Source organism: Melospiza melodia, chromosome 3, assembly GCF_035770615.1.
Source record: "Melospiza melodia melodia isolate bMelMel2 chromosome 3, bMelMel2.pri, whole genome shotgun sequence".
Lineage (NCBI taxonomy): Eukaryota > Metazoa > Chordata > Aves > Passeriformes > Passerellidae > Melospiza > Melospiza melodia.
The window spans coordinates 109820375-109892463 of NC_086196.1; the positions used below are offsets into that span (position 1 = coordinate 109820375).

At 40.4% G+C, this 72089-nt stretch overlaps 1 protein-coding gene across 1 annotated transcript; it reads left to right on the forward strand.

Annotated features, from left to right (window-relative positions):
- The first annotated feature begins 3104 nt into the window (after positions 1-3104).
- Positions 3105-57077, forward strand: CNIH3 (cornichon family AMPA receptor auxiliary protein 3). Its single transcript, XM_063152563.1, has 6 exons — positions 3105-3239; positions 25044-25112; positions 27729-27776; positions 42687-42799; positions 45238-45381; positions 47072-57077. Exons 1-6 carry the CDS (start codon positions 3159-3161, stop codon positions 47097-47099), a joined length of 483 nt encoding a protein of 160 aa, XP_063008633.1. The 5' UTR covers positions 3105-3158; the 3' UTR covers positions 47100-57077.
- Positions 57078-72089: the final 15012 nt, after the last annotated feature.

The following is a 72089-nucleotide window of genomic DNA, read 5'->3' on the forward strand; positions in this document are numbered from 1 at the left end:
TTCTGACTATATTTTCTGTTGCATTCCTGAGTTACAGGTGTGAGCCACAGAGAGAGAGAGAGAGCAGCAATCCCTGCTGGAAATGGCTTGGGAATACCATGGAGGAAGCAGGAGCATGGGTGAGATTTTGAGGACGGAAGAGTGAAAGATGAAGTGCTAAATCTGAGACCGTGACTGCTAAAATGAGCTGCTGAACATCAGAGAGCAGGAATTACTGCATTTCCTGAGAGTGCTGCAGAACCTCTGAGCCTTTTATTTCCAGTAGTAGAAACCCACATGGGTCTCAGGAAGTGTTAAAATGACAGGTTTTGAAAGCAACAGTTTTTCATCAAGGCAAAAATATATTTTATATGTATAAAATAGGTATCTTATGCTCTGTGTTTATCTGTTCTGCCCATTCCAGGTCCCCTGAGCAGATAATGCTGCAGTCTCAGCTCCCACAGCTTCCACCCTCAGCTCCCTCTCCCCTCCACCCTGGCTGCTGTGCTGTACATCATTTCAAAGGAGCACAGCTGGGTGCTGGACTGTAATTTCTCATGCAGCTCAGATCAAGTCCATTAGTTTATTTGAAGGTTAGGACCAAGACCATGGAGGTGCACGAGGAGCTAATAGACAGACCGATGTTCCTGCTGTGCTCACGGGGGCTTAAACCAGGGAGAAAATAGTCAGGCATATCCATATTATTTTCACCTTTTGCTTCACCATTTGCAGCAGTCTCATTCATAAATGACAAAGAAACAGCTCCCTGCTGTGAGGTCCTCATACCACAGAGAGCTGTAATGAGTTTGTAACGAGATGGAGATAAGGAAGGTTTTTTGTGATTACTCAGACAAATCTCTGAGTGCAAATCAGAGGGGTATGTCTTTCCATCACTCTCCATGGCTTAAACATCTGAGGATAGTTAAGGTATTCTCATGGCATTTTGTAAGAAGAACTCAGTAAGACAAAAATGTTCTAAATGCATCTTTATGGATTTCTTGCCTTCCGTGTATGTCAGAATCTTTTGTAATTTGACAGCCACTAGCAGTGATTAATGGCTGGCAATATGGCTGGGGGCAATGTGTGTTTCAAAGTCAGTATCAGGGAAGCCTCTGTGATCTGGGAAGTCTTTGGCTCTGGAACTGTCTCCTTGCAAAATCAGAAACAAGTGTTTTGCCTGTGTGCTCCTTGAAGAGTTCCAAATACATACCTGGAATATTAATGAAGATGAGAGTGAAAAACAGGGGAATATTCACCTTGGAGTGTGGTGCTAAACTGAGATTTAAGGGTTGTTTCTGTTTCAGTCCCTTATGACAGCTATAGTAAATTTATATTTTTCATATGTATGCATATATATTTGTGGAGGTGTATACATATAAATGCTCAAGAAAGAAATATTTTATTTTCATTTCCTTAGAAGAATCAGGTGTTTTTTGTGTTGAATCTTAGCATGGGTAATATATATCCAGATATTAAAGTAACCATGGCAAAATAATTAAATAAATATTTCCAAAGATGACTCCTGTACCTCATTCACTGTTCTTTTCAAAAGGTATGTTTATGAACAAGCCATTTACATCCACAAGTAGATGCTCTACAGGATTTCAGGTACAAAAAAAATTAAAAGGTCAGACAATTACAATAAATAGGTTTACTGTATAACATAAATCTCATTTCTATTTGCCATGTCCTGTCCTTCTTAATTAAAGCATCAGACCTCATATACAGTCTGGAGCAGCTCAATTATGAAAGGTCAGATCCATCAGTTTATTCCTGATTGGTTTATTAATTACTGGCCTTGAGCCTTGATTCAAATCAACATTCTTTGCTCGGGATAAAAGTGATTATTATGCTACAAATAATATGTTACAAATAATATACTGTACTTTTAAACAAAAAATATATTGGAAATATTTACAAAGAAAGCTTCCACTGGAGTTGGCTTTGATGGAATTATGTTCTCTTGTGCCATGAAGTCTGACTTTCACAGGTGACCACTGGCAAATTTCTAAACAGTGTTGTTACTGAATCCCTTTAATCCATAAAATGGATGGAAAAAATGCTGTGAGCTGAAACTCTATTTCAGTTTTGTAAGGATACAAATACATAACTTCAAATACATAAGCTTTCAAATACATAACTTTCATCCACGGTTTTCAAGATATTTTTAAATGGGATTTCTGATGGTTCTCTGATAGTTTCTCACGAAAACTTTCTGCTTGCAAACCTACTCTATTGTGCCAGCTCCAAAGAAGTGGAAGAACTTTTGATGGCAAATCAAAACCAGATCTGCAGAAACAGCTAAGTTGTGTCTGGAGACACTGTGGATGCTGTTAAAGACAAGGTACTAATGGATCTATCCATTAAAAATAAGAGAAGGCAGGAGCTTGCTTTTCCTTTGTCATTTAATGTATTTAATGTATTTAATGTATTTAATTTTCTATGTACTTCAGCAACTTGGATATTGCATATACCTGAAAGCAGTGGCAGTTAAGAAAGGTTTTATTTATTTACTCCAACAGTAAATGCCTTTTTCAGCTGATGGGAAAGGACAAACTGGTCCTGCTTTGCTCAGCTGCTCTGCTTTGGTTCATGAGCTCTTGGGCTGGGCTCCTGTCCCCTCTGCCTCAAAGGATGGACACTCCACCGCTGGTCTGAGCCTGGGGAATGCTTCACCCTCTTTAGCTGTCCCTGAAAGGAAAAAAAAACAACCAAAAAACTTCAAAAACCCCCATCAAAGCACTGCAAGTTTAGGCACATAATTATCTTCTCAAGATTTGGCCCGAACTGATCCCAGCCTACGCTCCTTCCTCTCACGCTGTCGTGACAGGATTTCAGTCAGGAACACGCGGCTCTCTCTGCCTGCAGACGCGATCGAGCGGCAGCGGAGCCCCCGGCCGGCCGCGCTCCGCCGAGCCCGGACCCCCAGCTCATCCCGCCGGGAGAACCCGCCCCGGGTGGAGCCTCCGGGGGCGCGGATCGCGGCCGAGGGGCCGGGCCGGGCCGGGCCGGGGGCGTTGCGGGGCTCGGGGCGGGCCCGGGCGCGGCTGCGGGGGGCGGCGGCCGCCCGGCCCCGGCTGCGTGAGGCGCTGCCCGCTCCGCCGGCCGGGGGCTTCTGTGCCGCTCGCCCGCCGGCAGCTCCCGCCTGGCGGAGGGGGGCGCGGAGGGCTCTCCCCGCCATGGCCTTCACCTTCGCCGCCTTCTGCTACATGCTGTCGCTGGTGCTGTGCGCCGCCCTCATCTTCTTCGCCATCTGGCATGTGAGTACCCCAGCCCCGCAGCCCCCGCGCCGGAGGCGGCTCCAGCCGCGGTCCGCGCAGGGTCCCGGTGCCGTGAGGGAGCCGTGAGGGAGCGGGGCGGGCTGAGGCGGGGGCGAGCAGCCCCTGGCCCGGGCGGCCGGGGAGCGGCGTCCCGCGGTGGGGCCGGGGCGGACGGAGCTTGCCTGAGACCTCTGCGTGTGCGACCGTGTCAATTTCACTGCTGGGAGCGCACGGAGCCCCGGCCACGGGGCTGTGGCAGCCCGGGGTCCGTCTGTGGCACCTCGGGGTCTGTGGGACCTCGGCGGCTATGGCAGCCCGAGGTCTGTCTGTAGCAGCCCGGGGTCCGTCCGTGGCAGCTCGGGGTCTGTCTGTGGCAGGCCGGTGTCTGTCTGTCTGTCTGTCTGTCTGTGGCAGGCCGGTGTCTGTCTGTCTGTCTGTGCCAGCCCGGGGTCTGTGCCAGCTCGGTCTCCGCTGCCGGGAGCGCTGTCCCGGCCCCGCGGTGCTGGCGGCGCTCTCCAGGTGACACCATCCGCTTCTCTCGCCTGCGAACAGAGCGCTGTGACGGGGAAACAGCCCCGTTTCTGATCAAGCAGATACGGTGTTTTCCCTTAATAACTTCCTAAAAAGTTGGATGGGAAACTCGCTCGTCCTTCTGATACACGACCCGCGCATTGTGGTCCACCTTTGTTAATTTCACTGCACGGGGCTGCTGCTCGTTCCGTGCTGTTCTGGGTGCCTGTGGTAGGCGTAAACGTGTAACTCAGATGTGAGATCGCTCTAATGCGTAACTTGCAATTCTTTTGAACTGTTACATATTTTAGAATTAATTACACTTCGTGTGTGCTACACGATAGCTCCGTGCTGTAAGCATTCAGGATGGAGCAGGGTAAGTTGGAATATTGAGCGAGTCTCATGGATGCTTCCACAGCTACCTGATGGAGTATGATTAAAAGAAAAACCCTCCTTTGACTGACAAGCAAGGGAGCTGCAGAGTTTGTTTTTATTGAAATGGAAGTAAAGCTGCTAGCTTAGTTGTGTTTGCGCTCTGAAAGAAATCCTTCTGTTGCAGGAATGCTTCGAAATGTAATTATTTTGTACTCTTCATGGGACTGTTACAAGTTCTTTTTTTATTATTTTTTTATTAAGGAAACCACAAAGCTGTGATGGTATTGCCAACTGCTGTTGTGATGTCAAAGTACTGCAAGGCTGTAAAGGCTCTGTAGCAGGCAGCTACTGCACTACTCTGAAAAAAGGAGTAGTAAAATTTAGATTATTACTCATGTTTTCTCTCCTCCTCTTCTGCAAACCTTTAGGTCTCCAAAAGTGACAATTCCACAGCTTCCTCAAGGGGCTTAGAGTTAGAAGTGTGTTCTCCTTTGAATCTCTAGCTACAAATTAAACTGCAGCAATTTTAATGGTTGTTTTATGTGTTTGAAGTTTGTCACTGTGTCCTCTTTTTTTGAGTCTGGAGTTGATGTCCTGTGAATTCATAAAGGACTTGTAGCAAATCTGGCAAATAATTCTCCCATAAATGACTGCAGTTACTGCAAATTTACTCTTATTGAAACATTTTTTTAAACTTTCATTCTATAAACTCATGAAGAGCAATCCCTGAGTGCAAGAGCTCTGTAAAGGCAACTAGGAAAGAAAACCTCTTCTTGATACATTTATGTTTATGCTGCATGTTTCTTACATCTGTTGAAAAATTGTTGAGGGATTGAAATGGAAAATGGCTGGAAATGTTCTTGTGTTGTAAGAGTGAAAGAATTGTCACTATCTTTTCTAGTAAATAGAAAAATTCTAATAAAATACATGGTTTGTGAAGGCAAGTCGTGGAATAACAGATTTAACACCCTGCCCAAATAATCTTTTGGGTGTCCATGTTATCCACATACACAGAACACAAGGACTTTTATTATCCTTTCTGTAAGAACTGGTGCAGCCTGGTTTCTTCTCTAAGTTATGTATTGAGTCATAGGAGTTTCTTTCACCTTAAACATCTCAGTAGTGAAAATCTTCCCAAGAAACAAAACTCCTACTCCTTCCCTGTGACCTGATTTTTCTTCCACTATAATATACTGGTAAGGGACAGTAAATATATTGCACATAGGTTCTAATAATGGCAGAGGAGTGTTCCCATGATTACATTGTCCTGCGTATTTTTTAAGACATTCTGCTGCTAAGAATAAGTTGAGTGTCCTATCACTCTGGAAGATTTCTGAGAATAAGAATTTATATTTTGCAAATTATTTTAAAGGATAAGAAAAAGCTGTAGCATTTGGACTTGATATTGTTCTAACCTGAAGCTGAATGAGGTTTGGGCATATATCTGGAATGATTTAACAGCAGATTAAGTAAAACTTCCTTTTCTTCCTGCTGGAAAGTCAGATGAATTATGAATTTCATTCATATTGATCTAATAAGTATAATATAAACTGTACAACCAAAACAAGAGAGTAAGGTGAGGATTTTTATTTTTGGACACTGTGCTTTTCTGGTGCCTTTCCTCTGAGAAGTTAAACTGTACATTCCTTACTCTTTGGAAGCAGACAGAATGAAGCTGCTGAGAGCATTTTAAAGGAATTGAGAACAAAATGCACAGTCCTCCAGATACCTGGAATATATTGTAATATTTTTCCTGCCTCTGGGTGATTTTCTTGTATAGGTAGCCAGAGGTGTCTGTCATAAAAAAACCTCCCAACAAAACCAAATTAGAAATTATCAAGAAACGTTTGTTAACAATAATTCCTGTGCAGAGCTTAATGTATTATTGCTGGAATTCCACTCATATATATTAAGTGGAAGAAAAAGGCTTGAAAATCTTCATGTACTGCATTAAACCAATGTGGCACTCTGTGGTGCAGGAATTTTTACAGCATTTTGGTTGTTCAGTGACCACATTTCCTCTGGGTGTAATGTCACAGTATTAGGAACATCCTACAGAAGTGTGTGATACAACTAACAGCAAAATTTTTTCTACTAACTGCATAATTTGATATCCTCATCTGATCTTGTTGGAAGCTCAAGAACAGTGTTAGTCCTCCTACTAACTATCACAGGCACTTTGTTTTGCTGTCCTCAGCTCTTTTTCTTCTTTATATACAGCTTTTTACTGATCAGTTTCATTCCATTCCTAAATGATATTGAGCTAAGATTTTAGCTTCTTGTTAACATTGAGCTGAGCCCTATCAAGTCTGTTTGAACTCCCAACAAGCCTTGACACAGCACATTCATTTCTAGTGTAGCTCCACTGAATTGTCTCAAGTGAAGTTAACTGAAGTTGACCAAGTTGTGCCTTATTTCTCCTCAGTTAAAAAGGGATGTGCTTGTGTTGAGTCCTGCAGCACCGACCGTGCTCTCTTAAAGCATATTGGTTTTGAGTAATCTGAGTCCTTCCCTTCTGGTGATATTTTAAGATGGAAAGACTTGCTTTGAGATTTGTTATTTAAAGGAAAGCTTTAAGAAAAGACCTTTTCAAAGTGGTCCATGGCAAAGCAATTCATAAGTCCAAGAACATTGCTGTTAAAAAGAAAAGAATTTCCGTGGTGGGCCATCTCTTTTTCAAGTCGTACAAGCAAATCTTTGCATGTGACTGCTTCATAACCTAAGGATTGCCAGAAAGTTTCAGGGCTATCGTGCCAGTGAAAAAATTGGCAATGCCAGTGTGAGAAGTTGTGCCACACTGGATGTTTTCTGGAATATTTTGATTTAGCTGAGAACACAGATGAATCCAGGAACAGCCCTTTGGCACAACAAGAGCGGCGTGTGTTGAAAGTGATGGCAGCTACTTGAGCCAAGCTTAAGGAGAATAAAGCAGCAGAGGATGGAGGTTTTTTGGTTTATGCCCCCCACACCACCTTATTTTTCTTTTGGATAGTATTAATCTTGATAAACTACTTAATATAAATTTGGCTTCACTTAACGGTTACAAGTTCACAAGTATAATTAGAAACAGTGGCAGGCTGTGACTGAACAGAGTGATATAGGCTAAGATTGACTTGTAGTTTTAATCAAAGCATCCTTTTTTTTTTGCAAACACCAGGGAATTAAGCCCTTGCAATCTGTATTCAGTGTTGTTTCTGCTAATGGCTTTGTGTTTTATGTTTATCAGATACCTTGAGTTATCTATGCCTTGTTTTCTCATTTGCTAAGTGTGAGTAATGGAACTAAACTGCAAGTACTGCCTGTCACTTTATTTAAGACTATTCTTAAAATGTCTTTGCTTTCTGACAGAAGGTGCTATACACATGTAAGGTGTTGCCACTTCTGGTTTTTGTCACTGTAGCATCCTGGTGATGTGGACTGTAATTATTAGCACTCAAGTTTCAATAGCTCAGGTAAAAAATTCAAAAGCTCTCAAAGAGTTGTGGATGCAGAATTTGATGAGTATTTGGTTTCTGGCTTACTTAGGCTTCTTCATAAAATTCCTAGTTTAATTTCTGATAAATTGTACAGCCTTAATTTTGAATATACATAAAAAGCACATAAGCTTGGCTTGACAGCAAATTCAGTTGAACAAAACACTTTGGTCACAAACTGAGTGCTGATCTGTCAGTGTTCTCTGTGTTATCTGTGTCTTATTGTTTCTGTAGCTGAGGTTTGGAGGAGAGCTCTGCCCTACCTGAAAGCTGTAAAGAGATCTGTGATCTGACTTGAGCCTGTGCTTCTCTCTGGTGAAGGCTGCCAGCCATCTCAATTTAACCTCTCTGCAATGCTTTAGAGCCTGTCTAGAGAATAAAGTCTGTCATTTCCTTACAGACTTCTGGTCAAGCCTGAATTCTGTTCAGACATTGAAGTTCAGTACTGTTCTCTAATGAGTCATTAATGCATTTCTCTGAGAATGTTGGTTAATTATGTGCTTAAAAATAAAATCAGATTAATGCTTGATGAAGGGGAGCACAAATGCTATTGCTGTGTGTTATACATATTTCTTGAAAATGTCTTTTCTTGCCCAAGCAGCTAAGCACATTGTCCCTCAAGGTTTTATAGTCAGGACAGTTTAAGGAATGAGTCTGATATTTCCACTCTTTTTAAAGACAGAACAGCCAGACTGCCCTGGCTATAACATAGCTTGACAGTTCCCTTACAACTTTTCTTTCAGAAGTTTGTCACATTAATGCTGACAGACAGATATTAGGCCAGGCAGCACAAGCTGTGGAGCAAACTGTATCTTTTCTATTGAGAAAGAGGTATATCTGAGTTTTGTAACCTTGCCACGCTTAAATAATAATTAAAAAGATCACAGAAGTCAGTCTATGGGCCCCAGCACAGACTTAAGCAGCATCTCTGTGTATGCTTGAACTGTCATGATGAGATTTATTTGGAGAAAGATTTTAAATTGTGTGTGTTTGCCACTGGCTGTAATTCTGGATGCCTCACAAGGCACAGTGACTCCATTATCTGTGTAAAATAAATTATTCTGTGGAGTCTCGTGCCTCCCACAATATGTGGAGAGAGCTATTTAAATCTTATTTGGTTGTCACATATCCGAGGGGTTTTTGGTCTTAGGATTAGTTGTAAAATCTACTTACTAAAGGGATTTATATCTAAATTGGTAAAGAATGTATTTCTAGTGCTTTTAAGTAACTGCTATGCTTGTTAATAAGCAAGGCAATATAGCTGTCATATTTTATTAGACCATGAGTGAAACTCTTAGACTGAGTTGGAGGCATGAGTTTATAGTTCATTACATGTGTTTGTTTATTCAGCCACCACATACTGCTTTAAATCAAATTTAAAACATTGAATTCAGCCTTCAGACTCTGGCTTAGTGGATTACCCTCACCCCAACATAAATATCCTTTTAGCAAAGTGTTTTTCAGAAGGAGGAGAAAGCTCAGCAGAGAATGTTTTCCATACAGATAACAGACACCTCTTTGACCCATTCCTCTTTGTCAGACATGCCTCTCATTTATAACCAGTGTGACTGCTGACAGCTGGAGGTGACTCTACCCGGCAATGGAACTTGGTCTCATTTAAGCTGTAAACTGGGAATACTGGGAGGTTTACTATTCTGGTGATGATAGTTTGGAAAACACTTCCAATTTCTGTGGAAACAAAGAGTATCTCCCGCATGAAACAGGTAAAAATTAGTATTATTTCCACTTTGAAAAGAGTCACTTAAAGTCACAGGGCAGAGTCAGCTGATGGGGTAAAGGCAGAAGAATGTCAAATACTGTTTGATTTACTAGGTCACCTTCCAGGGTTTCAGAGCTGGAAGTTCCCTGTTAAAAATTCAACTTGTGACTGTGATGGTGTGCAGAGAGCAAGAAGCAATTTTATTAACTGAATGGTTCCTGTATTCCTTGTTAGTAATTACAACTTCAGAAATGTCTTGTTCCTCTTAAAAGAAATGGTGAAAGGTTCATAGAATAATTTTGATTGGAAGAAATCTAGGAAATCATCCAGTCAAATCTCTTCTTCAAGGAAGGCTTAATTTCAAGGTTAGGCCAGGCTGCTGAAGGACCTGTCCAGATCACTGGTGAACTCTCCATGTGTGGAGAGATGAAACAGTGCCTGGATGGATGAGGGGAGAGCTGTGGATATTGTGCACTTTGACTTCAGCAAGGCTTTCCTCACTGTCTCTCACAACATCCTCGCAGGCAAACTCAGGAAGTGTGGAGAGGGTGAGTGGACAGTGGGGTGGATGTGGAGCTGGCTGAATGCCAGATCTCAGAGGGCTGTTACCCATGGCACAGGAGAGTGCTGTTCCCTAAGGGTTGGTACTGAGCCCAGTGTTGTTTGGCTTACCCATCCATGACTTGGATGAGGGGCAGATGTGTCCTCAGCAAGTTCACTGGTGGCACCAGGCTGGGAGCAGAGGCTGATACCCCAGAGGGCTCTGCAGCCTTCAGAAGGACCTCAGCAGGATGGAGAGATGGGTAGAGAAGAGCTGCCTGGAGTTCAGCAAGGGCAAATTCAGGGTCCTGCACCTGTGTTGGAATAACCCCAGGCACCTGTGCAGGCTGGGGGCCAACCTGCTGAGAGCAGCTCTCTGGAGAGGGACCTGGGGGTCTGGTTGGGCAGCAAGCTGTCCCTGAGCCAGCAGTTTGTCCTTGTGGCTGAGAAGATGAATGGTATCCAGGGATGCATTAGGAAAACTGTTGCCAGCAGGTCAAGGTCCATGGTCCTGGCCCTCTGCTCAGCCCTGGTGAGACACATCTGCAGAGCTGTGTCCACTTCTGGGCTTCTCAGTACAAGAGAGATGTGGAGCTGCTGGAGCAGGTCCAGGGGAGGCTACAAAGGTGATCAAGGGACTGGAGCTCTTCCTTCTGTGGAAAGGCTGAGGGAGCTGGGCCTGTTCTGCCTTGAGAGGGAACCTCACCAATGTCAGTATCTCAAGGAAGGGCGTGAAGAGGACAGGCTCTTCTAGAGTGGTGCCAAGCAACAGGACAAGAGGAATGGGCAGAAGCTGATGCAGAGGAAGTTGAAGGAGAAATTCTGCACTTGCAGCTGAGCACTGGGACAGATTGCCCAGAGAAGCTGTGGAGTGTCCCTCACTGGAGATATTCCAGAACCATGTGGACACAATCCTGTGCCATGTGCTCTGGGATGACCTTGCTTGAGCAGGAGGTTGGACCAGGAAACCTACTGTGGTCCCTTCCAAACTGATCCACTCTGTGATTCTGCAAGTTTGAGAACTTGTTCCACTACCTTATTCATTGCACTGTGAACATTGTTTTCTTACACACGGCTGGAATTTCTGTGGTGCAGCTTCTGACTTTTATGTTGTCCTTATGGTGCATTCCCCTGAAAAAATTTTTGTGCTAACTTCTGTGGAACCCACCCCAGGAAACTGAATTCAAGATCACGGAGCAAATCCTCCTAGATGCCATGCTAAGGAAAAGAAAGAAATGGTTGGTGACAGCCAACACATCCTCACTAAGGGCAAATCACACTGAGAAATTTGGTGACCTTTTACAACAGGGTTACTGAGTTGATGGATGAGGGAGGAGGAGTCATCTGCCTGGACTTGTGCAGAGCATTTGACACTGTCCTGAGTGACATCCTTGCCTCTAAACTGGAGAGACATGGATTGGACAGATGGAGAACTCAGTGGAATCAGCTGGACAGTTGCACTCTCAGAGTTGTGGTCAGCAGCTCGATTGTTGAGACCAGTGACAAGTGGTGTTTCCTGGAGGTGGGAATGGGAACCAGTGCTGTCAAACCTCTCTGGTGACGTAGAAGGTGGGACCAAGGTCACCCTTGGTGGGTTTAATGACACCAGGCCGTGGGGTGTGGTCAACACGTGGGACGGAAGGGATGCCATCCAGAGGGACATTGACAGCTGGAGAAGTGTGTCACAAAACAACACAAAATGAACGACACTCGCACGCTGAGATGTCCAAGGCAAAAAAAGGCCATTTCTGGACCTCCAAATTTATAGAATTCTAAAAGTGACCATGGATTGGAGGATGAAATTGTCACTTCTCCAACCACACTGGTCAAATTAACGGTTCATCAATTCTCTCTTCCTCCAGAAGGGAATGAAAAACAATCATTATTTACATGAAAGTATGTGAGAAACTCCATTACAAAAATGTAAACATCAGAAGGCTTAGAAAAACTTCAGAAGAACAGGGCGACAGAGGTGGACCTGTGTGAGCCTTGTGACATTCAACAAGGCCAAGGACCAGATCCTGCTCCTGGGTCAGGTGCAACCCAAGCACAAACACAGCCAGGGTGGAGAATGGATGGAGAGCAGCCCTGAGCAGGACTGGGGGCTGTTGGTTGGTGAGAAACTCAGCATGACCTGGCAATGTGTGCTCACAGCCCAGAAAGCCAAACGTGTCCTGGGCTGCATCAAAGGAGCTGTGACCAGCAGGTCAAAGGAGGGGATTCTCCTCCTCCACTCTGCTCTCCTGACATCCCACCTGGAGTGCTGTGCCCAGCTCTGGAATCCCTAGCATAAGAAGAACTGTTGGAGTGTGTCCAGAGTAGTTCCACAAAGATGCTCAGAGGTTTGGAGCACCCTGAGAAGGCTGAAAGAATTGGAATTTTTCAGCCTGGAGAAGGCTCCAGGGAGACCTTACAGCACCTTCCAGTACTGGTATGGGGCCTACAAGAGAGCTGGAGAGGGACTTTTTACAAGGAACAGAACAAGAGGGAATGGCTTTGAACAGAGGGTAGGTTTAAATTCAGAGAGCCGTCAGTGCACTTTGTGAAGGGAGGACAAAAGTCTTTACGTTTTTCTCAGCTTCCCATTGAAAAGGTATTGCTATAAAGCAAGGATTTATTTTAGGATTGTCATTGTGGAAAGTTACATTAAAATCACAAAACATTGACAATGGAAGTAGGTTTTCTCAGCAAGATACTGCAGGAGTGCTGAACTTGTGGCTCCAGTTTTGATTATGTGAGCACATGAAGCAGAACACAGGGGAGATGAAGAGGTAGTGCCATCACTGAGTTCTTCCATTGTGCATGGCTCACCAATGTAACAGGTCATGAAAAATCTGAGTTGGTCTTGGGTCCTTTTGTATTTCTATGCTTTTGCAGGTCATGTCATATTCTAGTTGTCAAATATAGGTTGGGTTTTTTAAAATACATCCAGAAGTCTAAGCACATTGCTGGAGAAACCAAAGCTTAAAGACTTAAGGAAACTGACAGTAAAATGGTAATAATTAGCAACTTATAGCCCTTGCAATTATCTCATACCAGATAGTGTGCAAGTGCCAGGCATTGTTGATACAAGCACCATTTTTTTAATAGAATGACATTTGATTTTTTAAATGCATTTAAATGCCAACCATCTTCACGCTGTGTGTGAGTCACGGTTTCAAGTGTGTAATTGTTTAGTCAATCTTCTGTTGCATTATTATTTTATCACGCTATGAGTTTGGGCTAAATAGTTCACATTGTATCAGCATCTAACTAGAAACTTCTTTATACATTCAAAGAATGGGCATTTATAAGCAAACATAATGAAGGCTCCACTGAAATCAATTTGATTGCATGTGCTTCAGAGTTGTTCTTCCCTCAGTATTATATAAACACTATTAGCAGATCCTTTAGAAAATTGATTTGCTGATCATCCAAGTGACAGGCCTGTTTGAAGCTATGCTGAAATGTATCTTTATCCTTAATCATGCTCCTGTAATTAAACTAAGGAGTTTTATGAGAACATGCCTGAACAGATGAGGATGTTTTTGGGTGTTGTTCTTTTAATCTCAGTTTTTGATCACTTTTACACGTTGTTGTGTCCCTTCCCCTTGCCTCTTTTCTGCAACCACAGCTCCAGTGCTGCTTTATTTCTTGCCCTTGCTTCAGCCCTGCAAACCCAGCTGTGTGGCTGAAGGCCATTTCACACATGTCTGTGTGTGTGTCTTGGCCTTGGAGTTGTTTCCTCCAAGTTCTGCCTGGCCTCTTTTTGGCCAAGAAAGAAAACTTGGGAAGGTCTTTAAGGTGCTCATCCCTGCCTGGTGCTGCCTGCATTTAGAAGAGCCCCTGTTCCATTGTCCTGCCTCTTGCTGGTCCAGCTGGGCTCCTGCTGTGCCCCTGAAAGTCGGGAAGCACAGATCCAGCAGAATTCCTGCCTCCCACGGGCTTCTTTCTGAGACAGCTTTAGTAGAACTCCACTGCTGAGTGGGTAACAGGGAATAAAAATGACGTGGGAAGGGGGAAAATGGAACTGTGGGAGGGAGGACTTCAGGGAGAAAGATGTGAAGGAAAGAGGAAATGAGAGGAAGAAAATCCTTGTATGAGCAAGGGGACTAACAACAGGGAAGATTTCTGTGTTCTCATTCTCATTTGGGAGGCAATTATTTGGGCAGAAGAGGCTGCCTGAAGCCAGAAGGTGTGGTTAATTCAGGTGGTGGATGTTTTTGGAAAGCCCATGTTATGAGTCTTCTGTGTGGGTATGGTGTAATGTGTGACATGCTTGAACAGATTTTTTAGTGACAGAACCCAGATTCCTTTATGTGAATCCTGGTTTTTGGTGAATGTGCATAAATTGCTGCTCTCAGGAATGGAGAACATGGGAGAGGGGGGAAAAGTATCAGCAGCAATGAGAGGAAAACTAAGGAGTGTGTGGGGAAAAGGAAGGTAATGCTTCTCCCAAGCATGTATCAGCATAACAGAACTTTAAAATATCAAAATAATAACTTGTAGCAATGTGTAGGAGTGTTTGGAAGCTCAAGAAAAGAACAAATTGTGTTGTGGTGATAAGACTGGATACTTGCTTAGAGACAGCACCAGCCAGCTGGCCAGTCTCTCACCCCTGACTTTTATCTACTGATACTGGAAAGAATCTTCTCTTTTGATCTCATTCTCTTACCGTCTTCTTTGGGGCAAATATTTTTTTCTAGTTGTACCTATTTTGGTACATTTTCCCATCTGTTTACTACCCTGTCCCTGAATTTATTCTGCAGAAACAGTCTGTTTATTCCTAGCTTTGGATTATCAGCTTCGAGCTGTTAAGTAATAGAAAAAGTGCTTTGGTTCACTTTGAGAATAGTTTATGAAGATGGAGCTTTGTGGCTGTAGTGCATCTGTGTGTTTCTCCTTGCACATACTATAATTCTGGTGAGAATTAAAAGATAAGTAGAAACATTGCATGGGAGCACACTGAATTTAAGGTGAGATAGATTAGAGATTGTTTGTAATTTTGAGGAAAACCAGGGGCAGAAGAATAAACCCTCTCACCTCCATAGGTAGGCAGTTATCTTGCTTCCATACAGAATAAACCAGCTATTGGTCCACTGTAACCAGGCCACCTTTCCTGCTCCCTTGTGCACCTGGCCAGCCTCTTGTACAGGTGTTTCACCAACCCATGTGTAGCCTGTCCTCAGTTTGGTGTGGAAAAAACTGGATAGTGAAGAATTTGGCCTATGCAAGTAGCAGATGTACAAATCTCTAGTGATGCATCTGTGATATAGGGGCTGTGAGAAAGACATTGGAGTTGTTCAATTTCTTACTGTGTTTTTTTAGTTGATATGGAGTTTAGTGTAAAGAGAAGCAAGGGCAAAGCAGTGCTATCTCTGGTGCTGAAAGCAGAGTTCTGCAGCCTCTCCTGGACATGGACAGAAAATCACACTGCTTTCATCTCCCTCTGCTTGGCTGGGGGACCTGCAAACCAATTCATCTGCACTAGATATTCCCTGAATCAGAGCCACAGATCTGAGTTTGACACCTCAGCTGTAAACCTTGGATCCAAACTCCCATCATTTCCTCTTGGCCCATTGAAGACATCAAGACTAGGGGTGAAGTCTTGGCCTAAATTTATACATATGCTTGTTGAGTTTGTCTGCAGATGTGGTCCTTGTTTACAACCTTTCCAGGACAGAAGACAAAGCTGATGCAAGAATCTGTATGACTTTGTTATGATGACCTTTGCTTTGATCAAGGCACTGGAGCATCTCCCTTCTGAGGGAAGGCTGAGGGAGCTGGGCCTGTTCAGCCTCAGGAAGGGACAACACATTGGGGACCTCATCAAATGTCTGTCCGTGTCTGAGGGAGGGTGCCAAGAGGACAGAGCCTGGCTCTTCTCAGTGGTGCCAGTCAGCAGGACAAGTGGCAATGGGCAGAAGCTGATGCACAGGAGGTTCAGCCAGACTGTGAGGAAGAACTTTCCTGTGCAGTGACCAAGCACTGGACCAGAATGGCCAGAGGAGGTGCGGAGTGTCCCTCACTGGAGATATTCCAGAGCCATGGACACAATCCTGTGCTGTGTGCTGTGGGATGACCCTGCTTGAGCAGAGAGGTTGAAAACACTGTGTTCCCTTCCAACCTGACCCATTCTGTGATGCTGTGACACCTTTTCTTGGTTTGCTGAATGTGTGGCTGTGGCTGTGGCTGGGAATCCTTGTTGTAGCAGGTTGTTTGCTTTTCAAGTCCTGACCATCACATCAAGTTAATACCTAACTAAGAAGTGACAACATTCCCAGTAATGACATGTCAGTTTGATGTCACTGGTGCTCTGTGAAAAACTGATCTTGGGGTTTTGGTGCTGGACTGAAGAGATCAGAAGCAGTTAGAGACTGAAATGTTTAAAAGGTTTTGATCTTGTTATCTAAATTGAAAAACCTGTTTGTTTTATAAGGAATCCACATTAAGTACCCCAGTGCATGTAGGAGGAGGAGACCATATGCATGAAGAGAATATTGGCAGCATGCTTGTGTCAAAAGCACAAGGAGTGTGGGAGACTCTGTTCCCTATTGCCGCAGAGATTCCACCTGTATTTCCCCCAGCCTACAATGATGCACAGATATTGTGCCTTTGGGGCTGCTGGGAAACACTGTCAAATGCTCTGTAAGATTTTATTGGAAAAAAAGAGAAGAGCACACATACAAGAGCTTGGGAATGCCAACCATGCCTGCTGCCTTTGGTTCAGACCCTGACATTAACTCACCACTGACCCATGGAGTCTTCAGCCAGCTGAGGTAGAGGAATAGTTTCTACCACACTGAATGTAATTAAATGGAAGCATTGCATCTCTGTGTCCAAGAAAGCTTCCCTTCTGTTCAGAACAATGTGGTGTATTCACCAGTTTAGGTGCTAATTGAAAATGTGGGGTTTTTTGCCTTCTTACTGGTAGCAAATGTTTGTGTCCCACTGAGGGGTGAGTTGTGGAGCGTGTTTGATTCACAGAACACTGCTGCTTTCTGAACTGGTTCCCTGTAGTGAATGCAGTAAAGTAAGGTGTAAAAAAAAAAAAAAAAGGAAAAAAAGAAGAATAATGACAACAAAATGATGAAATCCTTTGAGAGGGAAAGAAGGATGGCAGTCTGGACACACCTTAAAAATTCCTCCTCTGCTTGAGGTCTGTTTGGAAATGTGTTCAAGCTGCAGGTAGCGAAACTATTAACCTATTTAGAAGCAGGCTCTGTACAGCTATATTAGCCTCATCCCTCCTGCACAGCTTGCTGCTTGTCTTCCTTCTCTTAACAAAATGCACTTTATATGTGCACAGCTGAATTTTGTCTGGCTGCATTTCAGCTGCTGTAGACTGGAAGACAGCGAGTGGGTATAAAGTTGTGATAAAAGCCCAGGTCATCTCTGTCTGTGGTGAATCAGTGGGACATTTGTCTCTGCTGCAGGAGGGGGCTGACATCTCACTTCCAGGATGACTGGGGAAGATATTTCAGTATCTGTGGTGAGTGAGTGAAATCTGTGACCAGAGTCCTGTTGTTCTCCAATAAAAACTGTTTCACCTTGCAGTTAGATTAAATTATTTTTAAAAGCCCATTTTATACGAGTTGTAGAAATCTGTCAATAGATGCTTGTCAAATCATCCTTCTGGAAACATTGTGTGCACAACAGAATTTTGCAGTTGCTGAGGGTTTTTAGTGGTTTTGCCAAAATTAATAACATGAATTCTTTACATTCAGGAATCAGGTTGCTTTTCCAAACTGTGATCTGCAGTGTTGCAATAATAACTGGTACCAGGGACACAGTAACTTTCCAATCAAGGCACTCAAAACTTGGTACAGTGTGGTTGTATTCCTGAAGATAAATTTCTGTATTTTTTCCCAATGTGGATGGAGCTTTTCATGCTTGTGCCAATAGGTTTGGACTGTTTTGAGTGGCTGCCAAATAATTATTCTTAATTCTTAGGGGTTTCCCCTGCACCTCACTGCAGGCTTGGAGATCTGATTTTGTGTAGCTGATGCAGTAATATTGCTTTTGTCCATCTGTATAGAGTTGGGTTGTTTTTTATTTTGCTACTTTTTCACCTGCATAGCTTTTATCTATGCAGGGAAAAAGAGAGGTGTAAATATAGCAGTGCAGGCTGGCGTGTTTGTGCGCACATGCTCTCAGCAAAAGAGTCTTCCTCTATGGATATTCATCAGTATTTACAATTATACCTCTGTATTTCCACTGATAGGTAGGAAATAATTTTGAGTCGTGTTTACAGAATGAAGATTATGCATTTTTATATTTGCATACTGGACTTTCTATTGGAAAAGTCTTATGATCTGGCTAAAATACTGGAGAAATTACACTAAGATTTTCATTACTTTAATCAGCTTAAGCTTCCAGTTAGAGCCTAAAAAGTTTAAATCATGTTGTCCTAAATGCAGCATCTTTTACAGAAAAAGAACTTGAGGAAAGGGATATAGACTGGGTGCTCAGGTGTTTGTGCAGCCCTGGATAGAGCCACATTTTGGATTTCTGTGATGAAGGTTGTTTAATGGTGGCAGCATGTGAAATTCAAGCTAAGTAGAGCAAGGAAATGCCATACAGTTGTTACTGTGAAATCTGACAAATAGAACAATTTTCTACCCTTGAGTGACTCAAAACCATTTGCAACCTTAATCCAAAAAGGCTCTGCTTAAAGCAGTGTTCTGATCTAGAGACGAACAACAGCACAATAATCAGGCAGAAGGCATGGTTTCACTTCTCATGTTATTAGTGTACTGACAGTATTCTCTCTTTCCCTTAAACTTTGTATGGTGCAACAATCCAGAGGCTTTGGTTCTTCAGCCACTGATTCTGTAAATAATTTCATTTCTTTGAGCTTCATTTTTTCCCTTGTATAAAAAATGGAAATTATATTTTCCTTTGTTAAGACCTTCATTGCCTTGGAGGCAGATCTATAACTGCAAAACATTGTTAATTATTATTGTTTACTTTTATTAATATGTGGTGAATTAATTACTCAGAAAATAAAAGAGAAGAGAAGAAAAGAATACTTTCCATCTCACTTTTTTCTTTGCCCTTGATTTGGCTCTCTTGCTAAGGTTCTCATCAACACCAGCATGTCAGATCCACTGGTCTAGGAAGCTACTGTGTGGCACAGAGAGGTATGATGAAAACCAAGACTGGAGACTTCTTTCCCTTTTTAATAGAAGACGCTTAACGAGTGGATATAGACAGGAAATACAACATGATAAAAAGCATAAAATTCAGTGGAATTTGGGGCAGGTCGCCCCTCTGTGACCGTGTTCACAGGGGTCTTAGGATGAGGGAAGAGATGAGGATCTGAGTCCATGCTTCAGAAGGTTTGCTTTATTATTTTATGATATATATTATATTAAAACTATACTAAAAGAATAGAAGAAAGGATTTCCTCAGAAGGCCAGCTAAGAATAGAATAGGAAGGAATGATAACAAAGGTTTGTGGCTCAGCTCTCTGTCTCAGAGCCAGCTGGGCTGTGATTGGCCATTAATTAGAAACAACCACATGAGACCAACCACAGATGCACCTGTTGCATTCCACAGCAGCAGATAATCAATGTTTGCATTTTGTTCCTGAGGCCTCCCAGCTTCTCAGGAGGAAAAATCCTAAGGAAAGTATTTTTCATAAAAGATGTCTGTGACACCCCTCCATTCATACAATTTTGAAATATCTTTCATGCTTGGTAACATTAAGCAGATCAATTCAACCAGAGAGCAAAGAGGGATGAATAACACCTCATAGATAAATTTCTTGTTCAGGTTAATTTCATATCATGGTCAGAACTGGGTAGCAAAAACCCGTTCTCTCAATCTGTCACTTTGCTGTTGTCCCTGTTCTCTGTAGCTCTTTATGGGCTCCCTCACATCCAGGCAGTGATTTCCTTTCCTTTCCAGGTCCTTTTTCAGTCCTCCCTCACTGGCTCTTACCTGACTGACATTCTTTCAGTTGCTGCTTCTGCCCAACAAAATCCAGCCAAGTACCTCAGCCAATTTCCTCATGATTCAAACACATTTTGCCAACACAGTTGATATCTCTGTGCATCCATTGCTGGGCAGCCATGAAGTAGAGGAGCTCCTAATCCTGCCTCCCTTCTGTCCAAGTGCTGACTTGCAGTCAGCCTGGGTGCTGTGGAAGCTGCCTGGGAGAGTGCAGGGGAGACAAATTGTCTGAAAGAACCACTAAAGACAGTTCCTTCAATATGGGATGGTGGTGCATTGACAGGGTGGTGGCAAGGAAGCATATGTTAGGTGTTACTGTTCTGCTCTGTGGTTGGTGTGCTTGTCATCAAGTTCTGTTTTATCTTAACTTTCCTGAGATGCCAGTAGGCAATAATATCCAACTTCTTTGCTGTCACTGCATTCACACCTACACCAACTTCACTGCCACCCTAAACCACCACATTCTCAATTAAAATATGTTTCTGTAAGAGCTCAGTGATTAAAAAAAAAAAGTATCTTCCCTAAAAATGACATATCGTGGCTAATTTCTAACATCAAGTGAAATTTTCATTTTGGTGTGTACATAATCATAAAAAGAAAGCAAAATTCATGTTTGGTCTTGTGTGAATACTTTCTTATCCAAAACTGGTATGGTCTCTCTGATAAGCAGAGAGAGTGCAGGCAATTAAAACAAAATTTATAAATATACTTGCAATTGAAACATGTATTGTCATCACAATCTCATTGATGCATTATGTGTATAAATTGGGGCAAACTCCTTGCTGGCTTGTACTGGGAGTTTTGAGATTTGCAGATGGTGTGAATCACCAGAGACTGCAAGCAGTGTTTTTATAGAACTTCAGTTTTATTAGGTGGAAAACACACACAAGTACACTTCTCTCACCAGGAGAAACATGGCTAGGGCAGAGGCAGAACAAACTTCCTGTAGTGATTTGCAATGTGGATTCACAGGGAAAATTCCCCAAGACAGAAGGTAATGCAATATCCCTTGTCCATTCAATCCCTGGCCTGTTTCTGCAGTAATTATAAAAAATATTGCTAAACATGATGAGCTTTTTCTTTTCCTCATAGGGCTTTGCAAGTCACCAGATAACTTGGTGTTTTGGGTTTTTTTCCTTCAAGTTCCTAAATAAATGTCAGATGGTCCTTATTCTCTGTCTATGAAGCTGTGTACATTAATGTTTACTAATAGATATAAATCTCTCCATTTTGTGAGAACCAGTCTCTAATTTTCATGTTTCCATTTGGAAACATGTTTCCAAATTCTGTTCAGCTTTGTGACCAGGGGCTGGTCATTTTTCTTTGGAGCAGTGTGTTTATTGTGTGCCCTTTGCAGAGACTGGGTTGCTGATGTCCATGCATGTGAATGATTTGTAGTCTTGATTGCCACCCTCCATCAAATTAGATTTGATAGCTGAAAGATAATGAATGCTTTATAAAATACATTCATTGACAGGGGTGAAACGATGTCATTTCTTATGGAGTGCCCTGCCTGGGATCTATTTCATTATCTCAGGGTGAGGTGAGATGAGATGAGTTGCTCAGCCCAGGATGCTGTGAGTGTGGCAGGTTCTGAGGTGAAACAGCCCCTGAGAGTGTCCAGGTGCTGTCCCAGAGCACTCAGCAGCTCTGCTCAGTGGATGTGTGGGAATCAGGATTATTGGATTTGTGGGGTGCCCCGTGGCAAGGAGGAATGATGAATCAGACTCCATGTTCTCAAAAGGCTAATTTATTATTTTATGATACTATATTATATTAAAGAATACAGAAAGGATACTTACAGAAGGCTAAAAAGATAATAATGAAAACTTGTGACTCTTTCCAGAGCCCCGACACAGCTTGGCCCTGATTGGCCAAAGAGTCAAAACAATTCACAGAAAACCAATGAAACAATCACCTGTTGGTAAAGAATCTCCAAACACATTCCAAAGCAGCAAAACACAGGAGAAGCAAATCAGATAATTATTGTTTTCCTTTTCTCTGAGGCTTCTCAGCTTCCCAGGAGCAAAACCCTGGGCAAAGGGATTTTTCAGAGAATGTGACAGTGACACAGGATGAGCTGCATCCAGCTCAAAAGGGAGCAGGCACAAGGCTGTTCCTCTGGCTGTGGTCAGAGCCCTGCAGCTCCCCTGAGAGCACTGTGAAATACTTCATGGAGATAAGTTCTTGGTTATTTGGGATTTGCATGGGAAAATGGCAGCTCCAGCCACTCAACACCCCAGGCCATTAAACTGCCACAGAATGAGAGTTATAATTGAAAGAGGAAGATGTTTCCTAATTAATTATGCAAACTGTGCTGCAGCCCAGCTGTATTTTCAGTAATATAATATAATTTGTTGCACAATTACTCAGTGTGTTGTGAGCAACTGCTAATCTTAAGAAACTACAGTTATACTCAGTTGTGGTTTTAGATTTAGAACAAATCACATTGTTAGATCTAAAAGCAATGAAAAATCCCCAACACATCCCACTCCCAACAACAAAACAGAAGAAAACCATGCTCCCAAAATGCTTTGGGAGTTTCTTTATATTTCTCTAATTCTGAACCTGCCTATGCTTTATCATTTTTCACTGTAACTGAGAAATAGGAAACAGGAATGTGGTTTTTCATAAATTAAAATAGGTATTTTCATGTCATCACTAGACTTCTATTTCTGGAGATTTAACAAAATATAAAAATATTATGGAACATTTTTTAAAAAATAAATTGAGGAGGATTTATTTTTGTCAACCTCCTTCCAGAGAGACACTGAAACTTTCATTGAAGAAACTTTCCTCCAGTCATGTGTGCTTGAAATCAGACCTCAGTCTCTCTAAGGTGTAGCAGGAATGTCTCTTCACATTGTCATATCTTGCAGGCTCATCTCCAAAGGTTTGTCTGTGAGACTGTTTCATTTACACTTACTGGTTCTGTGAAAACTATGTGCTAAAATACCTGTCAGATGTGCTTCAGTGCACTTATGTACAATGCAAGCATAACATAAATTATGTGCCAGCAAATAAAGAGTGGGGTTTGACTACAGAGCTGGGAATGTTGTTTGTGACTGTGTTCACAGGGGTCTCAGGTTGAAGGAAGAGATGAGGATTTGACTTTATGTTTTAGAAGGCTTGATTTATTATTTTATGATATATATTACATTAAAACTATGCTAAAAGAATAGAAGAAAGGATTTCATCAGAAGGCCAGCTAAGAATAGAATAATAAGGAATGATAACAAAAGCTTGTGTCTTGGACAGAGAGTCCGAGCCAGCTGACTGTGATTGGGCATTAATTAAAAACAACTAACATGGGCTAAACAAAGATCTACCTGTTGCATTCCACAGTGGCAGATAATAATTGTTTGCATTTTGTTCTTGAGGCCTCTCAGCTTTTCAGGAGGAAAAATCCTAAGGAAAGGTTTTTTCATAAAAGATGTCTGCGACAGTTGGGGAAGTTAAAAATAATGAGGAAAAGAAAGAAAAATATAAGTAAACATAAATGTGCAGTATATTTGAGGCTGACCTCTTTTCCATCCTTCCCCCTTTCTGTCAGTGCTGATATCCAGCTGCAGAGACACCCAGTTCTATTGTGTCTGACTCGCCTGTTCACGTGTAACCCTCTCAGCAGTTGCTCCAGCTGGAGGATATGAAGACCTGTCCAAGAAATATTAAATATAGAGGTGTCATGAGCCTTATTCTTCACAAATGTACTGCAAGCCCCTCACAGCTTCTCTCAGTTGTTCTTTACCATTGCAGATCTAATTCCTAACTTGGAAAGATACTGCATCCATAGGGAGAAATGCTTCACTTGTAATCGCATTTTATAGTTCCCTCTGTGGTTTATTCTGCCACTTTGACTTGTCATAGTTGAATAAATTGAATTCTGTGGAGTGCTCTTGTAAAATGCCACACTTTGGATTTTTAAATGTGTTTCAGTGGGATGAATGCAGCATTAGAGCAGGATGTGGAATGGTGCTGAAATTCATGGATTGTAGCTCTGGGTTTTATTCTCGAGCCTCTCATCGTATTATTGTGCTTCAAGAACAGGCCATTTTCAGGTTTTCTTCTCCTGCCTTGCATCTCTGTTAAATGAATGTGTTTTGGCTGTGCAGCAGGTCTGTGCTGACACCCAGTTTGTTCCTTTCTGAGCAGCCAGGCTGCAGGCACGCTGCTACACATCAAGGAATGGCTGTTGCACTCATCTGCTAATTACCAGCCCTGCTGCCTTGTACTTCCATCATCTTTTATTAAGAACAGACATTTTAGGCTGTAAAGTGTCTGAAAAGGAATCACTCTTTTAACATCTGTTTATGTGGTGCCTGTCAGGGAGCTTTCCTTCCTTGGGTGAAGCAAGACAAAAGCAGCAGAAAAGGTATTTCTAGAATGTAAACACCAAGTTAAGAATGTGCTTTGAGATCTTTGAATGAAGTGTGCTGAGGATTACTACAGCTGTTTTCTTTCCAAGAAAAGACTCTTCCAAGAAAATGCTAGCTCTTCAATAGGTCTAACTCAAGATCTTCCAAGAAAATGATATCAAACACTATTATTTTTATAGACAAATTGCTGTACTTTAAAAGCACCAGTGCTTACCAGGATGTCTCAATCCATCTGTTAATGGAGGAAACCAAAGGACCTGAGCAAAAGGCATCTCTCCATTAATGAGGTCTGAAGTAAAGTTCTAAAACCTGCCAGAATCTAGGAAGGGCATGTTTGCTCTAGAGTGCTTTGCCTTTTGAGGAGTGTTCTTGTTAATGAATAGCAGCTTAATGGGGAAGCTGATACTAACTCAGAATTAATATCTGAGGTAGATTTATCAACTAATAAAAACAGACTGTTTATGTACTAAACCTGGAACATTATATCAGATGCATCTCTGTGTTTTAGGCAGCTAATGACTTTTTCCATCAAATATGGAGATGTATTCGTTTGTGAAGTAGTTTTCTGTCATGTGGAAATCTGAAAAAAGAAATCTTGCTGATTGAAGGAAGAAATATGGAAAGTAGCAGCACTGAAAAGGCTACAGATATGATTTTGCAGAGTGACAGATTAATGAGTTCTAGGTGTCATACGTAGGAGTATCCCATGTTTTGTTTTAACTACTTACTTCTAAAGGGAGTGTGTCAGGGAAACTATTTTCCCATATTTTCCCTGGAAAGTGAGGAAGGCAGGCAATGCATCTGATTAGTCCCTTAAGGAAAATAAGTGTTTGAAGGAGCATTCATTACAAGACTTGAAAAAATTGTTTTACAGATAATTGCCTTCGATGAGCTTCGGACAGACTTCAAGAACCCCATCGACCAGTGCAACCCAGCCCATGCAGTGAGTACAGCCAGGGGCTGGGGCTGCTCCAGAAACAGGGGGCACCGAGCTCTTGGTGAAGGATGAGTGTGGGAATGAACTGGGAGTCTCTTGTGAAGTCAGCTGTGGTTTGGAAAATTGATTTATTGGGCCAGTCTGAGGAAGCCAGATGGTAATTTTTATGTTAATGGCTTTCCTCTTTGCTGAAGGAGGCAGGAAAGTAATTTGGAAATTCAAAAGCTGAAGAATGTCGTGTGATGCTAATGTTTTCTTTTCCACCTTTTCATTCTGTGGCACAAGTTTTCCTTTTTGAAACACTTTGCTTTCTCTGTGTTTGAGCATGGGATGACCACTTTCTCCCCTACTGCCTGTATCAATGAGTTAAAAACTTGAAAGAATTTGTTAAGAGCTGTGTGCCTGGACCTCTCTGTCCCATGGCAGGCCTCTGGACTCTCCTGTGCTTTAGGAGTAAATGTCATTTTCTGCTGCATCTCCTATAGGCGAGCATTAAATACCTTGGATTGTAAACTCAGTTTTAACTAATGAACCAGAAAGGCAGCCTAGATTTAAGCATATCCAAATTCCTCTGCTAATTAAAGCAGTAATCTAGGGTGATGTAGCTGACTACAGCTGCACGTGCCAGTTCGTACCACCAGAGCTGAGAGCAGAACTTGGCTCCCCATCACCTCACTGGGAAGGACAATGATTCTGAACGGTGCTGAATTTGATCTCTGCAGAGTATCAGCTTGTTGAATTGCCTACAACTGATAACCAGATGCAGTAGCCAATACTTTGCCATTTAACCTTGTTTCACAACTCAGCTGAGGACATGAACTGCTTAAACCACTGATGATTTTAAGCATAAACTTTATAATCCTAGAATATTTTTTTTACTGTTCACTAACACATAAGCAAAGAATGAGAAGAAAAGAAGGAAATTATATTAAGAAATCCTATAGAGGACATCAGTGGATATAATCTGGTTTTGTAATCTGATTTTCAATCCACTTTATCTGTTTTTACTTCCTATCTGAGAACTACACACTGAATTTATATGTACCAAATTCTAGTAAATTGTTAACTTCCTAAAAGTTGAGATGCTCTATGGAGATAATCTCATTTTATTTTAAAATGGTATTGGAATTGGTCTCCACAATAAAAAAAAAAATTACAAGACTCCAAAAAGAGGCATTTTTCATTTTACTCCAAAAAGAGTATTTTTCTGGGGCCTATGAAGTTGCCACTGCCTCTGTGGCTCTCAATGGCTTAAACTTGGGGACAGAAAAGGGAAAAAATCTATTTATTTGGAGACTAGAATTAAATTTGGCACAGCCTTGAGATTGAAAACATTTGAAAAGCAAAAAGCTTAGGGGGAGTTGGCTTCTCACATTGTTATGGTAAATTACCTGTTTAAAAACATTCATTGTTTGGAATATTTTGCCATATCAAAATAAAAATACCGGGTAATTTTCTGAGGACAGCAAACCCACTCTGCCTTTTGCAGAGTAACTAACATTAAGTAGAATCTTTCACAGTAACTCCAGTCAAGGGGCTATGCAGTGAAATTTGGTTTTGCTGGTGAGCTTCTCATCATGAGCCATTGAAAAGAAAGCCTGGCTTTGATTTGTCTTGTTTCTCTGAGTTGAGTTTTCAGAGCATCTTTTGAGTCACAATGCTTAATTACAGTGATTCTCAGTAATTCTGAATGCATCTGTTGTTTAAAGTGGCATTTCTAGGCCATTTCAGATATTTTTCACTAATGTGTATTGTGTTGTGAGTGAGGTGCCCCAATGAAGGAAGATGAATCTAACTCCATGTGCTCAGAAGGCTAATTAATTATTTTATGATACTATGTTATATTAAAGAATACTAAACTATACTAAAGAATACAGAAAGGATACTTACAGAAGGCTAAAAAGATAATAATGAAAACTCATGACTCTGGGGAGAGTCCCAACACAGCTTGGCACTGGTTGGCCACTGAGTCAAAACAACTCACATGAAACCAATGGAACAATCACCTGTGGGTAAACAGTCTCCAAACACATTCCAAAGGAGCAAAACACAAGAGAAGCAAATCAGAAAAATTTGTTTTCCTTTTACTCTGAAGCTTCTCAGCTTCCCAGGAGGAAAATCCCAGGTGAAGGGGTTTTTCAGAAAATATGACAGTAACAAATGTGTTAAATTCTAGTATCACGTGTTCAGGCACCATCTTAGTGACAGAGGATGAGCTGCCATGCAAACTTCATTGTTTTTCCCACTCAGGTTTATCTTGAAGCTAGAGGTCGGGTGTCTGAAAATGCAAGACCAGGTCTCTGTGGTATCAACTGGCACAGCTGGATAGAACCACAAATGATGACTTAGAAGAGTTGCTGAAGGCTAACACAGGCTTGAATCCCCAGCTGATATTGTCACACACAGTAACAAATGAGAAATAACTTACTGGGCCTTAGAAATGGGAAAATCATTGGGTTTGCAAGCAGTGGGTAAGAAGTGAATGCTGTCAATCCAGATTAATAACATGTGCTGCTTCACTGCAGCCATTAATTAAAACATTGACCCCTTGTAATTGTGATATATTGCCTTCATTTGTGACACCAGCTAATCTCCTGCCTTTCCCCCACTTTCTCTTGGCAGAGGGAGAGGCTGAGGAATATCGAGCGGATTTGCTTCCTCCTGCGAAAGGTGAGCGTGAACCAGCCAAGGATTTGTGGAGTTTATGAGAATTAAAGCCATCCTGTGGCAATGTGCATTTATTTTCTCTTTGATCCTCACACTCTGTTGATGGAAAGCTGGATTCAACTGAGAAGTGAATGTCAGGATGACCTTGTAAGGACAGAGCAAGGCAAATTGTAAAAGGTTGAAATAATGGAGGGTGTCTGGATAAAAACTGAACTTCAGAACATCAGCCCATTTATTTTGGAATGAGCTTTTCCAAGGTGGCAAGTCCTTTTACAGTTGCAGCTGGAGGTTCTTTTATAGTCCTATTAAACTGCTGTTACAGTTGTAGTACAGGCTTTAAAAATACCCTTTCTTTTTGAGCACTGGCTTAGTATTTGACATGCTGAACATTTTTATTAGTTACCTCTATAATGTTCAAGGTTTCTGGTTGATGGAAAAGTTGGTAAGAGTATGTATTTCAGCTTGACACAGGTGAGATGCTGAGTGCCTCAGCTTCTGAGACATTTGAAGGAGCTGATAGATTGTGGATTACTTATTTGTGCCTTCAAATATGATTTTAGTAAGCAATCTTTGTTTCTCCTGACTGTGTCCCATTGAAGTAAAAATAATTATGGTTCCAAACTATTTTATTCTGTGTTCAAGTTTCTATACATTTTATTCTGCAGAGTGGTAACAAAGCCATCTAAATCCTGCATTTTTCCTTAAAAAGGTCATCACTGCAGTGGGGACTGCTGAACACAACCTAATCAAGCTAAGACCTAAATTCAGATCAGGTTTTAAGAAAAATCATCCTCAGAGGTTTTGGGAAAGCCAGTGCTGGGGATTATCACTGTGGGCTGATCCAAAGGCACAACTGTGACTCCATGCAGAACCTATGGGCTGCCTTCCTCTGCTCGGTCAGAACCTGAATCCTGTCTGTTTGGCACCCCTGTGAGCATGGGCTGCTGGGAGCCACATCTGAATATTTCCTGAGCCTGGTTATGCCACTTGAGATACAAAAATAAAGGAAAATACTTATTACCAATAGCTTTCCACTTTATCAAACAGGCAGCCAGCCAGTCTCAAGCTGTGCCCCAGTTTCTTGGACATAAAGCAACTGTTGAGTGGTAATGGTTTAATATATGTGAGCCCCATGGGAATGCCTTGCCTGCATCAATGTTTAATTTTTATTGCACATTGGCCTTGTTGTGAACGGCAAAATGGAGCGTTTTGGCTAATTGCAGACTCTGTATTCATAAGGGATTGGCTTGCTTCTGTTTCACTTAAATGGTTTGTTAATTCAGCCTCTTCTTCAAAGTTCTTTGGGGAGACATTTGTTTTAATTGAGAGATTATATGCAAGAAGAGGAGGGTGCAATAACTACAGAGATTTGTAGCCCTCAAATCTGACAACCGCTAAAAATAGCTGTGTTTTATGCAGCAGAGAGGAAAATTGAGGAAAAACAGTAAAGAATTGAGTGCCAGCTATATTGATACAGGAAAATAGCTGTTAGGATTCTTCCAGCAAGTACTAAATATATCTTTCAATATTGTGTGGCTTTAGGGTCTGTTTCTATTTTTATGAAACAACAGCATACCTGTTTTGAAGGAAGTTCTTTTTTAGGGCATTGAAAACAGTGGTATCTTGCTATTTTTGACATTAGAACTTAATGTTTAAGAGCTGATGTAAATTTCTTGTTTAAAAGAGGTTAGAGGCGGGCTATAAAAGTATGTTCAATTTCATTATTCACTGGTTTTAGAAGGGGTCCTTGGGAATTGTTAAATTGTTAAATATGTCATAGAATTCTGACTCCAGCGAGCAAAGACGTTTTTAAGGATGTGTTTTTGGGTTTATATCCAAAACACTTGAGAAGTTTATTGAGAAACTGTGACCAGGTGTGTGATATTTCACCAGACATTATATATACTTATGTAACTTATTTACATTTTCCAAAATAGAATGGAGGATGCAACTTTTCTGCAGCCAGGCATTTTCTGATGTTTGGTTTGGGGAAAATGTTTCTGTATCATTAAAAGAAGCAGGGTTTGTGTGAAGCAGGTATGTATGGTGCTGGCATGTAGACATGCAGGAACACATGGCTCCTTGTTTCTACCGTGCTGTAGCTTTGAATAAAATAAATTTTCTGGTTACTGAAGATATTTTGGTGGAGCTGTTAAAATATGTTCAGTTACTGATGACAGCAATATTATTTAATTGTAATTGCAGTTGTATTTCAAGAAATGTAGCCAACAGATTGATTCCTCATTTTTTTAATTCCTAATTGATACTTACATTAACATTAAGGACAATTAGGAATTTCCTAGATTAAAATACAGTCAAATTCATTAATCAAGCACTGCAATATTATTACTTTACCTTGGAGGAAATTTAAATTAAATTTTGATTAGATTATGCATCATAATTTGGAATTAATTCAATAAATCCTCACTAAGGAGGAGAGTTGATTGAACTTCTTGCTCAGTGAACACATTTCAGATTTCAGTTTGCTCATGCCAGACACTGCTTAACAATTTAAGTAACTTTTCTCCAATTATCAGCATATATTTGTTTTTAAAGCCCATTAAGCTAAAGTAAGAATGATTTCTGAACATCAGAACTGGAACTTAGTGGGGAGGGAGTTGGGGTTGATCAGACTTTTACTCATTTTTCTGATATAGGGCAGCATTTTAGTTAAGTTATGCCTAAAATTCCTAAAACTGTAAGTGTAAGAACATGCTGTACCAGAGCTCAATCCTTTTCCTTGATTTTATTTGGGGTTTTTTGGCTTTTACAAATCCTCAAGGGATGACGGGAAGAGAGTAAATTCAGCAGGAATTCTAACCACGGGCAAGGTGACATTAATCTCAAAGATGTTCCAGATGAACTTGAACTGTCGTGAAGAATACAAACACACAGACAAAAACCCCTGCAGGGACTGGGTTTGAATAACACAACTCAGCCAGTTCAGCACTCCAGTACTAGCAGTAGCATAGTAAATAGTGAATCAGGAGCTGGGGTGTTTAAAACAAAACAAACCTAAAAACCTATTCACCTAACATTTTTGAAGCAAGTTTAAATGTTTTATTTAGGTGGTTGGGCAGTGCCAGTGCTTGGTCTGGTCTTGTGCCTCTGTCACAGAGGTTTCCAGTGGAGCTGGATCTGCTCTGGTAATGGTGGAAATTAATTCAGTATTCAGTAGTTCTGGTGTTTACAAGGTTCAATTCTGGTTTTTACCACTTTGCAGAATTAAAATAAATGTCTATTTTAAATTTATACTTCATTTTATATGTCCTAATACCTGTGGTAGTTATGTTTTACTGTATTTACAGGCTTTGGTAAATAACCAAAACCCACAGGACCTCAAAGAGTTATTGTAGAATTGCCATTCTATTCACTCTGAGACAGTGTAAATAAAATGTAAAACCTAGTGAGTGTAATACAGAATTCCAGACACACACTGTCTGTACAGTTTTGTTTCAGTGCATTTCAACATTTATATATTCTGTAAAAAAGGTTAATATTACTCACATGTGTGCAAGTAACAGCAGTCCAGAGACATCCAGAGCAAATAGGAGCTTGCAGGGTTTTGGGTTAACACCACAGGTTCAGCTGTGGACAGAGCATTCTGAGGATGGAGATAAGGCTTGGTCCTGTGTCTATGCCATGCCTCTTTGTCAGCAGATTCCCAAAATTTGGACAAAACCCCACAATATGTTCAGTGAAACATTACTGAGCTCCTTGGATCAGCTAACAGGGAAATTTAGCTTTTAGTCTTCTCCTTAATAGCAGAAGAGGATTATTTGAGTACAGAGGTTCTTTTCCTTTATAGGTCTCTAAATATTATGTGAAATCAACCTTGTTAAAAAGCTCTATCTTTCCCTTTTTACCCTTATCCAGCTGCCTTTTTTATTTCTCCCATATTTTGGCTGGAGGAGACTGACCAATATGCACTGGAGTAATTGCCATATAAAATAATTTTTTTTACTTGGACCTTGATAGGCTCCAGACCTTCACCTTCCAGTGGCTCCTAGCATTCCCTGCTTGCAGCAGCTCCAGTGGCCACTCTCCTTTGAGGAGTGTCAGGTGTCCCAGTAGCTCATTTCAATTACTGATCACATTCTTTTCTTCTTGATAAATTTGCTAGTTATTGCCAGGATCACTCTCTTTGTTGTTCTACCTCATGGTCACTGACAAGCCTGAGATAATGTGATGGATTTTAAGAGTGTGGATTTTAAGGGTCTGTCTGTTGATTGCTTCATCATGCATTTAGGGATTTATGGATGTGTAGCATTCTTTTACTCAGTCTGCAGGCTGATGGTCATTAGCAGAGCCCTTCTGTAAGCCTATAGCATGGCTCATTAAAATGCTTAATGTGAGCTTATATAAGCAAATTTAGCAAATGTGATGCATAATCACGAGGAATTTTGAAAATGGTGTATAATCATCCATATTGTAAGAAGGAATCACACTTTCTCCCTGGGGCTGAGAAATCTCTGAGTGGAAACTCCAGCAGCAAGACAATTAGTTTGTTGTGAAACTGGGAATAGCAGCAATGGTTTTACCTTGGTGGTGCTATACATTTTTTACAACCTCAATATATATGTTTTAATTCCTCATTAAGTTGGACTTAACAGAAAAAGAAAATGTTGCAGCATAGCCACACTTAGAAGGGTAAGTCTGCAGGGTTAATATATCCCAGGTTTCCTCTTACCTGGTAGTGGACTTGTCTTTGAAGGTTAGGTACTTGTGTTATCTAAGAGGAAAACAGAATTTTCAGTCTAATCATTAGGCATTTTTGAGCTGTAGAAATAGCAGTGATATTCTGCCTTACAGGAGAAAGAGGATGATGTTTCCAGAGTTCTGATAAACTGCTGCTCAAACAAAGATCACAAAAGGCAACAAAAAATGGCAGCGTGTGACATTTTTCCCGTTAGCAGCGATTGTTACAATGATGGAGCACATGAACTTTGTCCACTCTCATTAGAGACCACAGAGTTCATCATTGCTGCTGGCTTCTCTGTACATGTCATGTTTCTTGATGTATCTAATGCTCTCTCTTTTCACACCTCATCAATGTGAGGAAACTGCTGAGTTTTGAGTAATCTTCTGGGCAGCAGGAAAACTGTCAGGAGACCCTTCCCACAGAGTGACTGGGAACATAAACCCCAATCAAGGGACAGTGTGGATATCTTCAGAAGAGTGAATATAAAATTCTGTGGGTAGAAAAAATACTGCAGATACCCAGGTTGTTATTCAATGTCTCCTTGTGACTCAGGGCAACACAGAAGGTTATACCCAGGCAGTTTATAAAACTATTTAAGTAAATACCGTGTATTTAAAAGATTGTTTTTATCATCTCAAATGCCTTAAATTTTTTTCTCCCCAGTCTTTGCACTACAATTTCAGTGGTTCAGAACAGAGTTGAATGCTTTTGATTGGATCACATTAGATAGTTTAGTCAGGATCTGAACTTGCTATTAATTGGCCTGATAAGCAATGTGAATCTGAAACAGATGTTCATTAATCCTTTTTTTGCAGGTTTAAACATATGATCTGTTATTGGGACTACAGTGATATTATAAGTTAACATTATCAGATGAAAACTTCATGTTTTAAAACTGTCTTAAGTCAAAATGGTAGTTTTAGGCTGTTACACATTTGCCTTTCTGGAAGAAAATATAATACAACTCTGCTTTTGTTGTCTTTAGGTGGATGTTCTGTTGTCTTACATTTTGCCACTTTTTGAATTTTGCATTCTGTTCTCGTAGTTGGATACTTTGATCTTTTAAAGGTTGTGTTGAGAGATGACTTTCAGCAAGACTTGGCTCTCCTTTTCAATAATGTTTGTGTTGGTGTTTGTGTTACAGCAGTGCTTTTGCTCTCAGGTAATGCCTGGTTGTGCCAGATGCTACCAAAACCACATGGTAATAAATATGAAGAACATTTGTTTTCACTCACCAGACATGTACACAACAGGAAAGGAAGGGTTGCACAGTTGTTCTGATGATAGAAATTTTGTTTTTGCAGATCTGCTTGGTTTTCTTGCTTGCAGGCAGAGCTTGAATCTTTTATTTTTGACCAAAGGTAAAAGTTTCCTTGCTGTTTTTGAGAGGTCTGATGATTTGTGGGTTCAATAATTGCATGGAGTTTTGGATCTCTACAACAGCTGTTCAAATCCAGCCCAGTTTGGAGTCAGACCCAAACTGCTGTGGTCACATTGATATCAGATTGCTGGGAATGAAATTATCTGGTGTTGTATGCTTAGATGCTTGGGATATTTGCTCTACAGAAATACTAATGAACAGGGGCAATAAGATGAGCTAGATCTCTGTCAATGTCACACTGAGTATGAGCTACACTCCTCTGCTATACATGCACACACAAAATTCCAAACTGATTCCAAACTGCCTCAGAAGAAATTCAGAGTTTGCATGTAGCCACTGGAATAAAGGATCTTGTTGCTTCAGAGGTATTAATTGTACCTGCAGATTTTGTATGTGTAAGTTTGCCCTGCTCTGCATATTCTCTCCATTAGGATTTGGACTGTGATTGCATCATGCTTCATAAAACTAAATTCATTGAAGTTCTCCATTGTTTGAAGTGCCCCAAAACTTTTTAAAGTGTGTTACTCTAAACATGTGTGAGAAGCCCAAAACTGGTCCGTATTTCAGTACTCCATTCTTACTTGAAAGGTACTGCTAAACTTCTATTGCATGATAAAGCCAATTTTATTCTGGCCTTCAGAGTGGCTCTGACAAGATATTTTTACATTAGGAGAGAGTATTTTTTACACTTCAAGGGTAAAAAGTGAAGTTAGCTAAAAATGTATTAGTACACAATTTTGAGTTTATGAAAATCATGACTTATGGTGGAGTTCTTTTTAGACAACTTTCACACAGCATCTCTCACTCGTCAAAAGAAGCAGGAGATAAATTCTGAATCTTCTGTTCCTGTAAACAGTGAGGCTGTCCTTAGGTTGTGCAAGGGAAAGAAAGAAAGAAGTATCTCCACAGGAGAAGTGGAGATACAAGAAAAGCAAGTAAAATATTGTAGCTGAAGTATGACATACTTTCACTAGCTCTGTGTTGGTTTAATTGTTTTCTGCAGCTTGCCTAAATGAGGAGGGAGTTAATATATTCACAGTGATTCACACTTGGTAGAGGTTTTGTTTGCACCAGAAGGATGAAGGACATAATGATTTTCCCTGAATCTTGTAATAGATTTCCAGGCCTTCAGTGCCTTTGTTACCAAGCTGCCTTTTTCAAGGCTGCACTCTGACAGAAAATTCAGCACAGATGATCTAAAAGCTTCCCTTTTTCCCTCTCTTTTCTGCCTTATTTGTTATCTATGAAGTGTGGAATGGGATAAAATTGGGCATTCCCTATTCAGTTAGTCTTTTGGGCACCCACATAGTTTGAATTTCATCAGAAAGAATGGAACTTGGCACAGAAGCTATTCTGCAGAACTGATAATAGGATTGGGATCAAAGAATGGGCAGTATTTATATTTTGTACACAAATTATCCCATAAATTTTTCTTGACTAGAGATAGTGCATCTCTTCTTCACACTTTCTGTTTTATTTTAGAGATTGCATTCATATCTACTAAAAAAATATTACTATTGCAGTAAAAATACTGAATATAATCCCTTTTGTCCTTTCTTTGGATACAGTATCATATCTGGAAAGAAAGCCCTTAAAATAGGACTAAAGGACTGAGAGGAAGTGTAGTATTTCTGGCAGGCAATTCATTCACTACTGACACTCATTGATTAAGTGAATTGTGCCAACACTATTTTTAGTCGATTTTACAAGTTCCTGAAATCAGCAGTTTTGAAAAGTTAGAACATAACAATTGTGTATTTTTAGCAATAATTGCCTAAGGATGTCTGTGTGCTTACCTAGGGATAATGAGAAGATAGATCCTGCTGTGTCTGCCAGGTGCTCATAGCAGGGGGAGCTTGTAATGGGAGAAGTTCTGAAAACTATTACAAGAGTGAAGAGTTCAAACTTGTGACTCAGCCACAGTTTGGTCCTTATTCCTCTTCTAGTCTAGGGGAGAAGTAGGATTTGCCAGAGTGATGCCTGATGAAAACTGGAATATCCTTTAAAGGATATCACAGTGTTGTTACTCATGAAAATATTTCTGTATGAAACTATTTCAGCTTAACTGACTATATTTTGCTGCTAATCTGATCTCTAAGTGTTTAGTCAATAATCAAAGTGCCAAACAAAGTGTCACTCTGTAACTGATGGCCTCTTGCTCTACAATTCAGCTTCTCCCAGTCCTCTTCTGGAGGGTTTGTAAACATAAGTCCTTGCAGTGCGAGAACATCACAAGTAACAGTGGAATAAGCTAAAGATGCCGCAAAAATGTAGATGAGTAATGTTGTCTGTGCTGTGCTCCTGAGAGCAGTGTACTTCTCAGCCACTTGGGGTGATGCAATTTATGCATCTGTTCCTCAGAGCTGTGTTGAAATATTGGCAGAATTTGACTTGCTAATGGCCTATATTTGCTCTAATCCAGTATGCAATAAAGTAAGTATTTGCATTTTAATAAAACGAAGGAAGTTAAACCAGAGGTCACTGTTATGTTTGGCAGAATGTTCAGTGTGGCTTTAAGTTGGGATCACACCCTATAAAGCTACTGAGCAATTACAAAAAGCAGCATAATCCCTGAATGTAGAGCACAATGATTCCACCCCATACCTGTTTATGGATGCAGGTATTTTTTCTGCTGAGAGTTAAATGTCCTGCCTTGCATCTCATTGCTGATGTTTTCTATAAAGCTGTTGTAGTGCCAGGGAGGGAAATGTCTTTGCCACGTCTGCACTGCACCAAATCTGCTTCCTCAGACTGCCACTCTTCACACACCCGATGTGGAAGCAGCCCTTTAGCGAACACTTCGTTTCCAGCATTTATGGAAGTGTCAATCTTGGGCAGACCCCCAGGAGAAGGCCTGAGGGCCCTTCCTGAGCCCTGCAGATGGCTGAACTTCATTTTGATCATCCCTGAGGTTTGTGCATTCACAGCCCTGCCTGTGAACCAAGGGTTGGTTTTGTAGCTCCTAATGAGCAGCTGCCGCGCTAATTGCCGTTCTCCCCGGTTTTGGGGGAGCACACAAAGGCGGCAGGAGCTCTTGGAGCAGCCCAGCTGCGGGGTGTCCTGGCTGCTTGTGCCTGAAATACCAAAGTGAGGTAGGGCAAGGAGAGGTTTATTACCCTGTTTTCTGCCAGCACTGTGGGAATTAGAGGAGTTGGCGCTCCGGGGTAGCTAACCCAGCTTCTGTCGCTGGTTCGGAATTAGCGTTAGAAAAAGGAAGGTCATAAAGACGTCTCCTGATCCCTGCTGAGTGGAAAAGAACAGTTTGCAGAGGAGATGCACTTGTAAGATCACAGCACATCTGCCCTAATGACGTGCCTGCCAAGGATGGGGCACTTCTTGGATTGTGCTGGTGCCCTGCAGACCTTTCAGTCTTTTTTTAAATCCATTTCATAACCTTTTTACCTGTTGGCTGCTGTGACCTTCCACAGGCTCTGCAATACCAGAATATTTATGGATACTCCTGATGAGTGTCCTGTAAAGACCTGATTCTCATCTCTCACTCCTGTTAAAGTTATTACTGGTCTTAAGAAAAAGCTTAAATATTCTAGTCAGAAACTAGCACCAGTGGAATATATAGAATTGAATATAATTATCCCCATGTTGCAGAAGAGAGAGAGAGACAATGAGAAGTGAAATGATAGGCCTAAATATAAATGTGTTTAGTAGCTGAGATGGAAACTGCATCCAGAAATCCTGTCTTTTAATATTAGATCTTGTACTGTGTCACAGATGGATAGGGAGTGAGAATACTAATTAGGCTCTTTGTGTTACTCATTTCATTGTCTGGTATTTGTGCTGTGGAGTGACTTATGTTCACATCCACTTAAGAGAAATGTTTAAAGAAATTGCAATAGCTCTTTAGAATAATTAAATTACCTTCACAAAGAACTGGCTTTTTGCTGCTTTGTTTCGTTGTGATCCCGAGCAGTGAGTGGAGGGATGAAAACACAGATGTTATATCCTTCTTTTTTTTTTTTTAATTTGTGCTCTCAAACATTTTGTTTGTAACATTGTCTTGCATGTGTGCTGCTCCTCTCCCCCAGATAAAATGTAAAGCTGCCTATATGATTTTAGTAGGTTCAACTGCATGTTGTCCTTTTGATGATCTGGAATCCATTTCCCAAGCATTTTCTTCTGAACTGCATGCACAAATCTACCTACCAAACTGCTAAATACTCTTAGAGGTTTGCATAACATGGTTTTGAATTACTTAAAATTGTTTTGTTACATGTTTGTGTTATAACAATTTGTTGCTACTGAATTAGCAACTAGCAAACAGTCTGTAGAGACACAAGCAAGTGTGGATTTTAACAGGAGAATTGAAATAAATTGGACCTGAATATTTGGACAGAAAACCTTAGTGTATTTACTGTGACAGCATTGTATTGGGCTCTAGGGCAGCCTTTCAGAAGAGGTTATGGAAGTCAAGTAACCCAAATCATTTAAAGTAGATTAGAAGAATACACTAGAAAAGTGGGAAGACTTCATGTATTTCAAGAGTAAAATGTAGTGTTTCGTCTGTTTGATCAGAGCAGTATGTTTAAAACTGTTGGAATTATTTAGATGTATGGTCTGTGTATTTAAATCACACATAGTTGACCCTTCTTCTTTGGTTTGTGCAGCAGCAGGAGGAAACAGATGATTTGTTTCAGAGTATGTACATTCCACATACACACACAGTCTGGGCTAAGGCACATGCTGCTACTATTTTTTTGTGTAGTTTTGCTTTCTTTTTTTCACTTTCTTGCATTTCTGATTTTTTCAGTCTGTGCTGTTCAGTTAGGGGAATTTCGGAGTCATTAAATAATCTCCCTTTGATCTCACAGTGTCTTTAATTCAGCTGACACTCCCCAGTAACCCAGGTTAGCTCTGGCAGGCTCTGCAGGGATGGGCTTTAAAGTGCTATTGAAATAACTCCCGTGTCCTGAAAACCTTGGGTACACCTCCACCCCCTCTTTCCCCTGCTATTGCTGAGGACTGATTCTGTCAGCTTTTTTTGAGGGATGTGGTGGAAAAAGCAGCAAATGAGCCCCATAGTGACAAGCTGCAGCCCTCCTCTAGTGCAGGCAGATGCAGTAGCAATAACCACTGCAATAAAGCAGAGTGCACTTGGATCAGACCTCATCTGGGGCCTGGCAGTGATTCCACACATGCATGATGAAATTTTCTGTTGCTTTCAGGTGGATGGAAAGGGACTGGTGTGATTTTAGGGTGAACAACATGATTGCACTGGGGTAATCACCAGAAGGAGATTCAACCCCCACTTCTCTGCAGGATTTTCCTGCCATCTGATGGAGGAGAAGGCAGGCATTAAGAGAGGAAGTTGCTTCAGCCTCCAACAGTGTAATGAAGACTCTCAGAAGCTCTGGTAGGGGCAGAGAGTGTGTAATGGCTGGCAATTTCTGGGTACAGTGTAAAATCTGTGGTTGCATGTGGAGGTTGACAGGCGCAGATGGAGACTGATGGAGACTCTTGGGTGTTTTGGGGAAGGAACAGCAATTCTGTGAGAATTATTATTATTAGTGTGTAGCACTCAGGAGCATTGGTCTAAGCAAAGTGCTGGAAAGAAGAATCTTGACATTTCAGTGGCTTAAGAGTGGGAAAACTTTTGAGATTTGTGAGAATTTAACAGCACTGATGAAGGGATATTATTATTCCTGCTATAATCTCTTCCCAGTTCTGTTTTCTATGAGGTATTTTATGGACCCTGTTCATTGGTGAGACAAACTGTAAGAGTCATTCCATGTAAAAATGATACAGTGTCCTGTAAAATCAAAATTACATTTGAGAAGGAGGTATCCATCTGTAATAAAGAGAATATGGAGGAAAGATACAGACAGAAAAAGACAGGTTTATCTTTTGTATAAGAAAAGAACAGATTTAGGAAATAGGAAACAGAATAACTTTATTCAGGACTGAGCTTCTCTAAAGAGGTCCTTGTATTCCTATAAACAGAAAGAAGCTGCTGATAAGTGCTTGAATTCAGTCCTTGTTTTCCTGCTATTTAGTTCTAGGTGTCTGTCCATAGCAAAGCCTGCTTTATTTTCTATGGAATTACAGAAGGATCAATCTCCATGTGCAGTGTATGTGTACTACTTCATATGAGAATGAATTCTTGTGGTGAGATGGTAATGAGCATGATACCCACCTAAGGTTTTACATTTAAATGTGAATGTTAAATTGTGAATAAGGGTTTACTGATGTGGACATTTACTTAACTGTACAGTTATATCAGAACAACACTAACAAAATTACAGTGGTTTCTTTTTCCCTTGCTTATGTTGTAGCAGAAGGCATTTCTGATTAGCAGCATTTTGGGTTTTTTTCTCTAGAAGCTGACTTCCTTTTCAGGTTTTCCTGTGGTTTTCCACAGTGAAATATCAGCCATCTGAATTTCTGGTGGTAAATTTGTGGTGCCATTTGAGCTTGGGACTCAAAGTGACCAAGCTGCCTCCCTAAAGGGTTGTGCTGCTATGGCAGTTTCTCCTTCTCCTCCATGTTTCATAACCACCACCAGCTTTATCCTGAGCTGTGTCAGAAAGCAGAGGTCGTTATTTGAATCAGGATGTTCCTGGTTCAAAATAGAAGTGTACTATTTATATCCTAACATGTTTACCATCTGACAGCTTCCTATGCTCTCACAGGAATGAATTAAAGACATTGGTTTAGTTCCTGTTGCAGTTATCTGTACCACTGAAGTTGCTTTGCTGTTGAGTACCTCAGCAGGAGATACAGGCATTGACTGCTGCTTGTTTCTCAGCCAGTTTTCTTCTCTCCAGGAGCTGAATCCCATGTTTGCTAAAGCTGATTTCCAGTTTTCATTGTTTTCAGAGGATATAGTGTCAAATTGCAGGAGAACCGAGGCAGTGTTTTATTTTAGTTATTTACTTGACCTCATAAGCCTTGCTGTTAGTTAGTGCCTTTCTATACTTTACGCTTCCAAGTCTCACACCTCCTTTTAGATTTGGTTTGTGAAGTACATCAGCTGAATGTAACTGGGTTTGCAGGCTGGAGTTTGTTTCCTTCTTTGCAGGAATTTTCTCCAGAAACAGTGATTAGCAATGATCCTTTCTTATTTATGTCTACAGGAAAATACCACTCCAACAAAAGGTTGAAGAGACATCAATGACCCTTTTGCTATTCTACCACAAGTATAGATAGATTTAATTTACACCAGAAATTGTGATTGAAAAGTGAGCCTACTTCTGAGAGTCCTCAGCTTCCTTTGCTTCCTTTCTAATTTCACTGCAGATTTTTGGTTTGTTTTTCAAGCTCTGCATAAATATTCACCGTGGGTTTCCTTCCCTGTTATTACCAGCCAGCCCACTGATCAGGCACCAGGGCTGCAGTCTAGCTAAGTTTGTGTATTGTGTTGGAACCAGCAATCAAATATGTGAAAATGAATGTAATATGCTTTTGAGTGTTGTGATGTTCAGTGGGTAGATGTACATCATGAAGACCTTTCTTGTCTACAATTTGTTATGAAGATGAATCATTCTTTGGGGAAAGGTTATAGTCATGTTGTAAATCACATTCTCAAACTGAAAAAAAAAAGATCCAGCAGTGATAAATAAGTACCATCTGGAATCTGAAGTATATAATTGTATTATGATTTCTCATCCCCATAAAATAAGCTCTTGAGAATGTTTAAGTTGAAGGCACAGTCACGGAGATGCCCAAATCTGTTAAGTTCTTCAAGAGCTGAAGTGAAATGCATTTAAACAGTATGTCCCATGTGAGGTGGAAAGCCTCCTAGAGCCAAGATGATGGAATTCCTTGCAGCACAGCTCTATGGGAGTAGTTATTTGGAAAAACTGTGTAGTAAATTTTACCTTGTTTTTTAAAAAATAGGGCTCCCTTTAATTGTTTGACAGATGCTAATGAATTGTCATCAAAAAAGCCCCCAAATGCCTTTTGGGATTTTAATTTAAGTTGATGTATCTCCAAGATGAAGCTGTGGATGCAGATGAGTTGTGTATGAGTTTGTCTGGCTTTGAGAAATATGCATTGCTGGAAATAAGTCTTTTCTGTGACTTGAAGAAAAGAAACAGATTTCTGAGAAAAGACATGGGAAGAAAACAAAAGAAGAAAGACAGCTAAGAAATGAGAAAGCAGTGAAGAAAGCAAAGTGCCTTTTGAAATAACTACTCTGAATCAACATCACATACATTTCTGCTTCTGCCAGCTGCCCACTCATTTTCTCTTTTAATAGAAGGAATCGTCATGGTTCTGAAACAACGAGTGTAGGGAGCCTTGGATTTTCTTAGGAAGTGAATTTCCTGTCTTAGTGGGTTTGTGCTTGCAAGACTGACTTGGTAATGGATTTGATCTCTTTAAGTTGTATATCACATGTCTAAATGGTAGAAGCAGTGCTTTGTTTTTCCAGAGACATTCCTCCAATGTAGAAGCAAAACTTCAGGAGTAGCTTTGTTTCATTTCTGAATGCTTCAGTAATAACACTTCGTTCTTTGAAAACTCTTAACTCTTTTATTGGCACTCATTTAATGTCAAAATGCTTTTGTGAGGGAGGCATTAATATAATGTATGTTTTGTAGAGAGAGATCTGGAACACCAGATGAAGCAGTAAGTGATTTGTCCCATGTCTTGGAGTACAAACTTGGCTAGAGCCTTAACAAACCTGGCTCTGGGTGCTGTGCTCCTTACTCAAAGCCATGCTCTCTGCCAGCTGAGGTGTGTCTAGGGACAGACACACAGGAGACTTGCAAGACTTGCAGAGTTGATTTGTTCTCTGAAAAAACTACCTAGGTGACTAAAATCAAAGAAGTGTTTGTGTTAGTGACTTCTGTTCTTTCTGTTCCTTTCCTTTTAGCTGGTGCTGCCAGAGTACTCCATCCACAGTCTTTTCTGCATAATGTTTTTATGTGCTCAGGAGTGGCTCACGCTGGGGTTAAATGTTCCTTTGCTTTTTTATCACTTCTGGAGGTAAGCCCTTCTTTTATATGCTGGCTGCTTGTTAGGCTTGCTTGTCAGCTCAGCACACATGCAGGTTGTGTGAACAATGAAGGACAGTGGTAGGAGTGGAGATGAGCAGCTCTTGCCTAGAGGCTCTTGCTTATAAGCCACTGAAACTTACATTTCCAGAGAAAAAGGAAATTTTTTCAAGATATAGAATGGCTAAGGAAAACATATGATAATACAATGTGGCTTTCAGTTACTTGGATGAATATGATGAAGGTTGTCAGGATGCACTCATCACAAGTGAAAACATGGAAGTGAAATATGCTGGAATTTAAATGTGGAGCTTGGTGAGGCTCTAAATACTTCACAGATGGGGAGTTGCAAGACAATTCATATCTGAAAGAGCTTGGACCTCTTCATTCAGCCCTAGCAAGGAAACCTTTCCATTGTAGTTGAGAAACAGACTGGGAAGGTTGACAGATTTTTGTGTCTCATCATCTTTGGCAGCTTTTGGACATTTTTTTTCAGTGTAAAGTAAGTTTTTTTCTTTCTGTACAGCAGGGAATTTCTGTTCTGCATGGGAATCCTCTTTTAGAGACTCGTGGAGTAGGGATTGGAGTAGATGAAGAGCTGTTTCTTCATGCTGCCCATATGAAGAAGTAGGGAGTGTTCCCACTCTGGACCTCTAAATTGTGTTTATATTCACCAAGGGGCTTCCAGAGTTGATCACACAAGACTGCTGTTGTTTTCCAGACAGGCAGTGCAGCTGCTGCTGCTGCATCTCCCTCTGCATTCTAGTGGAGGATCAGCTTTCTGTTGCTTCTGAAAATAACCAAGAAACATCAGTTTTTGTGGTTGTCAGTCTGGGACTTCCCTAGTTCGGCTTTTTCACAATGTTTGTAAAAGCACAGATGATTTTTGTCTGTCAGGGTCTCTTTGTGTTACAAAGGTACATATGGTAACAGAAGAATAATTCTGTAAAGAATTCAAAATCATCATCTCAACCAGGAACTAAAAAGCAGTAGCTTTTAAACATTTTTGTTCTGCAAAAGCTCTGTGGTAATGCAGAGTCATATGATAAAGTGTATTATTCAGAAATTAGAGTGCCAGTATAGTTCTCAGAAAGCAAATTAAATGAGCTACAAGTGCTTTTCTCTCTATTGTTGTGCTGCAATAAAAATGACAATATCTTATGCTGCTCTTTTGCTAAGGGTTAACAACCCTTAGTGTGACAATGAGACCCATTAAAAAGATTTCTAAAAACTATTTTTTTTCTTTCCAAGGGGAAAATGATCTGATTCTAAGTCATGATATCAACCTTTGGAGAAAACTTTTGGTTCTTTTTGTTTTTTAATGATTCTTCATATGCTTTGCTGTAGATACTCCATAATTACTCCTGCTTTAACCACAGGCAGGTTTGGGTTCATTGTGTAAAGTTCTGCACAGAACCATGGGAAGACACTGTGTAATATCTTCCTCCAAATGAAGAGAATTAAGCAAGATTCCACCTGTGGTTCTTCATAAAAGAACTTGCAATCTTATTAGTGGTTATAAGTGGATGTGACTGACATTGGAAGGGAGAAAGGCAAAGTTGTTTTGAGAACATCTCCTTTCAAAGTTTGCTGCTGATCACTTGCTTGATGTTTTTAGATCTTCCTGTCTGTCTATCCATCTGTAAGCAATCAGCAATCTTCTGCTTACTTTGTTAAAGCAGCAGAAATAACAATATTTGCTCTGATTCATGCTGATCTTAGAGCAGTTCATTAACTTTGTTGAGGACTTCTTTTTTTGTTTGTTTTGCTTTTGCTTTTTACTGCAAACTACCTGAGACAAAAGCTCCTTTGCCAAAAAAGTTCTTTGTAATGATTTTCTCACTCAGTCATTGCTGAGAATAATTAGAAATTTGTCCTGTGTAAGAACAAAAATATTTTTTGAAGAAAATTATTTGGATGAAAATTTTTGAGCAATGCCACATGTAGAAAACATTGGTCAGCCACTTCTTACATTGCTCCATATTGGCTTTTTTCCTTTTCAGAGTTGGAGGAACTTAGCTACCAGTTGGTTGGGACTGTCACCTTTCATCTTGTCTGAAATCAGTTGTGTAGGTGCAGTAAAAGCCCCGTAATCCTTCCTCTTCTTTGTGATCACAAACCACCATATATTGTCACTCACAATGTGTGAGTTATGAGTGGATAAGCCAGAAATAACTCTGTGGGAAGGGGAAATGTTTTGATCTGAAGAATTAATAGACCACAGAAAATCCACATTCATTAATTGCTTGGTTCTGTAAGAAAGGAGTGCTTAGACAGCATCCTGATTTTTGCAATGTCTGGAAATAGAGACTTGGGAAAGAAAGGGGAATTCCTGCTGTATCATGGAAGATGGTAGCCAGGTGTGTGTCTGCACATACTTAATGCAGATTACTAGAGAATCATTCCAGGTGTCTTCTCCTGCTCTTTCAGGTATTTTCGTTGCCCAGCAGACAGCTCAGAGCTGGCCTATGATCCACCTGCAGTCATGAATGCAGACACCTTGAGTTACTGCCAGAAAGAGGCCTGGTGTAAGCTGGCCTTCTACCTCCTTTCCTTCTTCTACTATCTCTACTGGTAAGTCCGGCCATTTCACTAAGCTGCCTTTCATTTCATTTGTGGAATTGCATTTAGGAATGTCTGGAAACAGTTGGACAATGTCCTTAGTCTCATAAAAGGTTGCTTCTGCTGTTGATTGAGGGAAGCAGTCCTGCTGAGTGCTGGCACTTCAGTACAGAATATTTAGTGTTTACCTAAGGCCTGAGCCAGGCCCTAGCACCAACCAAAGGAAATAACTTTTGCTTCCCTGTGTGATCTTTTGGGATGGTAAAATGGTGAATGTTGTGCTAATGGCCTTACACCAAATAAAAAACTGTAATTCCTTATGATTCAAGAGGATCATAAGAAAAATACTATACCTTTGGTATAGTAAATACTCAAGATGGTAAATAAATGGGTAGGTAGATTCTGTGTGGGATGACTAGGGGCATGGGATGCACCATGCCTCTAGTCATTCCTACAGGTTCCCTTTCATGACAGGGCAAAGCCTGTGCATGATCCAAACCCCTAAATAAAGTAAATTCATGGAGATATGCCCACCAATTGGGCATTGTCCCCCTGCCCCTTTCAGCTGTCACATGTCCTCAGTGCACAGGCACAAATGCCCAGTGCAAAAATATGTCAGGATCATTTAAGGTAAGGCCTTGCCACGATCTCAGTGTAATCACACCATAAAAACTGCTGGGCAACAAACTCTAACACACTTTAAATGGAGGTGATGCTTTAGCTGTCTTTCTTCTACTCCTTCCTCCATGATGTATTTGCTTAGAGTTGCCTCTTCAAGCCAGTCTTGCATGTTGTCATCCCTCTGCACGGCAGGTTTTTGTGCTGGTGGAAGAAAAGTGTGTTTTTCTCTTCTGATTATTGGTGTCTGACCTGTTCTGCTGTTACCACACCTTCAGGAGTCACTGCTGCACATTGTTGTTTCTCACTATTCCTTTTAAATGCTATTGAGGTTTGTGGGGAAAAAAGCATTTTTTAACTCCACATTTTTGTGTTGGGATCAAAGTCGGCTCAGCAGTATGGTGTAGCATTTCTCCTGAGACTTTACTGCTGTGCAGCTTCCTCTGAGCCCTTCAATCTGAAACATGGCCACCATCCAAAATCCACTGCCTGGTGCTAGATAAAATAGTATAAATTACAGACATTTTTTCAATGCTTTCCTGGGTATTGGCAGAATTAGAATTGCAGCAAAATGGAGCTGTGGCAATATATACTGTTTTCTCTGCTTTTCAGAGTTGCATTTAATATGTATGGATTCAGTCCAGCTGGTGGCTGCATTTTATGTTTCTTCTAGTGCACAGAGTTTTTTTTCCAAAGGAATCAAAACAATGCAATTTCATGGAAAACCTTGCCTGCCCTGCTGAGAGTTGCTGGTTGAAGTTTGAAAGATCAAACACGCTAAAGCAAAATGGTTTTGTTTCTTTGCTGTTCAAATCCAGACATCAGACTGAGCTTTAAAAAGCTCAAACACAGCTTGTGGTGCAGTAGGATGTGGATAATGAATTTGTTATTTCTTGAGTGCCTTTTGATACCCATCTTGAATACACCATAATTAAGATGCTTTAGAGAGATAGAAGGAATGCAAAGGAAAGCACAGGCCATTACAGCCAGACCTGAGGAACAGACAGCAAAGGGTTATAAAAATCAAAGTGCTCTGCATGCTTCAAAGGGATACTTTCATATTGTGTCTTTCTTTTACATTCAGCATGATCTACACTCTGGTGAGCTCTTAACTGAAAGATCATCACTAAGGACTGAAAACAACAAAGGCTGGAGGTGCAAGGACGAGTGAACCAAGAGATGCATGATTAAAAACAGCAAAGAGGAAAACTTTGAACCCCAGCAGTAAATACGGTACATGAAAGAGAGATCCAGCAAAGAGAAGCAGAATACCATGGGAGAATGGCTGAGTTAATTCTGTTTGTCTCCTGTTTCTCAATGTATTGCAGCAAATCATTTTCAAAACCCAAGCAAACAAAAAAAAATTGCAACAACCTGGACCAAATTTTACAACTATTCACCTTTCCAGGGATAATGCTGCTTGGTTTAGTGGATTCATTAAAACTATAATGCCTGTAGTCCCTGCTGTCTTCCAGGAAGCAACATTCCTTTTCTTAAGGACTATTCTGGACTGAGGAAGCACAGGACAAGATGATCTTACACGGAAAGAAGAGCTGTACAACATTCTGAAAACAAGCAGTGAGTGGACTTTGGATGGATATGTGACTGAACTGCAGGGCTGTTCTCATGACACTAGTCAAACAGGGATGTCAAGTCTCATGGAACTGCTTCAGTGGTTTTGGTTTGTTGGGGTTTTTTTCCCCCACCAAAACAACAATACCAAAAGAATTTGCAGTTTCAGTGTTCTGTATTCTAACTATATGCTATTCCTGCAGGTGAACATCCAGTATATTTCTGTACTTCATTTGTGATGCACCAACACCATTCAGTGAGATGTAGAAATACATTGGGTTTACCCTGATCAGGCCAAGCATTTATCAGAATAGTGTTCCTCTGACTGAAAAAACAAACCCAAACCAGGTAAAAGCTGCATATATTTAAAGAGGATTGTAACATAGCTATTATATTTATCACAATGCTGGATAGCAAATACTGGACCAGCTAATTGTGGTCTGTAATTCTGTTTTGAAGTTTTACTTCTGCTGTAAAATTTAAGCTGGAACAAATACACAAAATGTCTTTGTCTTGTATGAGGTTCCTATTGAAAGATGTTCAGTTTTTTTATAATTTAAAGGTTTTAAAATTTTGTCATAGAATTCTCATTTGAATTCATTTATATGGGCTGCATATCTTTATACATATATATGTATATATAAATATATATCTGCATAAATACTCACAATCTATTTACATTTTAGGTCCATCTGTTTGCCAGGTCAAAGGCATCAAGTGTCCAGAACTGCTGCTAAATATATTTCAGTGCTGATCCAGGTGAACCCAGACTCATTCCCTCAAAGTCACTGGTGCTGTGGGTAGTAGCAAGGCTGTAAACTCGAGACTAACACCAGAGCCTTCACAGACACTGCTTAGCTCTTGCATAAGGTGGGTTTCTACCAGAGATTGGCAGAGAACAGTGTGGAGAGGCCCATCTGTCCCCTGGCTTGTTCACAGCTGGTCCTGTTAGCAGGAGCTGCCTGGTCACCACCTTTGGTCTGGCTACTGAGAGCCAGCAGAATGATTCTGAACCAAGCTCTGAGGTGTTTTCAGGCTGGGCACAGCAGCTCAGCTGGAGAGATGCAGTCTCACCATGGCTGCTGCGTCATCCCATGTCTGGCATGTTCCCTGTGGAGCTGGAGTTACTGTGTGCCTGCAGTGCCAGGACTCACTCTGGTTTGGTCTGTGCAGTAACAAAATTAAATCCTGTTAACCAGCAAAGCACAGTGGCTGCATGATAACTCTGCTCCTGGACCGTGCCAGCTCCCCAATCCTGCCTGGGCATTGCTTGGAATGGGGCTAGCTGGCCTGTGCAAGCATTATTATACTGGGATCATTCTAACAATATTTATTATGAAGTTGTCCCAAGGGCTGACATTCTTTAATTTACAGTAGTTTGTTTTTATTGGATGCATTTTATCTTCATACAATGTAGTATACCCAGTTCTAGAAGCATAAGGCTGCCAAATCAGATGTTGGGAAGCTGATTTGGATTCTGATGGTTCATAGGTTTGGATTGCACCCACCACAGAGGTGGCTGAACTGCTCTTGCAATCACACTGACCCTGCTGGCAATACAGAAATGTTCTCTTGGAATGGGCCTGAGCTAAGGAATTTCACTGTACTGATACAGAGCTAACTGATGGAGCCCTGCTGCAGAGGAATAATTAATGCACAACCCATGAAAAGCTGATGGTTGTTTGTAACTGAATTTCATCTCTGCATCCTGACTAAATCATCCAGTTCTACAGCAGTATAGGAACCAGATTCACAGGAACAAGTCACAGTGAATAACTTGTAGATGTCTTGCTACCTCATAAAACTTTCATCTCTGAGCAGGTGACTGAATCGTTCCATGCATCTTCTAGGATTTCACAGGAGATGAAATGAAATTACTTCAGGTTCCCTATAGCCCAAATGCATGTTTTCAAGTCAGTTTCATTGAAAGGCTTGGAATTTTGTGAGGTTGGATGGGTGAAAGTATGATTGCTTCTTGCCTAAAAACACACAGTTTTCAGATCCTGAGGTTCAGGGATGAGCTGGACTGGTATGAGGTCAATTATTTGCCTGCAGGGCTGAGTAGAAGCTCTGTGAGTTTTTGTAACTGGCCTTGGGCTGTAATTCTTGACTTTGCACAAAAAGCAGTTGTTTATGTGGGTCTTCTGAATGTAACCTCAGGGGACTTCAAGGTCTGCAGTGGATGTGCTTGGTCATTTGAAAGAGGTTCTCTATTGCAGGCAACTTCATCAATACACTTACCAAGCTCCACTGGAAAGCAGAACACTTCATTTGGTCCTACTACTGCTTTGAGTGAGTGTTTCCAGGATTTCACTGCTCTGGTACTTGAATTTTTTTTTTTTTTTTTTTTTTTTTTTTTTTTTTTTTTTTTGCGTTTCCAGAATAAATTTATTCTTAGATAATTTATTCCACTTGCTTTTGAGCCAACATTAGCCTGAGTACACTTTCTCTCATGCTGCTTAAAATTTCAACATATAGAGAAAGAAGTCCTTTTTACCTTCCATTCTGTTAAAAGTGAGCTGTCACCTGTCCTCCCATAGGAAACTCTATTCTCCATGTCTTCTTTAAAGGGTTTCTCTGTTGTCTTTCCAGTCAAATTAATCTTTCTTAAGAGTGAATAATCACAATTGTTCAGAGTATTCTGGAGAGTGTCTTACTCTAATTAGTCCTTGCTGTGAGTGGACAGTGAAAACTAACAGTCTCAGTTCTTTCCAATAAAACTTATTCAAAAAAGTATTCACACAGCTCTCAATAGCATTTTGTGTCTCTTTGATATAAATCTTAAAGCTGATGGAAAAACTGATTATGTTCCCTTTCATTGAATTTTGTCTGCAGAGCCAGGAGTTGGACTTGATGATCGTTGTGGGTCCCTTCCAGCTCAGGACATTCTGTGATTCTGCTTTAACCAAAGCCAGGGAAGAATAGAAAAAAATAGTGTGATCTTTGGTCACAAGGAAGTGTCCTCCCCCTGTCAAACTTTTGAGGGAGAAATAATCTGTGCTATCCTTTTTGTCTCCAGTTCCTCCTTGTTGGTTAGTGGAGGCTGGAGATTTCCTCTGCAAGCCTACTTTCTTCCTGTCTCTTTCCCCAGAAGGCTGGATGTCATTATTTAGGAGCAGAGTTCTCTTCTCTCACAGCAAGAAGAATCTTCTGGGACTTATTTGATGATAAATCCCAGAAGACACAAGAAAACACATCATCACTCTTTGCTCCTTCTGGAGCAGATGTGAAATGAACATGTTCTTAAATGAGTATTCATTTTCCTCAGCTCCACTATCTGTGAAGTGAAAGAGGTGATACTTACCTTGTGAACTCTTCCCATACATGTTGTACTCTCTTTTTTTTTTCTTTTTCCAGTAACTATTGAATCTGCTTAAAAGAAAAAGGTAAGAGGTGGAAAAAATGGGAGAGGATGAGACTTGGATGAGCTGCTTACCAAAGAGGCATCTACACAGTGTGCTGGCCTTTAGCTGTTCCTGGAAGGGATGAAAAGCAAGGTCTCCTATTTATAGTCAGGTAATTGCAGTGATGCTGAATAAAATTGTTGCTGCTCTGACTGTTTCAGTTTCAAGCACAGCAAATCAGTGCTGATAGCAGAATGCTTCGCCTACAAATAATTAACTGTACTTAAGCTGTCAGAAATGTTTTTCCATCTGCTTCCTTGAGCCATATTCTTCCTTTTGCACTAAGCCCCTCGAAGAGAAAGAAAAAGTTCTTCAACCTACACCTTACAGAAACTGCTCTGAGGTTGTTATGATCTGGCAATGCTGTTGGGGTCATGAGTAATCCTACATTGTTAGCAAGGGTATTAGCAATCTGTTGCTTTCCCTTTCTTCATTCCATCTCCACAGAGGTATTTTTGCCAAAAAAAAAAAAAAAAAAAAGGAAAAATCACAGCACATGATCCAAAATCCTTGAATTTACTGGAGGTAAATTATTATTTGTTGTTTCCATTTAATGCCCATTCCCTCAATGTGGGGAATAGGTTCACACTGGAAAGTCTCTAGGCTTTTGCTGGTAGGATTCTTTAGGTCTTGATACCACATCCATTAAACTGAATTATGTTAATGGAAAGGGAACCTGCATTTTTGAGGGATAAGGGTAAAATTTCAATGCTCATGCCAAGCTATCACAGAAAGTTATACCAACTTGGTAAAAATCTGGCTCCATGGAAGTTGGTGGAAATCATGCCTTCTGTTTCATGTGAGCCCCACTTAACACCGCACAATTTCTACCAAGAGGTTGGTGGAAATTAAAAATAGAAAAAACCCCAAACAAATACAGTAAGTTTAGTTCATCAAGAATGTTATTGGCTGTTAGATAAAGCTTGAGTTGCTACAAATAGAACAGAAGATGAAAAGGTCAAAAGAAACCAAGAGTTGAGTTTTTTATTCTTTGGGAAGCAGCAAGTACTCGGCTGCCATCCATGCTCCATGAACTTTACATTGGTGATCTCATTCCAGATTCCTGCTCTGGTGAGTTTTTCCATCATCCATTGCTCATGAGCACATTGTTCTGATTTATTTTTGTTCTGCTCAGTAATGCAGTTGCAGGTGGGAAGGAGGGAAAATTCTCCTATGAAATACAATATTCCCCTTCTTTTCTCCCAGAAAACATGTGAACATGCTGTAACAAAATTCTGATGATGTGTTTCAGTGATACACCTCAACCAAAGAGTGAAGTTGTTTGCTGCAGACAATATTCTGATGCAATTTAATAAACCACAGGTCTAGAAATATTTTTTAGTGCTTGCACACTTGAAGTAGTTATTTTATTACCTCTAATTGCTGACCAACTTCCCATGCAGGAGAAAATATGCTTCTGTGGCCCAACTCCATGAATTTTAGTGAAGTCAAACTCTCAGTAAAACTCTGAGGAATGTAAAGTGCTTTTTAATTTTTTTTCCTAATAATGAAACCCCATATTTGAGTACTGCATTATGGCAACAGAATAAAGTATTAAAAGCCAAAATTTCTTGTTTAGTCTAAATCTCAAAGAGATGTTGCTCCATTTTTCCTAAAAAATTATCCCTAATATCACCAGTCTCCTGACAGACCTGAAGAAATTTCCCTGTCCCACTGTTCTGACAGTTTTAGTGTTTTTAAACAGAGCTGCAGCCACTGATCATCAATGTGAAACCCTGACTGGAAAAAACAACTTTTACAGAGCACCCCAAGATTTATGGAAACATTTTAAATAGCACAGAAGTCATCCAGTCTTATGGAAGGGCTCTCACCTGTGCATAGCAATATAAAGCAACAAGCACGTAATAGTACAAGTAATACCTGGTACAAGTCTTGTAGAACAAGCAAAGCAGGATTTCTCTCTGTTTTATGAGCTCTTGGGAGATGGAGGCATTTCTCTCTCTGAGTAGTGCCTGGAACTGCACAGCTGAAATCAGGAATTACACATCTAGGTGGTATTATGATCCTAAATAATGAATACTTTTTCTCATAGGAGGAAACAATGGAATTCAATGGAATTAGTCAAAATGCATTTGTTCCACTGCCACCAAGATGGATACCTGACCTGGGCTGGTGCTGTGCCTCAGGGCCTACTGACAAACTGAGGTGTGCTTCAGCCTCTGAATGCAGGTGTGCTGTAATTTGATGCAGCCAGAAAGCACTAAAATATAAAGAATAGTGATCCAAACTGCTCCCCATGTCAGTATTTTGCACCCTTCTAATTCCTTTTGGCTTTACCCATTTATTCTCTTTCTTTATCACCCACTGGATCCTGTTTCATACATCTTTCAGTGCTGCATTTAAAGCAAACCCAGTGCAAGTTCAGACTAAAAAACAGTGGTTCTAATCCAAATCCTTCATCTGCTTGTGGACATTTCTTTGAGAATAAAATTATTCTAGATGGTAACTAGGTGCAAATGGAAATTAGCTAAAGCCTCGTTTGTACAGGAGTTTGATGTTGAAATGTGCAATAGCACAGTTAGCCTAGATCAGCAGCATAGAAGTTGTCTCAATCTGGCAAAGGATGATAAATTTTTGTAGGCTGCGGAGCAGCAGAGCTGTGTTCACAGGGGGAACATGTCCCATTTACAGGCACTGGTGTCACCTGCCATGGTGTGGAGTTGTGCAGGTTGCTGGGGGTCATTTGGCCTGTTTTAACCCCTTGTTTCGTCCACTGCAGATTCTATCACCCTTGAATTTTGCCACCTAACATTTTGGTACTAGATCCTCAAATTCAGCCCTGAAGCAGGCTTTTTTCAATAGATATTGATATATGTTTATATTGTCTAAGACATTGCATGAGATGAACTCTAAAGGAATATAAAGTGGGTTTTATATCCCCTTTATTGTCTGTTTATAGGCTTTTAAATACTTTAGTATTTAATTATGTGCTCCTTGATATGCACATACCCACACAGGCCATCTAAAAGCTGAATAAATTCTTGTCTGTTAATATAATGAACAAAGGAAGTGCTCTTCTGTTATCTTTGTGTTTTATCTGCCACTAAAAGCAGGTCCAAACTGTAACATCACTTATGGGGTTATACCAAACAAGAAAAGGAAGCTGTATTTCTAACATGTTAATTTAGAACACTTTTTTGACAAGTGCTGCTGGCAGGTTCTGAGTTGCTGCTGTGGGGTCATTGTAAGCCATGCCACCTCAGGTCATCTGAGAGCCTTTTCTCAAGGGATGTCAAAGATATTCCCTGAATGTGCTCCTTCTCTGACTTTTTGGCCTTGAAACCCTAGATGCAGTTAGCAAGGTCTGCAGGAGGAAAAAGCTGATCAGTCCTGCCTGTCACCCAGAGCACTGCCATGATCCCAGCAGCATGCAATGCTTTGGCTTTGAATATCTGAATATCTGGGGAGGAATCTGTTGTATTTTCTAGCATGTGTTTGCCTGATGAGAGCAGCCAGTGCCCCTTTATGTTAACTATTAAACAAGATTGTTAAGTTGTATTGGAAAATGTGACTCATTCTTTCAAAACTTGTTGCCTTTAAGTAGAAGCAGTATTTATCCTCCAAAAGCTTCCTGAAGTGCTAGTGGCAGCAGCAGAATTTTAATGTACCCTCTCTCATTCATCATTTGAAGTCTACAACAACAAGCAATGAATCTTTGATGAACCTTGTCACGCTTCCTTTGGATTGTAATAGCAGTTTTATAAGCTTCAGAGCAGTTCAGAAATAATTTGCTATGACTGTATCTACTTTTTTTTTAATCTGTGAGCACTCAGCCCAGCACTGATACATCACCAGATTAGAAAGTCTTGCCCTTGTGTTTCTGGTGTAAATGAAAACCTATGTACCATATATTACAAGTATATTTTCTAGGGAAATCCCAATAAAAGCTGCCAGAGCACAGAGATCCCTTTAAATATATATGTAATAAATCTGTTGATAGTATCTAGAGACAATCTCTTATCCAGGAGCATGGGGAGCAATTGTGAATTGATTTTACTTCTTTCCATTGGACTGTAGGGCTCTGTTTTCTCTCTGCAGCATGTTTTGACACCCATGAAACACACTTCCATGTAGATAAGAGTGATTATCACACTGCAGATAAGAGTGCAGATTTTATCAGCAATAAAGAGTGTGTTCTCAAATGAGGACATTACTTTTGTCATTCCTTGTTTTGTCATCCTGTTTTTATGCCTTGCTGTGCTAGAGGGTAGAGTCAGAACTACTGAGCACTCAAAGACCTGGAAATTTGTTTACAGTTGAGACAACCTTTGCAGTCACCAGCATTGTTGGCTACAAAAATAACTTGTCCTTTTAAAAGAAGTTTGCCCTGAGACTTTATGACTTGCAGAAACTCTGGATATAGTTTCTCTCCAGAATTAAGGCACAGCAGCATGGCTGTTTCAAGCCTTTCAAAAAGACAGAGAAACCAATCTACAAAAGATTCCTGGCGCTCTGCAAAGCCCAAATGGAGCAGAGCTGCTTTGCCACGTCCTTGCCAATGACTGAGGGCCATGTGCTCTTGGTTGGACTCCATCCTGCCTTGCTGATTCTGGCTGCTGGAATGGTTCCCAAGGGGGAGGTGCTGGCGAGGCTGAGATCAGCTCTCTTACCCTGTTAAATGATGGGCTGCTCTGCCAGTTCTGTGTTTTCCCAGTGGTTCGGTTCAGCAATGCATCAAAGGGATAGAGCAACACTGGAGAGGTGCAGCAAAAATAGACATGTTGTTTAGTGGGTTTCTGCTGATTGGTGGTGAGGCTGCAGACTCCTTAAATCCTCTCAGGGCAGGCAGGTGTTTATCAATTCTACCCAAATATGAACATTTCAGTTTCAGTCACTGATGACTTAAGACTTTATGTGCAGAGGTGAATATATCAGGGAAACTACTTCATCAATAGTGACTGAAAGAGGTGACCAAATGATACTGGGAGAGTTATGTCCTCTTCTAAGGCTGACTTTGAGTCTGCAGTTTCTCCAGAATGTTCAGAAAACTCTCACAGGTCGGTCTTTGTAATCTGGCTGTGAGATTGGCAAGATTGAAGATGCTGGTGTATCACCTTTACAATATTCATTATCAATTCTGTGATGAATAACAGCATCTTTTGTTAGTGAGCAATACCAGGATTCTGTGTGCTTCTACATCTATTTTTTTATGCCTCATCTCTCTTTCTCTGATGCTACAGCTGCATATATTTTTAGCTGGGGTGATATGAACAACATTTTTGAATTCTCTGTGTTATTCATTGTTCTACTTCACATGCAACTGTGTGTGGTTTTTTTTATATTTAAATTGCAGCTGTCATACAGGAGTCTTCCCTGAGCTCTCCAACTCTGATAGCCAGTTGGGCAGATACCCAGCTGGGCAGATTGAACTGAGATTAGTCCAGCTGGACCAATTCCTTACTTGGATTTGGAATCCAAACCAGCTACTTTTAAAACTGAAATGCCTTGCAATCTCTGCTTTGGCCTCTGATTCTGCAGAAGCAGACAAGTACACCCCCAAATGGAAATATTGCTCATCCCAATTTCTCAAGCCAGGAGAGGCAGATTTGTAATAGGGAGAGGAGAGGAGAGAGGGAACACAGAAGTGGATGAAGAAAATTAACCTTGGAGGGAAGCAGGACAATATGTCAAAAGCAAAACATCTGTTCTACCCAAACAGCAGGAGAAAATATGCTTCTGTGACCCAGCTCCATGAATTTTAGTGAAGTCAAACTCTCAGTAAAACTCTGAGGAATGTAGAGTGCTTTTTAATTTTTTTTTTTCCTAATAATGAAATCCCACATTTGACTACTGCATTATTCAATCTATGGAGGCTGCTTTGTTTTAATAATCAATGTTGTGGGTAGGTGGTCATCTGAACAGGCCCGCCAAACCTTTTTTGGGGGTAGATTTTTTGTGTCATTTCTGCAAATGTGAGGAGCATATGAACTATTGTACTCTTGCACAGGCTCAGTGTGTGATGATGGCCATTTCTAGCTGCTGTTATTTCATCCCTGCCATGGAGATTAAAATGCAGTGACTCGACACCACATTGTCAGGTTTATATACAGCTTGTAAAAGAATTTGAATGCATCAAGTGTGGCACATTTCACTAATAAAAGAAATCCTTTTCTAATGAAGTGAGGCAGCAAATTTTATATTTCAAATACTTGACAGGGGAGCCTCGATTTATTTCTGATTGCCCTTGTGACTTATTGTCAATGAGGCATCGCTTCATTTTTAAGAGCACTGATTTTTCCCTCTCTCCAAATTTGGTTGAGTGTTGAAACATCCTGCTTTGTAATGCATAAGGAAATTTCCAGAGGGAGAACACCAGAGAGCAAAGCACATCATCACAGCTCACAAGTGCTGTGTACCCTTCAGAGGATTTTGAATGGTTAACAAATTGCATGTCTTCTTATGAAAACTGCCTTGGCAGCAAAAGTCTTAAAAATGGCACTGTGAAAATGATGGCATTGTTTTCAAGAAATTGTAAGTCCTTATTTGCATAATAGCCCAGCAAGTTCATCTGCTCAGATCCTGCTTGCAAGAAAACCAATGCATTTTGTTGGTGCTCTGAGCAGTCCACAGCCACGTGGGTTGTGCCACAAGGCAAGGAAGTTTTCCAGGATGCAGGATGGCTCCCAGGGTTATAATGCTTGGCTGGCTCTTCTCAGAGTTTCCTCATTTTATTCACGTTAATCAAGCAAAGAGGGAGACAAAGACTCTCTGTCAAACAGTGTTCCTGTAATTCAGGTTGGGGAAATCAATTCCCTGGAGGATCTGAGAACGAAAACTCACGTAACCAATATTGATGCCTGACAAGTGATCAGTCATCTCAATTACCAAAGTGCACTTTTTGCTCTCAGCAGCACAGCAGGTTGAGTTCTGACTTACAGAAACAATTTCTTGTAGTGGATCAAAAATCCATTAATTTTCATTTGGATTATTTAATTTATTAGACGGGTTAGGCTTGCACAGTGGTGTAGCAATTCCATTATATTTCTAGCTTAAAAAATGCAGTTAAAAACAAAAACCCATGACATACTGGCTATTTATTATGCTATCAGAAAGTTTGACTTAACTCTTGACAAGTCCATAAGGAGATGTTCTAGTTCTGTTCTCTGAATTTTGAACTGCAGCTCCCAGGGTGGGACTGGGTCATTCTCACCAGTGATGTGCTAAAGCATGAATTTCCAGAGCTCTTTAAAATCCTGGGGTGAAGAACATAATTGAGTTAAATTTGATTTGGTTTGGATTTTGTTTATTATAGGAATTGCAAGTCCCTTCCTATCTCCATAGCAGCAAATATTTCAAAGGCAATATCTATAAACTTTTACTATCTCATCTTGTTCTCTGAAAGAGTTGTAAGAGTAGAATTACTCTTCATTTTCTACATTAAATTTACTGTCTGAGCCCAAGCTGTCATGGATCCCAAACAGCTCAATTTTATATCTCTGTTCTCAGACAAAACAATTTTGGTTTCACAATGAGATTGAACTCTTCATTGGGTTATTTGTAATTTGAGAATATTCTTGCCTAGGTCCTAATTTGGCTTTCTTGTTTCCAGGTTCCTTCAAGGTTCCTTCAAGTCATTTGTAGAGGGAAAGGTTTATAAACACTTGCTAGAGGCAAGAGGTAAAAAATAAGAAACAAATGTTAATTTCTGTTTGTAAATTTAAAAGATAGGCTGTTCTTGAAAATGTTTTTCTCTACTTTTCTCTGTTGCTTTGGTAATATCTTGGGGAAAATATGCTGGCTCATCTTCACATAGGAGTTAATTGATGATTAGCCTGATGTAGCCAGAGGACAGTTTCACTTCCCTGCTGTTTTTATTGCCTCTAAGAGGCTTGGGAAATGCTGTACTGCTAAAACCACTGAAAAACGGGAAAAAAGGTTAAAAAATGCACAAAAGAACCCCCTAACACAAAGAAGCTATAAATGCTCTGATAAACCTGACAAAACATGCTAAAACCCACTGAAACATCAAAAATGGCTTGAAACACCAGAACCCACCATGTGCTGTCCATGACTTCACAGAATCTCAGGGCCTTCCAGCTTGTGCTGGTCTTGTACCAGAGATGGGACACACAGGAGCAGTGCTGGTCTCTGCCACACCACACACTGGGTCTCATCCCTGCTTCATGGCGGAGATCCAAGAAGTCAGAGGGGTGAAGGACAATCTCTGAACTTCAAAACATGGCCCTCCAACTTCTTTAAAAATTCTACCTTTCTGCTGAGACATTTGCTGCCTGCTTGAGGACTGTGATGACGCAGGTCCCTCATCCCAAGAAGTGCTGAGGTTTGGCACACTGGGCATTGAACAGCAGGTAGTGGAGGAGCTAAACAAAGCCATCAGGTTTCCCCTGAGCTATCACTATGACTCTATCACTATCAGCTATCCACTAAGCACATCAAACATTCTCAGAGAGATTTAAAGAATAATGACACCATTTGCTTAATTACTTGCATAGTTAACTGATTGTTTTGACAGTAAAATTGCTTTAAATTAGATGTCTGAGCACATAGGACATAATTTTTTTTAAACATTTTTTAATTCATCACTCCTTGCCCTGCCACTATTCTATTCTATGTTCCCATGGAGTTTAATCCTCATGTCTCTGAAATATTAAAACCATTTGAGGCACAAGGTCAATGTTACCATGCGCACAGTGAATACTAAATCAGATGCTGTGCTTCATATTCCAGACTGAGGCTTCCAGGAGGAGGAGGGATCAGGAGACCTTTCAAGTGCTGCACTAACATTGACAGCTTTATTATAATGTAAATCAAATAAGAGGAAACATGTTTAACAAAACATCAGAGTTTGCTGGTTTTTTTTTTTTTTTATTATTATTATTTAGGAAATAACACATATGAAATGGAATTTAAGTTTGTGGTCTGTATTAAGTGGATGCCTAAATGCAGCTGCATACAGGGAGTTATCTGTTAGAACACTTGTGTGAATGGCAAAATCTGTACACAAACCAACGTGTGCAACAGACTGTGACTTATTTCTTGGCATTTGAAGCTGCCTAAGTGGAATTCAGAGTTGCCTGGCAAGGGTCAGCAGTTGCTGCTTCCAAGAGCTGCTGTCTCACTTATGTGTCACCACAACAGCTGAGTAGAACTCATAAATATTTGGTGGGTCTTCATATTGTCTCACTGAACTAGAAGGACCTGGTGATAAAGGCATTTATTCAGCATCTGTGCTCTGGAATCAGGAGGGAAGAGTAAAGGTGGGGAGAGAAGCAGGCAGGTAATCAGGCAAAATTAATTGATGGAAGAGGGGCAAAAATCCTTGACAATAGCGAAGGGCAGACAGGTAGCAAGGGGAATTTGAAATGATAAATAAATCTGTTCTGTCTGTCCATTATATATGTTTCTCACTGCTCATCTGAGTTCCAAGAAAACACAATTCCAAGTGTGGAGACTGGGAAGATTGCAATTATTCAGAGCACAGGAGCGAAATAATCGTGCCGAGTGCTGAACTGGAGCTTGCTCATTTCAAATTCTAATCAGACCTGTGCATGGCACAGAATAAATGATAATTATGAGCACCGCAGGAGCTTGTTGCTGTCATGACTGAAGTCTGATCATTCTGTATCTGTTATTTAATTAAATTTGCTTATAAATCCCACATTACGTGACATCAAAGATAAGACCCAAAGTTGTTCTCTTAATCCATCAAAAATTCTAGGCCCAAACTGCTCTGTCATGCTTTCTTCCCTGGAAAAACCAGCTAATAGCTAAATCTGTTATTTTTATTGTAACAGCCACCTCCATTCAAACTCATTCATGCATTGAAGCCAAGGGCTGGGTATTCCACGGTGACTTAAACTTTGACTTGTTTTTATTAAGTGTAACGGGTCTGATTAGCTATTTATGGAGGCAATCATACAGCCACTGGTGCAGAGCATCTGAATAACCTGCAACAGGACCAAAATTACCAGGATTTCCAGCCTTAGGGGATTGTGTTTCTGATTTCAGGTTTAACAGCTCGGAGGCTGTACAGAAATCATGCAGGCACAAGCTCCTCACAAGTTCTTTCCCTGCTTGAGAAGGATCTGTAGATGGAAGTTTGGGGCAGAAGAAATGTTCAGAGAACCAAATGAGACTCAGCTCTGCCACTTGGGCCTCTGGGTTTTTGGTTGGTTTTTTTTTTTTTTTTTTTTTTTTGACTATTCTTTTTTCTCTCTTTGTTTTTGTGTTCATTAACTTCAAGATAGCCTGAATTTTACATAAAGAATTAATGGGACTCAGCAGTGAGAAAGTGGTCACTTCTTTGAGGGGTTTGTGCTTCTGTGCATCAGTGACTACTAGATGCTACCATTTCTTACCTTCTTGAGGAGAAGCCTTAACATTCTAGATCTCTCTTTTGTTAAAAATGCATAATTATGTTCCTAGAGACAATGTTGAGCCAACTAATTTACCTTTTGCATATTATTGTTCTTTTTGCACAGACTGACTTAGAATTGTTTTATTGTCTTTGCAGTTCTGATATCTTTTTCCCCACCACAAAATGCAATCAACTGTTGATGTTTATATAGCTTGATAAAACTCCTTTTTTTTCTTTTATTAGCAAGATATATCCGGACACATAAACCAATTTAAATTAGCTTTACATAATGGTCATTTGTCATAAAAACTATTTCCTAATATAAATCACAGGATGGTTTGTATTGGAATGGACCTTTAAGACCATCCATTTCCAACCCCCCTGCCATGGGCAGGAGCACTTTTTCCTAGACCAGGTTGCTCAGAGCCCCATCCAACCTGGCCTTGAATACTTCCAGGGATGAGGCATCCACAGCTTCTCTGGGAAACCTGTTCCAGGGCCTCACCTCCCTCCCAGCAAAGAATTTCATCCTGATATCTCACCTGAATCTACCTTCTTTCAGTTTAAAACATTCCCCCTTGTTCTGTTCCTTAGTCCAGGTCTGTAGTTCCTTACTCTGCCCTTGGTGCTGTTTGTTATCAGAAGCTGTTTGATGGGAAAAGGGCTGATAAGAATTTGTGATGGGCTGTGAGAAATGCACTGATTTCACTGTGGTCTGGCATATTTTATGGGTTTCATATGATTCATTCTCCCTTAACTACAAAGAGTCCTTCAAGTAAAAATAGCCTTTGCTCTTAGAATTCATTAACACAGAGGCTGTCACACCCCTGCTACTGCTCTACATGTTCATGTTCATAATTTAATTGGCACTGGACTGCACTGAGATATCAATTTCAGTTGGCAAAAACCAATTTATATATGAGATGTGAGTACAGGCCTCTGCATTGTTTTAATTAATATGGTCTCTGTCTAACTAGTGTTTGTAAAACAAATCATTTGTTATAGCTTGCACTCAACTTTCTTGTTTTTCAAAGAAAAACATGCTATTGAACCACTTTAATCATCTTGAATGAAGATTAATTGCATATTTGCAGTAATATATTGTCCTCTTTGTGAGCAATATCACAACAAAATAAGGGTGATATTTTGGATGAGAAGCCTATCATTTTCAATGAATAACAACAGTAAATGACAAAATTAGGTACAACTTCAGTTTCATCACTGTCAGCTTGACCACATCTCCTGTACTCTTCTCCAATAAGCGCTGTGGCTTTGTTAAATATGTCTAGGTCAGCCTAGAAAATTTACTTTTCTATTTCTATTGCCAGAAAGACCCTCATGCATTTTTGCTTAACTTAGCCCGGAGGCAGTTTTTCATACCTAATCTTTCTTTTTTTTCTTTTTTACCCCAGCCTTATAGTTCATAAATTTTCTCATACATTTTGTTTTTTCTGCTGTATGTTACTGGAAGCTGACGAGACAGCCCTTAGACATTGGAGAAATTTGTACTTGCAGGGTGCTGTGATGCAGCCAGAGCAAAGAATTCCCTTATTCCCAGGACTGCAGGGAGATGAGAGTTGTTATTCTGCTGAAGGAGGGGAAGAGGGCAGGTCCTGCTGTGTTTGATATCACGTGTGTGTGTGTCTGTGTGAGTGAAGCTCTGCTGTGGGTGAGGAACAAAGCACTCCCACCTCACAAAGCTGCTCTCCTGCTGGCTCTTGGGAATGGGAATGTGATGCTGCAAAGCACTTTGGTGTCTTTTTTTAATTTTTTTTTTTTTTTTGTCTGGGAAAACTTGCCAAGAAAACAATGCCTTTTGCACTCAGGAACTAGTGGTCATTGCAATGAATTGTCTAAAAAGCACAGCTACCAAGGAAAGATTTGCTAGCTGCTTTATTTTGAGCATGAACATACACACACACACACTGCCCAGATACTCCATGATTAATTAATGTTTTGTGAGTCTGAAGCTCCTTAATTAGACCAACAGTTTGAAATTGCATTCAACAATTTAGGATGTAATTTATATTAGAAATGCCCATAGTAATTATCAAGACTGGAAAAGAGGCGACCCAGACAGGATTTAACTTAAAAATTGTCAGTAAAAGAAATTAGATAAACACTCAGTGTTCCTGGGAGATGAGAAAAGTCCCTGATCTCTCTCTTGCTTGGTGATTTTATGCAGAACTGGTCTGGTTTGCTAATTCAGGGATTACTTCCTGATATTAAAACCCCCCTTTCCTTATCCTTTATATGGTTTCAAATGGCGAAATCCTTTCAGAAAGTAATATCAGTGAGAACCTGTCAGATTTCTACACGAAAATAGCTCTATCTCAGAAAGTGACCTTTAGATACATCTTCTAGAGGAAGCAGCCATAAATCATTAACATTCTAATAAGAATTTACTCAATACATTAATAATGGTGTATTGAACATAATGAACATAATGAACTTCTGGTGTTCTTTAAGCAAGTTGTCTTAGGGCATGTGATCCAAGGCTCACATCTGTGGCACAACAAAGCACAGAAGCACCATGGCAGATGGGGAAAGCCCAGATGTGGTATTTTCATCCCCAGGATGAAGGAGGAATTGTTGAATCTGACTCCATGTTCTTAGAAGGCTAATTTATTATTTTATGTACTTATATTATAATAAAGCATGCTATGCAAAAACTATAAGAAAGAATAGAGAAAGGATACAGACAGAAGGTTACAAAGAATGATCATGAAAACTCGTGACTGCTTCCAGAGTCCTGACACAGCTGGCTGTGATTGGTCATTAAGTCAAAACTATTCACATGTTGGATAAACAATCTCCAACCACACTGCAAAGCAGCAAAACAGGGAGAAGCAACCAGATAATTATTGTTTTCATTTTTCTCTAAGGCTTCTCAGCTTCCCAAGAGAAGAAATCCTGGTGAAGAGATTTTTCAGAAAATCTGACAGTGACACCCAAATAACTCCGAGGTTATTTCCTGGGAGGGTTGTGACACATTACAGACACTAAACTCCATCTCCCTCCTGAGGGAGGGCATTCTGTTCTGTGTTTGTGTGTGTGCATTTCAGTGCCAGCAGCTCCGGTGGGGACCATGGGTCACGACAGGGGACCAGTGTCTTTGTGTCCAGTTTAGCGCTTGTGGAATATGTTAGGAAGATTGTTTACCTGAAGTGATTTGTCAATTGGATTCTGCTGAGGATTGTTTTGATTCCTTGGCCAATCACTCAAAGCTGTGTCCTGGCTGTTGGGACACAGTCACAAGTTTTCTTTAGTATTCTTTGTGGTACGATATAGTATAGTATAATGGAATATAATATAGTTTTAATAAAGTGAGATTTCAGCATTCCAAAGTCTTAGAGTCAGATGCCAACCATTCCCAGCCATCGGGGGCTCCCTGATTTTACCATGGCAATGAGGTGGCTGTGAGTGTGGGTTGTGTACTGCAGAGATCAGCATCACAAGGTGGCTACTGCAGGGACCAGGAAGTCCAAGCCAGCTTCCAGTGAGACCCCAGGGTCTGGGGCTGACTGGCACAATTTGTAGGTCTGTTTCTGCTTTTCTCTGTGGGGGAAAATGGGGCTGGAGGAACCCAAGGACCAGCTGCTAGGGCCATGATGGAGGTGCACGTTTATATTTTCCCCTAACGGAGCTTCCTCCTGATGGGAGGAAGAGAGGAGAGCAGGATGAGGCTGTTGGTGCTGCCCAGTGCATGCACGAGTATTTCTGTCTGATGCAGCATCTGGGGGTGTTTATTTATCATCACCTTGCATGAGGAACGTTGCTGGTGTCTCCTGGATACTCTTAAGGGGAATTTTCCCGTCCATCAGCTCCACTGAGTCCTGTGGGGGAGAGGGAGCAGAGCTGAGGAAAATGTGTGGACAATGAAAGCAAGATACCCTTGGATCCTTCCCTTTCCCTGTGGATCATCTACTCCAACAGCAGCAACCTTTTACTGGATTACAAATACACAGTTTGCTCTATGAATATAAAAATTATTCATGATTCTGCTTTCAGCTCAAGTCTTCCAGCCCAGAGAAATGAGGGCATTGATGGGCATGAATAATCAATCAGTGGTATATGTCTTTGTCAGCTCAATATTCTTTCAGAGATCTGGAAATGAAAATGAGAAAAAAAATTCTTTGAGCATGTTTGTATTGATGCATTAATGGCTGACAGTTTTAATTATTATTTAATATTTCTATTCAAGGCACCAGGCATTTAGTCATCTGATTGCCCAGTCTCTTCCTCAGCATTGCATCAGGTTTATGAATAACCTGTAATGACAGATGGCAAAGGGCATTTTCTGACAGCTATTGATTTCCCTGGAGTTGCTGAGAGATAGCGACAAATAGCTCCATAACCATCCATGGGAGGGTTACAATACTGTCTTCTCAAAATAAAATCCTGGCATATCAACTTACTAAATTTTCCTCTTCTCCTGAATATTTTCCCAAGTTTTGCTCTTTCAGAGCCTCTTGAACTTCTGTGGAAGGAAAGCTGTCTGCTTTTATTTGCTGTTTTAAACATGTTTCAGTAATAAAGAAAGCCACAGTCAGCTGTGGACCAACAACATTTTCCCAATATATTGGCAAATACTTTCCTGTGAAGAATTTCAGTGTGTTACATGGAACACATTCATTTTCTGAAACAAAAATCCCTAGAGCTGGAGCAGGGACCTGACTGCAGATGTGTTGCCAATATGTGCGTCTTCCTTCTGGCTTTTTCAAAAATTGCAACACGGAACATTTTAGTGGACTCCAACATTAGTAGTTTGTCTAGCAAAGAATGTGAAATCCATGCCTTTACAGAAAATCAAACTCATCTTTCTTCTTTTGTTAATACTGTTTGAAATACATCATGAGACTTCCCTTTGTGTGTTCTAGACTTGCCCTGCAGATCACTAGAAATTGGGTTTCAGGTCTGCAGAGCTGATGCACATCAGCATTTGTGGGTACATCTTAAATGAAACTCAGAAGACAAAATGAATCCTGCACAAGGCAAGGCCATCAACAGCCATAAGAGTTTATTTTAACAGAATTGGGATTTTCTGCCTTTTAGGGCAAAAGCTCAGCTCTCATAAAATGGAAAATGTTCATATAGGTTTTTAAGATCACTAAGTGATGCTTATTTGAAAATCACAGTATACAGTATACATTGCTTCTTTTTCTCCCTTTTCTTTTTTCTTTTTTTTTATTTTAAATTTATTTTAATTTTTTTTTTTAGTAAGAGTTACCATATTATGTGCTAATAGTTGCTAATCTCTGTATAATGTTTAGGCAGCCTTCCAGTTGCCAGCAGGAAATGGTTTGCCAGCTGAGCTGATCACAAGGTTGACAAGGTTGTCCAATTCTGAGGGCATTTTCTGTGATGTTGGTACCTGCAAACTGAGAAAGAAATTAATTTCTATGAATTTCACACTGACACTCTGAAATTTGACTAAAGCTTTAATAAAGGAATGATAATGCTATTTAGTTAAGATGAAAAAGAGTGCGGAGCAGTGGTGCCAAACTTCCATAATGACAAATATTTTGGTCAGGGAACAGTTTGATCCGCTGCCTTGTGAGTTCTGATGCAGCATGCTTAGAGTTTTGTTCACAAGTCTCTGTATCTCTGCCACCCTCTTGTTGCTCTAGCAGCAGACTCAGGCTATAAATGCACTTCCTACAGGGGCAGGAAAGATCAATACCCAATTCAGGAAGTTTCTCTTCCAGGCCAGAATTCCAATGCTCAAAAGGAAGGACGGGGGGAGCGCTGGTTATATAAAAAATACATAGCAAAAAAAGTCACTCTATTCCTCATCTTCTTTCTTCTCCTGGTACTTAGTTGCCATAATTTCTTTCTCCTGGTACATGCACATTTAGCAGCCTGCACTTTTGAAGGGTGATTTCAGGTCTTTGACCAAAAAAAGCAGATTTCCTGGCATGCCAGCAGTGTGAGCCACATGTCACAGCTACCTCAGCATTCTCAGTGTGGCTCTTTCAGAGACATTCCGCCTCAAAGCTGCCCAGGAACTTTCCATGTTTTTATTCAGGGACTAATCAGAAAGAACAGGACCAGCAGCCACTTTTCAGGAAGATGGGAGAAAGTGAGAGAGGAGCTGATAACAGAGCAGTGATTACCTACTGCCTAGATAACAGTGTACAGTTATTATCTAGATATCAATAAATTTACTGATTATCTGGCAGAGACCACAGTCACTTCCTTGCACATATCTGGGACAAATTTGTCCCACAGCAGTTCATAGATGCAGAAACAACACGGCCCAGAATAGACAAGCAAGTCCTCATCCCCATCATGACACTGTCACTCTGAAAAACTCAGATCTGGAATTCCTGGAGGAAGGATAAATTGGCCAAATGTTTACGTGGTCCTAGAAATTACATTTTTTGCACTAGAATAAAGCTTGATGTTTGCATGTTTACCCTTCCCTGGGTCAAAACTGGACAGATTTCTTTGCTTTTTCTAAAAACTAATTTATTCTCGATCTCAGACCTAGCACTGCACCACTGGTCTGCTGTCACCTTACTTAGCCCAGTAGGTCAGTAGAATCTTCCTCAGTAGCAGCCCTCATTATGAATTATGAATTATATTTTGAATATTGGAATTATTATACATTGTTATACATTATGAATTCTATTTTCTGTGTGATAACATGCCATCCAATATAAAAAGTTACTCCAAATTATAAGACATCTGCAAACCTGTCAGGAAAGAAGGACTGTGGTATTTAACAATTATCTTATATTTGAGTCTATGAATGGAGACTTTATCTCCAAAGATACAGGTTGGTTTGGGGAGTAGGAGCTAACTGTTGCATAAACCCTTTCTTCACAGTCTCACACTGAGAGTGGAGTTCTTACAGAAACTTGTCACAAAAATCTAAAAAAAGGAGTGGAGAAGGAGACTGTAGAAGTGGATGGCACAGTTCTGTGCTAAAATGAGCTTTGCTTTCCAAAAAGAGGTGAGAGAGCAAAATACACAAATACTAAATAAGTTCTACTGAAACCAATGAAGACTGTCAGCTTCCTAAACTGTGCTTTAATACAGCCTAATCACTCCTCAGAAATACTTCCATCTTCAATTTCCATGCTTGGATTCCTCCTCTCAGCTTCCTCTCAAGTCACCTATTAATTAGTCAAGACTATTAGCAGCAAGTATTGTGATACAAGGCAGAATTCAGGTCCTTACTGATCAAATACTTTATGATGTATGGGATGCAGTCCATTCTCATGGCTCAGAACAGATAAAAATTGAGGTTCCATTCCACAAAACCTCATTTTTCACAAGCTGAGAAGTTCATATCTACAGCTTTCATGTAAGTTTAGATGCAAGGGATCAATTAGTTCAAAATTCATTACATAGAAACTTCAAATGTTAAAGTCGAGAATTTGCAATACACTACATGTGGTTTTAACCCAATCTAAAAATTCAGATATTCTGTAAGAAAGCACCAACAATGGCAGGTCTTTAGCTGGCTTTTAAGCAAAACCAGTTTTCTTCTAAATTCCCATCTTTTGTTACTGAGTATTCTTGTTCCTGCAGGAAAAGGCCTCACAATAAAAGGCAGCACCTTTCAAGTTTTCCTTACAAGGCTCCTAGGAGGATGACTTTCACTCCCACCACTGTACAGGTATTAAATATATAATCAAAATGTACTCATATAACACCTTTCCAGGCAGAAGCCGGCCTAAAAAAAAAATTTAAATGCCCTACATAAAAATACTGTAAATCTAGGGTTATCCTATGGATACCAACCAGAGTCATCCAATCAAAGGGCAAAAAAGAAACTTATGCAAAAACAATTTTAACACTTGAAGAGAGTCTCCACTGCTATACTCAACTACAATATTTTGGGTTTGGACCACTCCTGCATCACCTCTAACCTCTCTGAGGTGCTGCATTGCCCAGGCCCAGAGATCTGCCTAGAACTGCACATGCAGCAGCACTTTCTTTAATTTATTTTTAATTTATTTCTTTAATTTGGGAGTCCAGGAGCTAACCTGCTCCTCCAGAATTAGCAGAAATCTGGGCACAAGTTTTAATGGTCTGATTTTGTACTTCTAAGAACCTGGATTTAGCAAGGATTCAGGAATATACACACTTTTGTGTTTAACTTGCACAGTGTATAATTGTAACAGTAAAATCTCAGTCAGACTTTAAGGATAATGGAACTACAGCTAGGAGGATATCCTTCATCCTGACAGTAAAAAAAACCCAATTATTGAATTAAATCTGCAGCAATGTCTTGCCACCATGCCCTCACTGTGAGCTGCATCCTTGGGATCAGCATGCCTCATTAGAAATCAGGTGGTGTTTGGATATTTGCTTCTGCAGCATTGCAAATTAAAAGTAGTTGACAAATTAAAACCAGTTAATTGTGCACTAAGTGGCAAATTAAGCATTTATATGCTTTGAAAAAATTAATCATGGGAAACTATAAAGGCAAGTGCACTTACTGCAATAAGCACAATTTAGATAAAAGAACACACATTTTTGTAAGGAGGGCAACAAGAAAAAGCAAGAATTTATGAGCATTTTAATCCTCATATTTTATATGCACTACCTATGGAAAGTATAAAGGAGCATGAAAAGATATTTTGAGAGTTTTTTTAAATCCTAAATCCAGACAAAAATAATAATCTAAAAAATACAGTTCGGCAAGACAACTGTATTTTTTAACCACCAAAATATTAATACAGAGAGGAAAAAAAGCATTAAAAACCAAGAAATAACAGAGGTTTCAATCCTGATTTGCAAGTATCACTGAGATATCAGATGTTCTTAGTTTCCCAGTTTAGGTCTCCCTTTTCCATTTCCTTAACATGCTTCAAAATCACAGCATCATCAAAGCCCACCCAGCCATTATAACAGATAACCTGGTAAAGCTGTCAAGTGTTATAAACTTCATTATGAACTGAAAAAATATATATAAGATTTAAAAATAAATCAAAATAGATTGCTGCAAATCAGCATCTGTAAAAGTGGGGGTAGGATCTGGCTCAGTGTGTGCAAACCCCAGCCTGTTGTGTATCCACCTCTTGCAAATGCTGCTCTCTGCTGACATCTGGTTAAAAGTGTCAAGGAAGAGCTGCTCCCTCCTTCCTCTGATTTGGCCTTCATGGTGGACAAGAAACAGATGTGCATTAGGAGAAAGTGGTTTGATCTTTCAGGATTTTTCAGGATTTCCATCTCCATCATCATCATTTCACATGTTACCAGCTTCCAACCCATGTCTCACAAAATTAAATACTCCCACTTCCCACTAAAAAAAGAATATCCCAATAGTTTCTCTCTAAGGGAAAAAAAACTATTTGCATTCTATTTTAAATCTTAGGAACTATTGAAGGCAAAAACTTAAATTCAGATTGGTCCACTGAAATTGTGTTGCATATGACATTTTCAGTGATGTTAACACAGTTTATAGAAGAATAAATCTGCATGAAGTGTCAGTTGCTGTTGTATATTGTGTAAAAAGAAAGTATGTGAAATAGAGAAAATAGAGGTGAAGGTCTTGCCTTGCTTCACATTCAAATTGCAAGAGGCTTAATCATTGGCTACAGTGTCTTTTGTCTGGGATTTGAAATTCAGTGTACTAAGTCAAGGAGCCAGGTTTGCTCATTCCTGTGGGAGTTAAAGAATCAACAGCTGAATATAATTTTATGAGGCTGCAAACTTAGCTGATCCCAAGCTCAGTTTCCTTATCCTATTTCTCTAGGGTCCACAATTAGGGCGCTTGAAATTAGGAAATGGAAAGAGAGAGGGCTTGTCTTCTGGGATATCTTCCAAACTCACAGAGTCTTCTTTAGATCTGGGTATATCCGCAGTGGCAGCAGGTCCCTGGATTAAAGATGAAGTGCAAGATGTGCAAGCATGACCATACCTCAAATTTCACCCTGTCCTGAAGAGGTTTGCTAAATCCTGATGTAGAATTAATGTAGAATTTTAGTTTTGCTAAATACTGATATAGAATTAATGTGGAATTGTAGTTTTGCTGGATCCTGATGTAGCATTAATGTGGAATTTTAGCCTGTTTTGGAAGGGTTGGTAACATTCCTTTTCTTGACACCGTGAGAACATCCTTTTTTGAGAAGCGGCACGTTCTCTTCCTGCAGTATTACTTCATAAACTGGGTTTCTGACACTCTGAAGCAGTTTCTGCAGGGAAGTGCTTTGAGAATTGGCTGCTGAGACAGCTGGAAGCTGTGCTGACCCTTCAAACCTCTCCTCCTTGATCCCCTCACTTCCTGAGAGACCAATGTGCTGCTCTTTCCTCACCACTTCTTTCCTCTCAAACAGGAGCTCATACTCCCACAATCAACACCCTTTCAGACATCACCTGCATGTTCTTCACTCTGTTTTGTACTGAACAGATGGTTCAAAGCAATCCAACAACCAACTGTGCCCCAGAATTGATCAGGGCAGAGTCAGCTCATCTGTGGAAGTGTCAAGCTCCAAATGAGAAGTAATGAACTCTTTTCCCACACCAGCCAGATCCAAAAATACTTCAATTGTGCCTTGAGGGGGCAAGTACACCAATAATTCTACATAGGTAAAGCATTTTTCTGGTACAGAAGCAGCTCTAGTGGCAGTAGCCATGCAGAAGTAATTAATACCTCTAACAGTGATATCTCACATCTCTGCTAAGAATCGGCTGTTACAGATCTGGACAGACTTCTTCCAGCTACACCCTATTACAGCGACCTGAGGAGGTCTCCATGGTGAGAGAAGGATGAGAATCTTGTTTGATGATCAGAAGGCTGGATTTATTGATATATGATATATAATACATTA

What these genes read in the sequence shown, in the direction of transcription:
- CNIH3 (XM_063152563.1), top strand. Translation starts at nt 3,159, where the DNA reads ATGGCCTTCACCTTCGCCGCCTTCTGCTACATGCTGTCGCTGGTGCTG. An exon ending in TTTGCTTCCTCCTGCGAAAG is followed by an intron (nt 27,777 to 42,686) that starts GTGAGCGTGAAC and finishes CTTTCCTTTTAG; the next exon opens with CTGGTGCTGCCAGAGTACTC. An exon ending in CTTTTTTATCACTTCTGGAG is followed by an intron (nt 42,800 to 45,237) that starts GTAAGCCCTTCT and finishes CTGCTCTTTCAG; the next exon opens with GTATTTTCGTTGCCCAGCAG.